The 66,953-nt window shown below is 44.7% G+C and overlaps 3 protein-coding genes and 1 pseudogene across 3 annotated transcripts in view; 1 reads left to right on the plus strand and 3 right to left on the minus strand.

Annotated features, from left to right (window-relative positions):
• Positions 1–2,238, plus strand: part of TAS2R41 (taste 2 receptor member 41) — a 2,852-nt gene extending 614 nt beyond the window's left edge. Inside the window, 3 exon segments of the mRNA XM_042927359.1 lie at positions 541–737; positions 740–868; positions 871–2,238. Coding sequence (XP_042783293.1) covers positions 541–737; positions 740–868; positions 871–1,574 — 1,030 coding nt within the window. The 3' untranslated portion in view covers positions 1,575–2,238.
• Positions 2,239–4,601: 2,363 nt separating this feature from the next.
• On the minus strand, positions 4,602–9,095 carry LOC122213230 (annotated as a pseudogene).
• A 6,609-nt stretch (positions 9,096–15,704) lies between these two features.
• LOC122212938 (olfactory receptor 2F1-like) lies at positions 15,705–16,646 on the minus strand. Its single transcript, XM_042926937.1, has one exon. The coding sequence runs from the start codon at positions 16,644–16,646 to the stop codon at positions 15,705–15,707; it is 942 nt and encodes a 313-aa protein (XP_042782871.1).
• An 8,489-nt stretch (positions 16,647–25,135) lies between these two features.
• LOC122212932 (olfactory receptor 10AC1-like) lies at positions 25,136–41,460 on the minus strand. The gene is made up of 2 exons (XM_042926929.1): positions 40,512–41,460; positions 25,136–25,630 (listed from the first exon to the last, which is right to left on the minus strand). The coding sequence occupies exons 1-2, from the start codon at positions 41,458–41,460 to the stop codon at positions 25,461–25,463; spliced, it is 1,119 nt and encodes a 372-aa protein (XP_042782863.1). The 3' UTR covers positions 25,136–25,460.
• Between the last annotated feature and the right edge of the window lie 25,493 nt (positions 41,461–66,953).

A 66,953-nucleotide genomic window follows, 5' to 3' on the forward strand; every position in this document is an offset into this window, starting at 1 on the left:
CACAACCGCAAGGAAATGAATTCTCTCACTGGAACATAAAACTGGTTTAAACCGTTATCAGTCATTCATATCTCAGGGTCCATGAAGGATTTAAGAAGAGGTTTGGTAAAAAGGTGGACCAAAGATTCTGACCTTGAAGGGGATGACTGCTCATATTTGAGGGTGGATGTGTGACAGGGAAGCTTGGCTGAGACAGACTTCTCTATCATCACTGTTTTGCCCAGGTCTTGGCCATATTAAATGTCTCCTGTACTTGTTGCCTGTACGCTTCATGTGTTAAGAATGATCTGATGGGGAGAGGTGTGTATATTCTCCCAAGGGAGAAATAAGAAGTATAGAATTCAGCTACAGAGACACTGAAAAACTCTCTACATTGATGCTAATGATGGTAGCATGCAGGCAAAACCAGACAAGGCAAATCAGGGGCAGCGGGTAGGCCTCGTGGTAACTGAGCCCACGGGAAATTTGCATCCTCACTGAGCTGAGCTCACCTTTCCCCTGCAGCCCCAGTATCCGCCTTGTGAGCGAACTCTGACTCAGATGCAGAGCCTGGACACTCTTCTCACGTCCCCAGGAAAGGTCTAAAGAGGGACTGTGTGCGGGGGTAGGGAGGAGGCCAGGGACCAAGGCGCAAGGCACAGGGGTGGTGACCCGAGCGGCCGAAACGCGGCCAGGGCTCTCAGCCTTCTTCATGCTGCTCTTCGTCCTGCCGTGCCTTCTGGGAATCCTGGCCAGTGGCTCATTGTGCTGGTGCTGGGCAGGGAAAGGCTGCAGCGGGGGAGGCTGCCTCCCTCTGGCATGATCCTCCTGAGCTTGGGCGCCTCCCGCTTCTGCCTGCAGTGGGTTGGAACGGTGAACAGCTTCTACTGGCCGAGTACAGGAGAGGTCCTGCACGGCAGTTCTTTGGTCTCCATTGGGACTTCCTGAACTCAGCCACCTTCTGGTTCAGCTCCTGGCACAGTGTCCTCTTCTGCATGAAGATCACTAACTTCACCCACCCTACCTTCCTCTGGGTCAAGTGGAGGTTCCCAGGGTCAGTGCCCTGGCTCCTCATGGCTCCTCTCCTGATCTCCTTCATCGTCACTCTGCTCTTCTTTTGGGGAAACCGTGCTGTGTGTGAAGGATTCTTAATTAGAAAGTTTCCTGGGAACATGACCTTCAGACAGTGGAGCAGGACACTGGAAGTTCACTACTTCTTGCCCCTGAAGCTGATCACCTTGTTAGTTCCTTGCTCTGTTTTTCTGGTCTCAGTTGCGCTGTTGATTAATTCTCTGAGGAGGCACACCGGGAGGATGCAGCTCAGCGCCCACAGGCCACAGGACCCCAGTGCCCAGGCTCACACCAGAGCTCTGAAGTCGCTCGTCTCCTTCCTCATTCTTGATGCTCTGTCCCTCGCATCCCTGGTCATCGATGCTGCAGGTTTCTTCTCAGAGAGTGACTGGTACTGGCCGTGGCAGATTTTAATCTACCTGTGCATGTCTGTCCATCCGTTTTTCATCATCTCCAGCAACCTCAGGCTTCGAGGGGTGTGCAGACAGCTGCTGCTGCTGGCCAGGGGCTTCTGGGTGGCCTAGGTGGCACGGTCTCCTTACCCAGACCCCCGGAAGAGACTCAGGGAGGGTGACGGAACCTGTGCCCACTAACACGGAGATAGCTTCCGAGGCAGGTACCTACTGGATTCTACTCTGGGCTTCCTCCTTTGGGAAGGAGAGGGGGGGAGTCAACTCTGGGGATTCTCTGAGCGAGATTCCTTCCTTGGGACACTGTCAAGTGGGGGCCCACAGGTCCCAGAGAGCCAGTATTGTCCAGAAGTTCAGAATATAAAATTTTGTCTGTTCTCTATTTCGTGTCCCCTCTGTTATGTGGCAGCTTCCAGTTAAAGAGTCCTGATTAACAGTACATGTGATCTCAACAGCCTCCCAGGGGATGAAGAGAAAATGTGTCTGTGGCTGAACTGGGATGTGGATGGGGAAGAAGTAGGTCTCTTGAGGATAATGTGTTGGTTACCATGGGAGCCCTGGAGGACAGTAGTTGGGGCCGACAGTGGTCTGGGCTGTGATGTCGCATAGCCCTCCCTTCTGTGCGGATTCTTTTTCTTTCAGCACACTTGGATAATTTGGTTTTAATTTTATGAAGACTGGAAAGTTTCTTCACACAAACCCATCTCTTTTCTTATTATTGTTTCCACTGTTCCGCTTTCAGTTTTCCCCCCTCTAGAGTCTCAGTGGCAGCCAGACTTTTTCCATGTTTATTCTTCTTAAGAATCACACATTGTGATTTTCTCTGTTTTCAAATTGTCTCTGGAACTTTTTTTTCTTCCTTAAGCAAAAGTCACAAAGTCACATGTAAATTTGAATAAACATGTACTTCTAGTTCTGAAAAACAAAGACTCAAGAGTTTCTCTTAGTTTGCATCCCAAAACAATTTAACCTCTTAATTTTTTTTTTTTTTTTTAAAGAGAGAGAGAGCATGTGTGCGCAAGCAGGGGATGGGCAGAGAGAGAGCATGAGAGAGAATCCCAATCTAATCTCCACTGATTTAAAATGTTACCTTTTATCGTGACTAAATTCCTATATATATTGGGGTATTTCCTTTCTGTCCCGTTTTGCTATTTTGCTACTTTGGTATAATCATGTGCCAGTACCACAGCATTTTGACTATTTTAGGTTTATGATATTTGAGTGACTGGGGAACTAGTCTTTCTTCATCAATCTTTTCTAACTTTCTTGGCTATAGTAGTGTCTAGTCCCAAACAATTCCTTTTTAAGAAAATTATGTTGGATACTATTAACTGTATAATTCAACATGAGGAGAAATACATATCCATGATGTCGAGTCTTCTATTCAAGAATATGGTATGCTTTTCCATTTATCCAAGATTATTCAAGATTTATTCGGTCGGTCAAGTGTCTGACTCTTGATCTGACATCAGGTCATGATCTCACAATTGATTGTGAGACGGAGCCCCGTGTTGGGCCCCGAATTGGGCTCTGAGTTTGGTGTGGAGCCTACTTAAGATTCTCTCCCTCCCTCTGTGTCCCTCCCCACACGCTCTTCCCCCCCCACCCAAAACAAAACAACATAAAAAACTATTCAAGATTTCTTTGATTACTTTCCGTAGTGTTTTAATTTTTTAAAATATAGGTCTTACACAACGTGATGTGAATTCTTTTAGGTGTAATTAACCCTTTATGCCTTAGTTTCCTGACATATTCACCGAGGTGATAGCAGCTGTCTCAGAGTAATTGCGAAGACTGATGTAGGCAGTATATGTGCATGACACATTAGTATTGATCGTAACTTGTTAAGAGTAATTCTAGTGTTGCATAGTTAATATTATTTAAAAAATTATACTCTGTATCTGCATCAGCACAAAAAGAGTAGAGAAACCTGAGTATGGCAAGGACATTTCTAGCCACCAGGAAAGACCAGTGTTTCTGTTTCTTTCTTTGACTCCTCTTGTTTTGTTTCTTTCTCATTCTTTCAATTTTTTTTTAACTGCTAAATTAGGCCAACACAGTAAGTGTGAGTGAGCTAAAGAAAAACCGTCTGTGGTGGCTAAGAAATCACTGAGAAGGGCCTCTGATGCTGAAGGAGGCCACCAGAGGCTCACTAGGGGGTGTGACTCTGAGAATAGTTCAGTTAAGTAGCTTTTTTGGTTAAGTTTTTATTTAAATTCCAGCTAGTTAACACACAGTGTAATATTAGCTTCAGGTGTACAATATAGCGTTCTATCTTCCATACATCACCCGGTGATCATCGCAACAAGTGCCCTCCTTAGTCCCCATCACCCACTTCACCTCCCCTACCCCCCACCTCCCCTCTGGTAACCATCAGTTTGTTTTCTGTAATTAAGAGTCTGTTTGTTGGTTTGTTTCTTTCTCTTTTTACTCCTTTGTTCATTTGTTGTTTCTTTTTTTTTTAATTACAAAATTTTACTTTTTTTAGTTGTGCAAACAGGGTACATGTTTAAGAGGGCTGATGGAGGGCGCCTGGGTGGTTCAGGTCATTAAGCATCCGACTCTTATTTTCAGCTCAGGTCATGGTCTCACAGTTTGTGAGTTCGAGCCCTGCCTCGGCTCTGTGTTGGTAGACAGTGTGGAGCCTGCTTGGGATTCCCTCTCCCTCCCTCTCTCCCTCTCCCTCTCCCTCTCCCTCTCCCTCTCCCTCTCCCTCTCCCTCTCCCTCTCCCTCTCCCTCTCCCTCTCCCTCTCCCTCTCCCTCTGTCTCTCCCTCTCCCTCTGTCTCTCTCCCTCTGTCTCTGTCTCTGTCTCTCTCTCTCTCTCTCTCTCTCTCCCCCCCTCCCTCTTCCTCTCCCTCTCTCCCTCTCCCCCTCTCCCTCCCTCCCCTTCTCTCTGCCATCCCCTGCTCATGCATATATGTGCACTTTCTCTCTCTCAAAATAAATAAATAAACTTAAAAAAAAAAAAAAGAGGGCTGATGGTGAGAGAGTGTCATTACCCCATACATTTAAAAGATAAATGAGCAGGACATTATAGACTGTACTTGGTTAGGGGTACCCCCTCCCCCCCAAATCTCCCTGGATTGAAATGAGCTCATCTGCTGATGGGCAGATGGGCTATATTTGCTGACATCCTGGGTTAGCTTTCTGCCACACTGACAGAGACTCTCAGGACACACAAGTTCACGCTCCTGGCTGGGAATCCAACCTGAGGGAGAAGATAAGCAGACACTGACATGGCTGGGCCAGCCTGGCCTTCGTTCTTCTGGCAGTGTCCACACCGAGCATCATAGCATTTGTAGAAGGTGGTCACCAGCTTGTCTGCAGAGTGGGTCTGAAGCTGCACGAAATAGGCACACGGGTGTTCGCAGTTAGGATGTGACTGCAGGAGAGTCAACATTCTCCCAGGCAGCTGCTCCACACGCATATCCTCCGCTGATTTCAGCTTTGGATTCCTCCGATTTTTTACCTTGCCGGTGATGTGCATGTAGGGGCAGGTGTCGCAGGCGAACTGGTAGCGGTGCTGTCCTCCTGCATGATGGGTCCGTTGCCGCGGCTGGGGCAGAAGCAGCCTGGTGGCCGACTGCCGTGCAGGGCATCCACAGCCCGTGCGGCCTCTGGGTACTGACACTGAGCCCGTCTCAAGCCCACTGTTTTGTTTCTTAAATTCCCCATATGAGTATATTCATGTTATTTGTCTCTCTCTGACGGACTTATTTCACTTAGTACTTAAGTAGCTTTTGACATCAGCTAAGGGAGGCAAAAAAAAAAAAAAAAAAAAAAAAAAGAACTATTTTGTTTTTTCTTTGAAGACATAAAGGGGAAAGAAGAAAACCATAAAGGGAATAGTAAGAGTTACTAAATATTAGCTGTTATCTTTAAACTTTATTCTATATTATGTGCTGTCATGTTGCTATATCGAGCTGTTTTATTGAGGAAAGAAACGAAAAGACTAAGAAAATGTACTGGAGACCAGATTGAATCAATGAGAAATCAGATTGATTGCCGGACCTTGGACCATGTGCTAGGCCTTCCACAGCCCTCTTCGGGTAGGTAGTGCTTCCTAAAGGAAAATCCAGTTCTGTGGTATCAGCAAAGCTTAGCTAAAACCCATCTTATTAACCAGTGGCAAATATCACAGCTCACTACTAAAGGTTTTATGAAAGAAATTTTGTAAAATTTAAAAACACAATGCCAAAAAATATATGTCAGGATGTGTTAACCTTTTGGGGGCTGCAGACTGTTTGCGAATGTATTCGATTGGCGGATATTTTTGGAGTGCCTACCTGTAGGCAGCTCTCTGTGCTGAAGATAAAGTAGTGAGCCTTGTAGATGTCATTTCTGTCCCCATGGTGTTTACGATCTTGTGGGGAGTCAAGGGCCAGGTGTCTATTCATATAAACCTCCCTCAGGAGGTGATAACACTGTGGATGAGATGTCATTTGAACACACAGTTCCAGGTGCCTGTAGACCCGGAAACCTGTCCGTGAGTTCCAGGCTAAGGATTCTGCTCTCTTGTGGTATTCCTGGTCATGTGATTGTGTGAAGCAAAGAGTGCTGTACGGAGGGAGGGTTTTTGTTCTAGATGGAAGAGATTAGTTTAGTGCTGTCCTGGCAAAGCAGGGAGGTCTTGCCATAGGGATCCTCTACCATGTAAATTCCCAGGTCTGCTCAGAATGGCCACAGAACAATGTTCCCTCATGCCCATTTACTCCCTCCTTTGACTCTGAGTGACTCTAGAAATACTCTACTAATAGAGTTCCCACCTTGGAACTGGGTTTTGCTCTCTTAGACTTCATGCATTGGTTTGTTCGCCATTAAAAAAGATAAAGTATCAAGGCTTTGCCAGGCTAGTGCCTTTGGTGAGGCTCATACCTGTTTTGTGAGTCAGTGTTAAAAAAGCAAACTCCAGATCCCTCCTTAACCAGGATGGGACCTGTCTAACCAGAGGGTTGCCTCTTGAGACATGGCCTGAAATCAGAAAAGCAGGGTTGTTATCAGAGGTGACGCTTACAGAAACACCAAGTAAGGTCTGTTTATTTTTGCTCAGTCTTCAGAGTGTTACTCAGATGGCATGGTTATCTTTTTATTAAAAAAAAAATAAAAGGGGGTGCCTGGATGGCTCAGTCAGTTGAGCGGCCGACTTTGGCTCAGGTCGTGATCTTGCGGTTCTTGAGTTCGAGCCCCGCGTCGGGCTCTGTACTGACCGCTTGGAGCCTGGAGCCTGCTTCAGATTCTGTGTCTCTCTCTCTCTCTCTGCCCCTCCCCCGCTCATGCTCTGTCTCTCTCTCTCTCTGTCAAAAATAAATAAACATTAAAAAAATATTAAAAAAAAGGAAAGCAGAAGGCACTTTACAGTTATACCCTTCGTTCAAGTCTCAACCTCAAGATGTATTCACTTTTAACATTCCCTTATGCTTTAAAAAACTTCTGGTCTATATTCTTCCCAATTCTTTGGTCTTTGAAACCTGCCTTATCTACCTGGTCTGCGAAGTCTGCCCAAATGAGAGGAAGTTGAATTACAAAAAATTGTTTCACTTACTGCCTCTAGTTAAGCGTGAAATAGAGACTTTGTCAGACAAAAAGAAGACAAAGTTTGTGCTGTTTGTTTTGTCTTAGGACTAACAGTCCTGTGCAGAGGAAGAGGACAGCTTCTAGAATACGTATCACATGTGTCAATGCCCCATATTAGAAACTCTGCTATCTTTTCACGGCCTCTAAAGCACGTTCCTTGGCCTTGTTTTCAAAGCCCTACCAAACCCTCTTTCCAGCCTCACTTCCGCCTCATTACTCCTCAGAATGAAGTCTTTGCTCTAACCAAACTGGTTTGCTCACTCTTTCCCAGACAGACCTCAGTTTTTTCTACCTCTTCACTTGGTTTCTATGGTTCCTCCACTCACCAAAAATGAACCTATCTTTCGACTCCCTCAACTGTCCAAATTCAACCATTTCCTAAAGCCCCATTTAATTTTTTCTTCCCCTTCAATCCCTTTGCAAACTACCCAGATTTTCCCCCCCTTCATGGGGTAATTTTATGAATTCCATGGGTTTTTTGAACCTTCATCTTGTATTTGGTAATTAAGCAAATATCTCCTTAGTTGTGTTTTTTGCATTGTTGGATTACGTTGTGATTTCTTTTTTTCTTTTTTGGCGCGTATCTCTTATCTTTTCAAATAGTCTCCAGGTTGGGAGGAAGGCTCTCCTGTTGACTTCGTGTGTCTCTTGCAGCACCTGGCATGGCCAATGGCACACAAATCTATTCGCCGATTGATATTTCTTTCTGAGACTTGCATCGTGTCCCAGGCCCATCATGCTCTCTGCTCTTGAGAGGAGGAGGCTGGGATGATAAGTGTTGTGAGGAAGGGCTTCAGGCTGGGCACGGAGGAGGTGTTCATTAAAAGTGGTGTTTGGTGGGGTGCCTGGGTGGCTCAGTCAGTTGAGCGTACTACTTCAGCTCAGGTCATGATCTCACAGTTTGAGTTTGAGCCCCGTGTCGGGCTCTGTGCTGACAGCTCAGAGCCTGGAGCCTGCTTCCGATTCTGTGTCTCCCTCTCTCTCTGCCTCTCCCCTGCTCATGTTCTTGTCTCTGTCTCAAAAATAAAGATAAACATAAAAAAAAAAAAAAAAAAAATAAATAAATAAATAAATAAACAAACAAACAAATAAAATAAAAGTGGTGTTTGGTGATTGACTGTGGATGGCAAAGTTGACATTTAGGCCAGTGGTGAAAGTGGCCTTGGGCATTATATGTTCATGTTCACACGGTGGATGTGTAACATTTCTGATGGGTGTAAACTGCTTTTGAATCTTGTTGAGAACAGCCAGAGCTACAAAGATTTCAGAACTTAAGTCACTGCTTATATATGCCTTCAAAAACAAAGAGTACATTTTCCACACACACACACACACACACACCCCCACACACACACCCACACACACACAGTTGCACAAATGCTTTATCCCTTAGTACAAGCTTTGCTGTCCTTAGAAGACAGCCTTCTCTTTCCACTTTGGAGTTCGTCTGTATTTGTCTGTAACACAACTGAGTTCCTACCCAGCATTCAGCTCTGGGCGTCAGCAGCACTACTGTGCTAAAGCCCACCCTTACAGCCTGGTATGTATGATGTCCACGTGGGCCACGTGGTCAGCACATGTACCCACGGGTGGGCAGGTACATCATGACTACTGTCTCCACCACGGAACTCACTAGGCCTGTAAGCCAAGAGACCACTGCTGTGGAGCACAGGGGGGCACAGACAGCCACGTAGTGGCCATAGGCCATAGCAGCCAGCAGCAGGAACTCGGTACCCCCCAGGGCTAGTGAGAAGAAGAGCTGAGTCCCACATCAGGTGAAGGAGATGGTCTTCTTTTCCAGGAGGAAGTGCACCAGCATCTGGGGGACCCCACTAGAGGTGTAGCAGATGTCCACCACTGAGAGGTTGCAGAGGAAGAAGTACATGGGCAGGTGCAGCTGCGCGTCCAGCCCGATCAGGAGGATGACGAGCCCGTTGCCCAGCAGGGTCAGCAGATAGGCGGCCGCAAACAGGACAAAGAGTCCAGCCTGGGTCTGCCTGTCGCTGGAGAGCCCCAGGAGGACAAACTCACTTTCCCAGGTCAGGTTGTCCCTCCTCATGGAGCAGGGGAGCCGGGCTGCTGGGAGAGGAGGTGGCTTAGAGAAGCCAGAATCAATGAGAATTTGCAACAAAGGGCTTTCTGTGGGACTGCAAGAACTTGTACATTTTCCCCAGTAGACTCTGAACTTCTTGACACATCATGGATCTTTTATGATTTTTCTTTTCATGCAAAGATTCCTAAAAAATGTTTCACAGTATGAGTACACAAATAAGAAAAAGTTGAAAGTAGTGGCCTTGAGGATAATTCTCTGATCCTAAGACGTAGGACGTGTGCTCTGGACTTCCTCCTTGTCATTACTCCTCACGCTGGAGCTCGTGGTTCTTCCTGTTTCTCCCATAAGCCAGGCTGGGTCAGTGACAGAGAACATCACTCACTTGGTTCTCAGTGTACTGATTAATCAGGCTTATTCCTAGGTTGATAAGATCAGGACCTCATTGTACAACATTATGCTCACTGTAATTATGTCCCAACTTCTTGAGATGATGCTATTTCCTTGGTGAAATGCTGGCATTTATTTGAATGTTAAAGTAAGTGCTTTATAAAAGATGAATGTATATATCACTCACTTGCAACCAGAGCGTTTGGAACCTGATGGTGCCCACAGATGAAGTCAGTAAGGGAGTGCCTCTGAAACCCTTTGAACTTTGTTATGTGTAAATCCTTCTGTGACAGCAGAGACAGGTGTGCCCTTGGAACACCTCCCTGTTTACTTTGCTGGTCTTTAGCTTCTATCAAAGGGTAAAGATGCTATTTTTTCCCTTAGTACAAATGAAATGTACTAAGCAATTTTATCGTCTTTATTTCTCTGTTTGTTAATAGCAAGTCCCTCTAGCTCCATTGTCATGTCTACATTACGTGTCTGTGCAACATGGCAGGAGGAGATAGTGCTATTAGGTAGTACAGGGGTGAGGAGAGACCACGGGGACATGGAGAAGAGTCCGCTGCTGGAAAAGCCCGTTTGAGTGCCCACTGGGGAAGCTTGAGAAGGAAGGGAAACTCCAGGCTCTAGGGTTTGACTGTGAAAATCCCACAGGACTCACAGTGGCCGCACATTGAGATCACCTGGCACACTCGGAAGACTCCAAAGCAATTAAGTCACAATCTCCAGATATTAGTATGTCCGTACCTTTTCACGTTTCTCAAACAAACAAAATGTGGAGCTAAATTTGAGAACCACTGCTTTAGATGGGACCTTTTAATCTTATTTTGGAAGACTCAGTGCATGTTCTTCTGGGGAGAGGAATATGTTTTGAGGTAAACCTAGAAGAGTTTTTGAGGAGGAAGGAACTTTTGGGCTGAGCTTCTCATTCTTTGAAAAAGTTGAGGCCAAGAGAGTATAAATAATTTGCCTCAAATTCCACTGAATGAGTGAAAACGTGATCCTTGATAGCTTGCCTTTTTGTGTGTTGGGTCTTCCCTTAGTCTTACTTCCTTAGGTCTTGTCCCCAAACGATGTTTCAGAATATTTTAGACCCAGGGAAATAGTAGTAAATATCCAATGAGATATTAGGTAGTACAATGAGATAATGTGTGGGAAAGCCCTCATAAATTTCAGAGCATTACCTAACTGAAAAGGATCTGTATCACAGATATGAAAGATGGGTCATAGAATGCAATGAAATGGAAATGAAAACAATTCAACCCAAGTTTTTCTAACAAGGCTTGAAGATAGAGCTCATGGGTGGATGGGGGTGAAAAGGGCAAAGCAGGTGGACACCACCCTCTGTCTCTCCTACCTGGTTGGAACCTACTCCTTTCGTTCTTTCAGTCCTTCTGTGGCCAGAAGGTGTCACTGTGGAAAATACTAAGAACAGAGACTGGCTTTGGCAGGGCACCCTGCTGGTTTTCTGAGCCCTGCACCTGGGATAGAGCCCCAGTTTTCCACAGAACCTATTTTCTTCGTCAATGCAGTAAGCAGCCAAATGTTACTCCCCCGATGCGGCTCCTGAGTGCCCAGAACAGCAACTAAAACTCTCCCCATGGAAGGGAATAAAATGCAAAACGAGAGAGAACACAGAAATGGCAGAAAAACTGGAAGGAACTTTCAGGATCATCATTTCAACCTTGTCATTTTACAAATGAGGACACTGAGGCTCAGGAACAGAAGGGGTTTGTGTGAGCAAAGCCAGGAGCAGGGCTGGAACTGGATGTGGAATCGGAGGACCACGTTCCCATGTTCTTCCCTCTACATCATATTGTGTTATCATGTGGAGCACACAGTGTATCACAGCAGCTAGTGGGGAGCAGCATCACCGCAAAATGATGTGTGGGACAGGTGAGATTTATGGGGGAGGGCAGTCAGGCAAGGTGTGATGTTTTAGGATGCGGCTCCCTGGGGACTTCAAGCTGCCACGACGTGATGTAACGTAGGGAAACTGGCTGAAGAGCAGTTTGGAGAGGCAGGCGGACTGGTGGCCCAGTTCGTTAGGCCAGCTGGCCTCCTTCCATTTCATCCAAGAGGAAAATCTTCACCCCCTAGTTTAGTCAGAGTATGGAGCCCACACACCAGGACTCTCAACTTTCTCTGCAGCCAGGAGGTAGAATTGGAAGAGCACCTCCACTGTGCCTGAACTTTTTACTTTCCTTTTATGACTTCTAACAAACTAACTGCTTGAAGGGTAGACAGGGTGTTTTCTTGTCATACCCCTTTCTCATTTCCTTTTTTTTTTCAATTTTTTTTAAAAATTGGTTTTGAAGGAGAGAGAGAGAGACAGAGCATGAGCAGGGGAGGAGCATAGAGAGAGGGAGACACAGAATCCGAAGCAGGCTCCCGATGTGGGGCTTGAACTCACGAACTATGAGATCATGACCTGAGCCAAAGTCGGATGCCCAACCGACTGGGCCACCCAGGCGCCTCACCCCTTTCTCATTGAGACTGGCATATAGATAGAGTTGGTCGGCTGGCTGAATGAACATCATAGTGAAGAGTGGTTTTAAAATTCATTCTCTCATCCATGAGCTCAGTATAGAACTTTCCTATTGATGTTTTCAGAGAGTTCACTCTGTAATAGCATCTCAAGAATAGCTCCACTCAGAAGGGTCTCTTGTGGGACCAGTTTTTCCTCCTGATTAGTAAGTGCCCTTCAAATACACTGAGTCTCTCTTGGAAGAGACAAGGGCCAGAGGCACATGGGTGGCTCAGTCGGTTGAGCGTCTGACTTTGGCTCAGGTCATGATCTCTTGGTTTGTGAGTTTGAGCCCCCGTAGGGCTCTCTGTTATCAGCGCAGAGATCTTCCTCCACTTCAGATCTTCTGTTCCCCACCTCTTCCCTGCACCTCCCCCCTCTCTGCACCTTGCCCACTCATGCTCTCTCAAAAATAAACATTAAAAAAAATAAAAAATAATAAAGAGACAAGGGCCACATTTTTGTTTTTTAAATTCTAAAAGTCAAACAATAAGGTAAGTAGGAAAATATTTTGGACCTACTACTTTCTTTTTCTAACTTGTAATTTAGTGAATTGGTGTCTTCTTTGGATAAACTAGATGTTTGCCCTGCCACAAACAATACAAGTATTATTCTGTATACAGAAGGTATGTTTTCATTATTAGGATTAGAGGATGTCTTAATAGATTATTGTCCCTACTATATTGTACTTTAATAAAGGACTCTAGCTCAACCCGTAAAGAAGGGACATCATTGCTTTTGGTTGACCCCTTCCAAATTTTAACTGGTTTTATAAAAAAGAACCTCCATACACAAAGCTTGCTCATTCAATGATCTTGGTGATCATTTTATAGCCTGGCTATATTAGAAAGTGTGCTAGGATATCCTGCTGCTCAGTGGTAGATGTTCCGTAGATACATGATGAAGATAAAGGAAAATATATTAAATTACAAATGCTTGTGATTTATTCTTTCTCACTTAAAAAGAAAGAACTCCTGAGGTTTCTTTGCTGTGCAAAATGTAGGCACTGGGCAAAGGGCAGGCAAACACCTAACCATGGAGGCAGTGGAGAAAGGAAAAGATAATTTGTTTATTTGGGGAGAGAACTTAATAGTTACAGGAGGATCTAAAAGTGAGAGTTAAAACATTTTGACTGGAGATGGGGCTGAGTGCCTTATATCTCACATGGGCATGGGAGCAGGGAAGGAGGAAGGCTGATGAAGGCGGCTGGTCGTGGTAGGGGAGAAGGAGGTGGGCAGGGGCTGAGGGAGGGGAAGGAAGCAGAGAGGGTCTTAAATAAAAAATAAAAAAAAAATTTTTGCTGGACATTTCTCCGAAGAAGATCTACACGTGGCCAACAGGCACATGGAAAGATGCTCAGCATCATTAGTCACTAGGGACATCCAAGTTAAAGCCGGAGTGGGACATCATTTCCTACCCACTGGGACGGCTGTAATCAAAGAAACAAAACTAAGTGTTGGGAGGATGTGGAGAAGTTGGAGCCCCCCTTCACTGTTGGTGGGAACATATGATGGATCAGCTGTGGTGGCCAACACTTCGGCAGTTCCTCAGAAACGTTAATCATACGGGCGCCTGGGTGGCTCGGTCTGTTGCGCTTCCAACTCTTGATTTTGGCTCAGGCCGTGATCTCACGGCTTGTGAGTTCGAGCCCCACTTGGGGCTTGATGCTGACAGCCGGGAGCTACTTGCGATCCTCTCCCTCTGTCTCTACTTCATTCCCTCTCAAAAACAAACAAACAAACAAACTTAAAAAAAAAGTTAAACACAGAATTGCCATATGATCCAGCAGTTCCATTCCAAGGTATATGCTCCAAAGAATCAAAAGCAAAATTCAAACAAAAATGCGCACGTGGACATATAGCAGCACTGTTTTAACTATTAGTTAGAAATAACCCAAACACCCACTACCTGATGAATGGGGAGTCGGGGGGGAGGGGGAAAGAAAATGTGTTTGTTTCCATATGGTGGAATATTATCCAGCCATAAAAAGAAACGAAGCAGCATGTTCTGTGCTACAAAACCATTACGCTAGGTGAAAGAAGGCAGGCACAAAAGGTCACGTATTGTTATGATTCCATTTCTGTTAAGTGTTTAGAGTGGGCAAATCCATAAAGACAGAAAGCAGATCGGGGGTTGCCAGGGCCTGGGTGGAGGGAGGAATGGAGAGGGACTTGTTAAAGGGTCTGAGGTGCCCTTTTGGGGGTGATGAAAATGTTTCGGAACTGGATAGACATAAGGTTGAACAACGTGGTGAATATACTAAATGCCACTGAATTGTACACTTTAAAATGCTACAAATCATGAATCCTGTGTTATGTGAATTTTATGTCAATTAAAAAAAAGTTGTACCAAGAATTTAAAAAGGTACTCCCTTCTCGTCCTCTGCAGCTTTTTGGCATTTTCTCAGCAGATTGATTAGAAGTTTGCATTGTTCTCAGTTTATGGGTTTTTGTTGTTGTTGTTTGTGGGTAAGACCAACCAGATACCTGTAATATTTAGGTAAGAGATGCTTTATTTTAATTTTTTTTTTTTTTAATTTTTTTTTTCAACGTTTTTTATTTATTTTTGGGACAGAGAGAGACAGAGCATGAACGGGGGAGGGGCAGAGAGAGAGGGAGACACAGAATCTGAAACAGGCTCCAGGCTCCGAGCCATCAGCCCAGAGCCTGACGCGGGGCTCGAACTCACAGACCGCGAGATCGTGACCTGGCTGAAGTCGGACGCTTAACCGACTGCGCCACCCAGGCGCCCCTTTATTTTAATTTTTAAGTGTTGTTTTAAATACTTTCCTGGACAAACCTAGCACTGTTTCACTTTCTGGGTTAGGATATTGAGAGCCCAGTCACTGATTGTGTATCACCAGAGTGAGGCAAAACTAGAAACAGATTCTTTCCTTGCTGAGTGGCTCGCTCGGCTCCCCTCTGATGGGGTGTGGCATGATAGTCCAGCGTGAATTCTCAATGCAGCTCTGTTTTCAGAAGAGTATGTCCTTAGACCTGAGTGTATAGAAAGTACATGTTTGAGGTCCCGAATGCTTGACTTGCGAGCCAGCCATTTGCCACCACTGCAAGACCAAGGGTGTGGAGGCATGCCGAGGGGTGTTCACGTGCCGCACGCACCGTCTAGTCCTGCTTTTCAGGGTTTGTGGGGAGAGTTTCTATGACTTTGGCCCCAAGTCCCTTGTGAATTCCCCACCCTACTGAGCTGGGTTGGGCCCAGGCATGTGTGAGTCACAGGGGTGACCTTTGCACCTCTGGCCTAAAGCCCGTTTGATCCTTTGGGCACAGTGAATTTTGTAGATTACAGCTCCCTCCTCCCCTCCCTTTTGCAGAAAAGCTTAGATATGTAGTTGTAGATTTTAGAAGGAAATATCCTTTCTTGGCCTAAGTTTTGTGCAGTGCTGTGACTTCTGATTTCATCTTCCTTTCTAACTCATATATGCTGGTATATCTTTTTAATTTATTTTTTCCATTTAGTTTTCCAGTGGGTGTATTTGTAAATCGTAATTCAGATTTTTAGAAGAAGTCAGGGACCAAAAACAGAGTCCAGGGATACAGTCCATTTCCCAGTTCCTCAAAAGATAGTGGTGCAGATTGGGGTCTCCCTACCTGCTCCCTTACAAACACGCATACGCTATGCCAGAGCGCCCACTCCAAGGTCCACGGGCTTCCGAGTGAGGCCTCTTATGACAAAGCTGCGTGCTAAAGTTTTGATTCAGAACTCCTCATCAGAACTCGACTCAGAGCAGCTTTCATCTCGTTGTTCCGTAGACTGTAGATGAGCGGGTTCAACATAGGTGTCATTACAACATAAAAGAGCATCACCACCTTGTCCTGCTCGGCTGAGGCTGTGGAGTGGGGCTGCATGTAGGTGACCAGGGCCATCCCGTAAGACATGGAGACCACGGTGAGGTGGGAGGCACAGGTCCCAAAGGCCTTGCGGCGTCCCCCAGTGGAGCGGATCCGCAGGATGGCTGCCACGATGTAGGTATAGGACAGTGAGACGAGGCAGCATGGCACCAGCAGCACTACCACGCTGGAGGCCAGTATGACCACCTGGTTGAGGGTGATGTCCACGCAGGCCAGGCGGACGAGTGCCAGCGTCTCACAGGCCACATGGTTCAGCACGTGATGCCCACAGGTAGGCAGACGCATGGTGACCACCGTCTCCACTGTAGAATTCACCAGGCCTACAAGCCAAGAGACAGCTGCCAGGCCTGTGCAGCACCTCGGGCTCATCACTGCCACGTAGCGCAGGGGGTCACAGACAGCCACGTAGCGGTCATAGGCCATAGCAGCCAGCAGCAGGAACTCGGTACCCCCCAGGGCCAGTGAGAAGAAGAGCTGAGTCCCACATCGGGTGAAGGAGATGGTCTTCTTCTCCAGGAGGAAGTGTACCAGCATCTGGGGGACCCCACTAGAGGTGTAGCAGATGTCCACCACTGAGAGGTTGCAGAGGAAGAAGTACATGGGCAGGTGCAGCCGCGTGTCCAGCCCGATCAGGAGGATGACGAGCCCGTTGCCCAGCAGGGTCAGCAGATAGGCGGCCGCAAACAGGACAAAGAGTCCAGCCTGGGTCTGCCTGTCGCTGGAGAGCCCCAGGAGGACAAACTCACTTTCCCAGGTCAGGTTGTCCCTCCTCATGGAGCAGGGGGGCTGGGCTGCTGGGAGAGGAGCAGAGTCAGAGAGGGGCAAGTAAAGGTCAGACTTTAGGAGTCGGGGATTAAGCCATGAGCCAGGACTTGAGCCGCAGTAGGGACACCTACCCTCCTGTTCCCTTAACCTAGGTGCTTAGGGAGAATGCAGTGAAAGAGCCGGAGGAAGGGGCACCTGGGTTCTCAACTAGACTGTGAGGTTCTCAGGGTTAAAGTCCCTATTCTGATCATCCTTTTGTGGCTAGGATCCAGCACAGTTACAGTTACATAGGAAATCATTCACTGTAGAAGGAAAGATAGAGGAAAAAAAGTGGTGGAGAAAGGGTAGAAGGAAAGACAAAAAAGAATGTAAAAGAAAAAGAAAAACTAAGGAAGAAAAGTTTGGAAATCGGAAAAGGAGGAAAGAAAGTGGAAGATAGGGAGGAGAGCAGGATGTGGTTTTAAGCCACAGCCTCTGTGTGTGCCAAGGACCTGTGCTGGACACCAGACACCTGTCTGTGAGCAAGATTGAAGCAGGAATCCTGCTTTCTTGGTTCTTATAACTTAATCAGGGACACCAAGATTAAATTAATAATTACAAAAATTAATTATAATTGTGCTAAGTACTTTGAAGAAGAACAAGGTTACTAGTTGGTAAATTAAATTTGTGGCTGTAATTAAATTACCACTGATTATGTCTTCTCAATAATGTGCAATTTACATAGTAAGTTGCAGACATTTATTTAGATGTTCAAGTAAATGATTAACAAAATAATGTAATGAAGGCCTTTGGAAACCAATGATACATATTACTGCTGATACAGACTGACTGAAATCCACTGAATCTTTCGGGAGGAATGAATTCTCCTTTCTCAGCTAAGATTGTGGTGGATTTTCTCCCTTCCAATGTGCTGACTGGCCCAGTGTAAAAAACAGACTTAAATGTAATCTGAAGGTGTATTTCCTGTTCTTAAAATAGTTAACGAATCAATTAACTCAGTTATTAAAAATACTTATTGAGTATACGGGGTACTATGTTTTCAACCACCTTCCGGCATATAATGCCTTTCAACGTTAGGAATTTGTGTTTAGAAAATCAGCAGTGCAACAGAATCAAATAAGAAACTTTGAAATTGGATCTTGGTAAAATCCGTGACAATCCAACAAGACAATTAAACAGAGGACAAAAGGAATACATCAGTGTTAAAACCAGCTTGGAGCCACAGAATCAAATATAATAGAGCTGAAAGTCATAATCCAGTTGAGATGTCCTCTGGCTGGAAACCGTGGCCCGCGAGAGAGCAGGGAACCAGGGTGGAGCAGGCCTCCCTCGCCTTCCCTTCAGCCCTGGTCCCAGAGTGGTTGGAAGGCATCACTGTCGAAACTAAAAATAGAAACTGACTTTAGATTCTCAGGGTTGGTGACCTGGTTGTAGAGCCAGAGGATGGTGGCTGGGTTCTGAGCACCACCCCAGGGAGCCTGTGGCTGCCCACCAAGCTGGGTCCTTGTATCAGCAGAGGAGGTAACTCTGCTCTGATATATGATCTGTAGGCTGCCAGGCATCCAGAATTCTCCCCTTCAGAGTCACTGCCATGGATCCAGATTCCCTTCGGAAGAACCCTGTTACTATATAAGAAAATGAAGCATGTAAGAAGTGAAGGAACCATAGACATCATGGATTCCATCCATTTCATTTTGTGGACAAGGAAGCCAAGGAACAGGAGTAAGGTGGTCGGTCCAGGTATCAGATTTCCCTGGGAACCACGCTGGAACCACATTTAAGTCTACACTGCATATTCTCAGCTCTCCCTGAGCCAGGGAGTGAGGGGTCGGAAGGAAGTTGTGGAAGGCAATGGACTAGGAAGGGAGGCACCTGAGGAATCTTAGATGGGAGGCCCAGGACAGCTCTCTTGCCATGTAGAGAAATACTGTGTAGTGAGTGTGAAAAGCTTTGAATGAGAAATCAAGGGATCCAAGTTCTAGTTTGCCTCTTCCATTAGCTTGCTGTGTGCCCTGGGCAAGTTACTTGACCTCCCTGAGCCTCAGTTTCTTCATTTGAAATGTGGGACAAATAATAATGCCTATTTCACAGTATCTTGAGTAAGATCAAATGAAGAAATTAACGTGAATGTGCTTTGTAAAGGACTAAATAAACATAACTGGCTGTTGTTATTACACTCAGCAAGTCCGTTTCACCAAAGTAAATTCTGCCCAAGTGATAAGAGGACAAAAAACAATATGAATATGTGCTATAGAGGCCAGAAAGTTAACAGAATATAAATAAACATAAATCCCCATTGTAATAAATCCTAGTGCCTAAATATTACTTAACTTACTGAAGACTCTGCTTCAGTAAGTGAAAAATTAAGGTCAAGGGTTTGTCTATACCTAGTGGGTAGTACTATGCTCTATGTGCCGGATGAGCTCAATACCTTTTTTTCTTCCAATAAAATTTTGATGCTGCTTTTATTTGTTTATTTAAATTAAAAATTTATTTTTGAGGGACAGAGAGAGAGAGGCAGAGACGGAGTGAAGGCGGGGGAGTGGCAGAGAGAGAGGGAGAGACAGAATCCAAATCAGGCTCCAGGCTCTGAGCCATCAGCACAGAGCCTTGACGTGGGGGTCAAACCCATGAGCTGTGAAATCATGACCTGAGCTGAAGTCAGATGCTTAACTGACTGAGCCACCCAGATGCCCCTTTGATTCTATTTTTAGATGGTGATAAACTTTTTTTTTTATTAATAGATGGTCTTGTTCTCAGCTTTTTGGGATTAGAGAATTTCATTCCACTTTGCTTGACTTAGTGAACATTTACTGAGCACTGAGTAGTGCCTGTTCCCGTGACAGGTGCTGGGGTAACAGGATATATAATACAGCCCTGTCCCCCTCTCTAAGAACTCAGCCTGGCAGAAGGATAGAGAGGGTGAATTATCATGACTTTTACTAGAGTTTTCAAAGGAAGCTACCAAGTCAGGTAAGTGGAGACAGAGTCAGACTATGGAAGTAACCAGGCAGATATGTAGAAATACTAAAGTAGAAGCGAAGAAACAACCAGTGCATTTGCTTCTTGAAAAAGTAGATGCAGTTTAAGGTGCACATAGTAAGGAGACTTCTTGGGTGTCAACCTGTATCAATAAACCATCTAAATAACCTTATAAACCACTACCTTTAGAAAAAAAATTTTTTTTAATGCTTATTCATTATGGAGAGACAGAGAAAGACAGAGCTCGAGCATGGGAGGGGCAGAGAGAGGGGGGGACAAAGAATCCAAAGCAGGCTCCAGGCTCTGAGCTGTCACAGAGCCTGACGCAGGCCTCAAACTCACAAACTGCAAGATCATGACCTGAGTCGAAGTCGGACGCTTAACCAACTGAGCCACCCAGGTACCCTGTAAGCCACTACCTTTTTGAGCCATAGTTTCTTCATCCGCAGAATGAGCAAATTAGGTAGACACCAAGATTTCTCCAGCTCTAAAGATCTGCAGTAAGTGAATAAATATAAGCTATAGTTTGAAGCAATATAAGGGGGAAAAAGAAATTCTTCAGTCTTGAAGAAGAAATGCATAGTAGCTTGTGAGACTATGGACACTAAGATATGATCGGTTACTGGGTTTGGGGATCAAAGCATTCGTATTGCACATAACTATTTGGGGAGGTGGCACTAAATGAGATCAGCTTGACTTAAAAACCAGAAATTAAGGAAATAGTGAAGGAGCCACACAGAAATGGGAGAACCACTTGGGTTGTCAGGGCTTCTTTCCACAGTCGGGCCCAGGTAATTCCTAGAGTGGGATGACCCTTAACAAGCCTACCTTAGTTCCCCTAAGGATTATGCTTCTTAATGCTTGAGAATATTCACCTTCCTCTTAAAAAAAAAAAAAAGATAAGGTTATGTGTATGTTTGGTTCTTATAGTAATTGAGCTCTGCCCTTCTGCATTCCTTCGTATGTCCAATATAATGCAAACGTCTTGAGGCCAAGAAAAGAGATTGATCCCTTTTGACCTCTACTCTTCAGTGTTTTCAGTGTGTGTCTATCTACTGAGCACTTCAGTTTATACTGTTGCTTAGGTGACTGACCAAGACTGAGGACTCTATTGAGGGGCTTGAAAGCAATGGTTGCATTATCTAGGTCATGGGAAGAATCCTCCATTGGCTCAATCCTCCATGGAAAGAGCCTCCAACTATAAGAGTGAGAAAAACACAGGGGAGGATGCCAGGGCTGTCCCGGCTGCTCCCAGGAATTTGGGCTCTGTTCTCTCCTTCTCTTACCCTTCCCTGTGGGGGACTCACCGAGGCTGCTGTGTGCTCATCTCCTGCATGGAATTCCTTTTGGGTGACAAAGTCCCACGTTTCTCAGGAAGTCCTTGAAACAGTTGTCCATCCTGTTCTGGGGGGTGGAGGTTTTACTCTGTCAGCCTCAGCTACTAACTTTTCAGAACCTAAGAATCCCCAGAGGGCAATTACTTGCTTTTGGTGTGTTCCTTTATTCATCTCCGTCCCCAGCTACTTCCCTGCAGCCACAGCTCCCCACTCTTCCCAGTTCCCGATGGGATAAGCAATCTGAAAACATTTTATCTCCACTTTTAATTGTCCTTGTAGTTCCCACACTGATGAGCCCTTCTCGAATTTTCGGGTCTTTCACTGCCCTTCAAGTATATGGCATTGTTGGGGACTTTTGGCTGGAGTCAAGAGATAGGAATATTCACTTTGAGTTGTTGGAAAGGGATTGTGATTAATTGGGAAAGAGAAGAGGAACTGTAGTTTCAGAGTCTGAGCTCCTTTCTAAGTGAAGGAGACAGGTGCACCTTCTCTCCTCTTCCCACACAGCTGGTTTTAGTGACCAGGGAGTGGTAAGATACAGAGTAAAGCCATCCTGTCTGTGGCCTGGAAGCAACTGAGAAATCTCAAGTTCACAGTCATGAAAACATTTCTGTAGACTCCTTAGTGATCTCCAGTATCACATTTCTGTTGAGTTGGGTTTCCTTTGCATATTCTCATACCAGAAATTTTTCTGGCTTTCACTAAGCTTGATCTCCTGGTTCTGGATAGTCTTCCACAAAGTTTTAATGTCCCTACTGGACTTCCTTAGAAGGAGCAGAGAAAATAATGGGTCAGGATGGGGTTTTATTCCCAGTACATAACTGTTTCTATAGTAATAGAACATAGGTCTTTGGTAAGATGGGAAGAAAAAACAGAGATGTTATTAGCAAGTAAGTCATTAGAATTTGTCTATAATAGTTGATAATATCAACAAGAAAAAGGTTTAAGTAGCTTGAAGAGTTTGTCACTCTAATGACAATGGGCCAATGGGGGACAGTAGTTTTACTTCGTGTTCTTCCCTTAGTTCATCCCTGCTCCTTCCATGGCACAGCACAGCTCAAGACACAGAGGACCTGTGGCTGTCCTAACCTCAAGGTCCATTGAAAGCAAAACCTGATCCGACCCTCTGGGTGAGAGTTGTGGCCTCAAGTTGAGGAGGATGGTAGGGGTAGAAAGATGTCCGAAGGCACCCTGATGGAGAAGAGAAAGAGTGACACCTGACTGGTAGGCTTTGGGATGCATATCAAAGGTAGACTTAGTGCGGTCTGACGTAGGTGACCCAACTATAAAGGAAAAGAACTTAGGGGTGCCACCTTCGAGACAACATAGTATGTGATCATCTAATGAAAATATCTGTTTTCTGGTGAAAAAGAAATGCATCTTTCCTGTTTTTCTGAACCCAGATGATATGTAACTGGATGAAAAAATTAGATTGGAAAGTTGTAGGTTTGGTATGATTCTACATTGCATAAAATAACATGCATACAGTTGGATGTATATAAATATAGAAACATAGAAAACTGGATGGGGGGGTGCCTGGGTGGCTCAGTTGATTGAGCGTCCGACTCTTGATTTTGGCTCAGGTCATGATCTCATGATTTGTGAGACTGAGCCCTGTGTCAGGCTCTGTGCTGAGTGTGAAGCCTGCTTGGGATTCTCTCTCTCCCTCTCTGTCTCCTTCCCCTACTTGTTCTCCACCCCCCCCAACCTCTTTTTCTCTCTCAAAATAAATAAACATTAAAAAAAGAACTGGAAGGATGTTAAAAAATATCAATAGGTTATTCTGGTAATAGGTTTATAGGTATTTTTATTTTTGTTCATCTGTATTTTGAAAAATGTCTAAAATAAACATATTTTTCTAATAAGAATCTCAGTGACATTTGGAAATTATTATTAGACATAGCCTATTGAGATAGGAATGCTGGGAAATCAACTCACTGGCTCAGGTCTAGCACTACTGAATGGCCTTTGAGTAACAGGGGTAGATGTTAGGGTAGAAGGAAGATACTACTGTAATTCTGTGTCAGGAAAGTAGATATAATGACAGGTTTTATGTCATTGAGACCATGAAGGATAGATCTGTAAATATCCTATGGTGGTAGCCACTCTGGACTAGGGACAGGACAGTTGTTTTTTTGCTCCAGCTTTAGTATAAATGGCTCTGTGACTTTGGACATGTCATTTGTTTTTTATTTTTTTATGTTTATTTTATTTAAAATTTTTTTTTAATATTTACTTTTGAGGGACAGAGACAGAGTATGAGCAGTGGAGGGGCAGAGAGAGAGGGAGACACAGAATCTGAAGCAGGCTCCGGGCTCTGAGCTGTTAGCACGGAGCCCGATGCGGGACTCGAGCTCACAAACCGTGAGACCATGACCTGAGCTGAAGTCAGATGCTTAACCCACTGAGCCACCCAGGTGCTCTTATTTATTTTTTATTTTTATTTTTAGTAGGCTTCGTACCCAATGTGGAGCCCGATGCAGGACTTGAACTCATGACCCTGAGATCAAGACCTGAACTGAAATCAAGAGTCAGACGCTCAACTGACGGTGCCACCCAGGCACCTCTGGACATGTCATTTAAATTCCCTGGATTTCAGTTTTGTGATTTGTGAAAAGAGATTGGGTTAGACCTCCAAGGATCCTGCAGTTCTGGAAGTCTCTTTACTAGTGTGGACATTACAGTATTCAGCTTGCATCCTAGATACGGAGGTCTGAGACTGGAGTCACAGGATTATGGGTTCCAGACTGTGGTCTTTGAGGAGCTAGGAGTAGTTCTCTCCTTTGAGCCTGATCCACACCAGGAATTTCATTGACCAAATCAATATTTTATGCACTGTTTAGATCCCTAGCCCTTGGAGATGATTCACTTCCTGCATTGTCTGTCCAGCCCCAGACCTGCTACTTGTCAGATCTTTCTCTTCACTCTTTTGGAATCGTACCACCCCCACCCGCCCCCCTACCCTCTGCTTCTCTACCCTCATATCTCCTTGCCATAAGACTTTCCTGTTGCTATGAATAGTTTCTTCACCTCTGAACTACTATATCTGGTTCTCAGTTATACACACTTCCCATTCAATTCCTTCCACTCAGAGGGGTTTGTTTTGTTTTATTTTGTTTTGTGTGTTTGTTTTTACCAGAATTAGCTTTTCCCCACCTTTCCCCAGTGAAATGTCAAGAGGCACTTTGACAGGAAGCAGGTTACTCAGGCTGATGACTACTATACTTGACCACAGGTTCGGTAGCCTTGGACACAGCTTATCACTAATTAGTTCTGCCATGACAGGTTCTGAATACTGCTCTGCTTCCTACCTCTACACACTAGGAAACATTTTTAAGTGGTATTTCGGTGCTTTGGTCTTCTTCCTGTGCCTAATCAAGTATGTGACTCGGGGGAAACCAATTAGGTGGCGGTAGTGAGGATGAGAAAGAAAGGTTTGGCAACTAATGTTTAATGAGTACTAAACACTTTATAAGAAGCTATCTCCTTGAAAATTTGTGTAATTTCCTTATTATGTGTTGATATTGGACAGGTACAGTACAGCCTTTTTTTTAGAAAAGAAGTCTTCTCCTAATAGATTGCTGGCACACACATGGAGTCCAGAACAATCTTTACTTCAAGATCAACTTGCCTGTCTGATAGAGTAACAAATTTAAACACATTGTTCATGGGTGTGTTCGTTCAGTGAGAATGTAGCTTCCTTGTTTTCAGTAATGATCTTCCTAAGTCTGTATCCTGGTGGGTAGTATGGAAGGTGGGGGGAAAGCAAACAATATAACATGCCAATTAAAAATATCTTATTTTCCGGGGCATCTGGGTGGCTCAGGTGGTTGAGCATCTGACTTTGGCTCAGGTCATGATCTCGTGGTTCATGAGTTTGAGCCCCACGTTGGGCTCTGTGCTGACAGCTCGGAGCCTGGAGCCTGCTTCAGATTCTGTGTCTCCCTTTCTCTCAAAAATACGTAAACATTAAAGTAACCTTTAAAAAAATATTAGTTTCCTACAGCGTAAACAGTCTCTTTTGACTTAAAATAATCTTTCCAAGTAAATACTTAATTAGTTCAGAATTCTCCCTTTGATCAGAATGGTTTATTTCTTTCTCTCCTTTTCTGGAGGTGACCTCTGTGTATAAGAGGAAACCTGGTACCAGGGGAGACACGGCGGGGCTTGGGGTGGAGGCTGTAGACTCACTCCTGTCTCATGCTGGTTCTGGTGCTGGTCTCTGCGGTCGGGTAGCTACTCTCATCTGCGCATATGTACATGGCCTTTCTTTGAGAGTCTAGACCTTGCCCGCGGCATCCGCTGTTGAAGTCTGTGGCTGAGGGACTCATGGACTGCTTGTTGCCTTGGCATTGTCAGGACTCAGTGGCAGTCCTTTTGTTGAAATGCTCCTGCTTCGGGGTTTTCTGATGTGATCACCCCAAACACACACATACACACACGCACACACACACCCCATCTCCAAGAACTGACTGGTTCCTTTTGGGGTCCTGACTTAGGAAGTTTACTTTGTGGTCCCTTTTCTCCAAAAAGCTGATCCTCCCTTGGCAGGTAGTCTGGTTCTGCACCAGGCACGCAGAAAGGTGGGGCGTACATGCTGCATCGTAGGGGCTCTTCCACTGCTGCTCTGCGGTCCCTTGACCTTCTTGGAGTTTCTGGGCCACCTTGAACAATCTGTCATTTGGAATTAATAAAGATAACACTATATTAGTCTAATCCTCCCGAAGTATTCTCTTATGCTATTTTTCACATAGTGCCCATCTTTCATAGGGAGTCAGGTATCTCTTCCTTTCTCTGTTCAGCTGATCACACCTGCCCCCAGTGGACCAGTTAGACCTTTATTTTCAACTCCATGACTTTCCATTGAGGAAATTCTCCCAGCTTCTCTCACCGTGGGCTCTTTTAGTCACTGTGCTCTATATGCATCCCAGCCCTGATCTAGCATTCAGTTTCTTCTTCTTGGCCTTTGGCCTGGGTTGCCAGTCAGTCTGTTGCATTCTGCTCCTCCAAGGATACAACTGAGTAGGGCTATGGACCGTATGGGTCCAGGGGGTGGAGGAATTAGCCACGACAGGTCTGACTGCAGGACTAAGCAGCAGTGTGACAATCAGATTGTGGGCACTAAACCTAAGGTATGTGAAATATTTTGCTAAAGGAGCCTGTTTGATTTTTCTGGAGCGGTCCTTCTCAGTTCCCCTAGCCTGGTGTGCGGTTGGCCCTAAGTGGGCCTGGGTATTGCCATGTCCTAGGGAATGAGGGAGGGAAACATTAATATGTCACATTCAGGTAGGCACAGATTTGGCCAGAGCTGGACAGTTGGTAAAAAATCAGTGGAGATGAAAATCAATACATGCCTGATGTCAAATCTTAGGCTCTTTTCACTAGACCATGCCTCCTCCACCATTCCTCCCTTTCTGAAATGACATGGTTGCAGATGAAAGAATGTGGAGGTTTCCTGATGCTCTGACATTCTGGAATTCTCTACAGAGAGATTAGCAGAAGGGGAAGCAGTATCTTTCTGCTTCAGGGTCTTTCCCATTTCCCAATTAAGCAGAAACAATGTCTATTAATATCAACAAGAACAGAGAAAAGGGTTCTGACTGCGTGTTTCCTGCTACTCTTAGATATAGTTGCTTCCTGGCCTTTGTACAAGGAAGCTGACTTGCTTTTTGTTTCCCTCTGGAGTCTTCTGGCTCACTTCCATGCCTAAACATTTGCCTCAGTTTTGCCCTAACTAATTTTGGATCCTGTGGCAAGCTAAATAATGGCCCCCACTTATATCCACATCCTAATCCCTGGAGAATATGAATTTTACCTTCTATGGTAGAAGGGACTTTGTGGATATGATTAAGTTAAGAATTGGGAGATGGAGAGATTATCTTGGATGGTCCCAGGTGTGCCCAACGTTGACACTAGCATGGGGGGAGGCAGGAAGATCTTTCCGAAGCAGAAAAGGATGTGTTGATAGAAGCAAGAATTTGCGGTGATGTGAGGAAAGTCACAAGACAAGGAATGCAGGTAGCCACTAAAAGCTAAAAAAGGCAAGAAGAAGGGTTCCCTTCTGAAGCCTCTAGAAGGAATAAGCCCTCCCAACACCTCGACCTGAGCCCAGTAAAATTGATTTTGGACTTCTGACATCCAGAATTGTGAGAATCAATTTGCGTTGCTGTAAACCAGCAAATTTGTGGTAATTTATTACAGCAGCAATGGGAAACTTAGGCAGATTCTAATCTCTTCCCTCCCTCTCCATCCCCAGGTTCCCCTGGCATTCATTCACAATTAATAATGTTTCTGCCTTGTTCTCCATACCTTGCCTTGCCTTCTTGCCTCTAAACTTCTTCCTCTCCATTCCTATCTCTCAGACTGTGGACTCTTGTTTTTAGAATATTCTGATCATCCACTCTCCCAATAGATAGTACAAATGAGAAACTCAGCTTTCCTCAGAATAGGTGATTCTGATGGCAGCTTTGAGTTCCATGACGAGGGATGCCTCTCGCCTGCTCGGTTTAGAGGGGCCTCCCATGTGGTGAGGGTGGCGTGTGGGCCTGTCTGTGCTGAGCTTCTTGCTTCCCTTGGCCCTGAGCTGGGTTGGTTCTGGACACAAGACACAACACCCAAGGGCTTACTGATGGTCCAGGTCCCGGGGCCATTTTACACCATGATAGCTACTTTTGAAGACCAGGGGATCTTCATCCCTAATCATCCCTGCCTGTTTCTCCAAAGGCTCTGCAGCTTGGATAAAATGCCAGTAAAATGGACTCCATCTCAGTTTTGTCTTTGTGTGAGAACAATCAGATCAGTGCTTCACGTCCATACCTTCCAAGGTGAAGGGCTTGCTTACTTTGCAGAGTTTTCAAAGAGAGTTTCTAAAATCAATTGGTGGTTCTTGTCCCACCCCCCAGCCCAGTATGAAGGGGTTGAAATTGAAGAGGAGGGAGAAGAGATCGGAGAAAAGAATTTTTTTGGAGAGAGCTGGTAATGAGTGTTTGTCGTCCCTCACCTCCATGTGTAAGGGATGGCGGGGGGGGGGGGTTCCCTCCACCTGAAGCCATTCATCGTCTTTGACCAGTCAGTTTGTACCCTTTGAGTTTGGGAAGCTACAGACTGGCAAGAGGAAAGGCGGCTAGAGAAGCTGGAGAAGGCAGAGGAGAGAGGGAAGAGGGCTACGGGGCAGTAAGTGGAATTTCTTCTGAAGGTACAGCAGAGACGCTCAAGTGTTTCTTGTTGACCAGAGGTGAGCTCCATGGAAGCGAGCTGGCCAGTGTCAGTTTGACTCTTTCCCAAGAGAGTACTTGGAGGGGAAATGTGACCCTAACAGAGGGGTAGACCCTCAAGATACCCAGAGGTTGAGGGACCTCAACGGCGGATACCCAGAGGTTGAGGAAACTGTATGCAGTTGGTCGGTGGAGGGGTGGGGGAGGGGGAGGGGGTTGGTTGCCGGGAGGAGCAGAAGCTTTGTCTACATCAAGGGAGCTGCAGTGAGCCCGGCTGGAGAATCTCCAAGGAAACTGTGAAGTGCTTCTCAGTTGCAGCCAGCTTTGGGAATCTGCTCTCAAACGGCACCGTTGCTGGTCAGCAAAGACATTTCTGCCCCCTACCTGTGTCATCCCCTGCTCCGACCCAGGAAAAGTCAGGAGTGGTCTAGTGGAGGTTAGGCCGGGGACAGAGGTGAGGAAGAAGCCCAGAGAAGAGTGAAGAAGCCCACCTTCCTAACATAGACTTCTGAGTTAAGGGGAAAAGTGTTGACTTGGAATGAGGTTCGCAGTTTTATTTTACATTGGACTGGCTACTTAAAAAAATACTTTTATTTTTATTAAAAATTTTTTTAATGTTTATTTTTATTTTTGAGAGAGAGAGAGAGAGAGACAGAGCGTGAGCAGGGGAGGGGCAGAGAGAGAGGGAGGCACAGAATCGAAGAAGGTTCCGGCTCTGAGCTGTCAGCACAGCTGACACGGGGCTGGAACTCACGAACCATGAGATCATGACTTGAGCCGAAGTCGGACGCTCAACCGACTGAGCCATCCAGGCGCCCCTATTTTTATTTTTATTTTTATTTGTTAGAGAGAGCACACTCAAGCACAGGGGAGGGGTAGAAGGAGAGGGAAAGAGAGATGGGGGAGGGGAGAGAATGTGCTGTGAGCACAGAGCCTGACATAGAACTCAATCCCAAACCCCAAGATCATGACCTGAGCTGAAATAGAGAGTCGGACTCTCAACCAACTGAGCCACCCAGGAGCCCCTGGACTGGTTACTTTTAATACTGAAATGATAATGTTTTGGGGACTGGAAGTGACTGGAAACCTTTGTATTTTCCAGGAGGAACCAGGGCATTTATGCTCCATGTTATAGATTTAGTCCAGGGGTGGGGGAATCTCCACAGTGCAGGTTTGAGAGTATGGGGGTCAGAAGGAATAAAGTTTGTTTCAGCTAATATCTTGAGAATTCAGGATGTTCAATGAGCCAGTTCTTCTTAATTTCCAGAACATGATAGACTTGAGATCTGGTGATCTGAAGCCTGGAATCTCGTCTTGGCCATGACCTTTTCCCAGGATTTTCAAACCTGTTTCAGTCCAGATGGACTCTGTAGCCAGAGGTGTTTTATCTACTTAGCAGACCATGGCCCAGCTGAGGCGCCAGCGCCTGGTGGCTAAGAGTGCACGTTCAGAACTCTGAATGCCTGTGTCTGAATCTTGGCTCCCCTCCTGTGCATTTATGACATTGGGCGAGTTAAAGTCTGTTGCCTCAGTTTCTTCATATGTCAAATGGGGAGAATGATAAAATGAAAGCCTATGTTCTTTCCACTCCAGCAGGTGATTAAACATGATTTGAGTTGGTTTTCACATTTTTCAGTGTTGGCTGGGACCTGGCAGATGTCACATGATTGTTAGGCTCTCAGGATTAAATGAGATGGTCCATGTACAGCACTGAGCACAGCGCCTAGTCTATGGTGAACCCACAGACAAAAACAAACAAACAAACAAACAAAACCAAAGTTTTTTTGTGTTTGAATACTGCCAACACCTTTAGAAGAAAGGTGCTAGTCAAACCAGTGCTACAAATAGCAACTAAATTTTTCCCCTCACACATTGACTTTCATCCTGTTGAGCCTTGTAAACTCAATTTTTTCTCATTTTCCCTTTTGCAAAATACAAGCTGTTCCAACAGTTCTGCATCACAACCAAAGTGTTTTATGCCGCCCTTGGGATTTTGTGAGAGATGTTTCGAAAGTAACTTTTTAGAAGCTTCCGTGGTTGGAGTTGCTCCCCCAGCTCTGCGTTAAGTGCAGAAAGCTTCAGAGCTCCTGGCCCATGGAGCTGTGGACGGCAGCTGGGGCTGACCCAGAGGCTAGATGCCAGCTCGAGAAGGCTTCTTCCAGCTGGTGAGGTGGGCATGGGGACGCTGAGGCCAGCAGGGAGGTCAGGAAGGACAGTGAGTATAGGGGCTGGGAATGAGCAAATACAGGTCCAGAAGCTGTCCACAGAGACAACAAGAACCCCTTGTCATCTTGCCTCTGCTCCTGTGAACAGTGAACCTACTGCCGGTGTCCTAAAGAAGAGGTGCAGCTGCAAGGGTGCTTTCCTGGAAGCTGCCTTGGGGACTTCTTCCCTCTCTCCATCTGTCTCCAAGTCCAGTGGGGGAAAAAATCCAAAGAAATCGCTCAGCTGCCGTAAGAAAGTCCTGTGACTTTCCTGCTCTGATGTTGCCAGATGGGGCTTCCACTTTTTCTTATGCTAAAAAAGGAAAAACCTTACATTTGTGTTTTTAATTACTTTCCAGGAATTTCACGAGCACTATCTCATTTGAGGAAGGAGAAAGCTGAAGCTGAGTTGGGCTAGATAAGTTTTGCTAATGTCAAGTATTTCTTGGTCTGACTCCAAGGGGTCTGACTCCAGTTTATATTAGATTGGCTCTTTGTTTGTTTGCTTCAAAACATTTATTAGTGGCTAAATCCAACCACCTAGGCAAAGTCAATTTTTTTCTTTTTATTTAGTTATTTATATATTTTTAAAGTTTATTTGTTTATTTTGAGAGCGAGGGGCAGAGAGAATCCCAAGCAGTCTGTGCACCACCAGCGCAGAGCCCAACTTGGGGCTCAGACCCATGAATCGCAAGATCTTGACCCGAGCCAAACCAAGAGTTGGGCGCTTAACCAACTGAGCCACCCAGACACCCCTATTCTTTTCTTTTTAAACTGAAGTTTGGTTGACACAGAGTGTTACATAGTTTCAGGTGGACAATGTGTGATTCCACAACTCTGTATATTATGTTGTGCTCGTGACAAGTGTAGCCACCATCGGTCACCATACAGTGCCACTGACTACATTCCCCGTGTTGTACTTTTCAGCCCCATGACTTCCTCATTCCATAACTGGAAGGCTGTCTCTCCCACTCCCCTTCATCCATTTTTGCCCACTCACCCACCTCTGCCCCTCTGGCAATCATCAGTTTATTCTCTATATTTATGGGTCTGTTTCTGCTTTTTTGTTTGTTCTTTTTGTTGTTGTTGTTAGATTCCACTTATAAGTGAAATCACATGGCATTTGTCTTTCTCTGACTTATTTCACTTAGCATAATAATTCTAGGTTCACCCATGTTGTCTCAAATGGCAAGATCGCCTTTTTTTCCCCATTCTTTTTTTATGGTTGAGTAACGTTCCATTAAATCTATATATCTATATCTATCCCATCTTTTTTATCCATCCATCTATGGATGGATATAGGTTGGCTCTTTTAAAGAATCTAGTGGGAGCACTGCTATAATCATTATTTACACCACCACCATGAAACACATTTAAAATCCTACACTACCAATTTGAGGTAGCAGTAGGATCAGTGGAATTATTTTGAAGGCTTCTGCTTATGAAAGAGATACTCATTTAGAGAAAAAGCAGATATCTATTTGAAGCACCCTTGAAAAGCAATTTTAAGATAACTAGATTGTCTAAGTATTGACTCTAAAGTTCTACGAAAAAATAACAAAATGCTTATTAAAGCTATCATACTATTTTTAAAAATCAAGGATATCATACAAGGTTATGCTTTTGTCTTTTTTTTTTTTTTATTTCTATATGTACCTTTTATGGTTGGGAGCCTTGCATTCAGAATAGGGACTGTTTGGGATGCCTGAGTGGCTCAGTCAGTTGAGTGTCCTACTCCTGATTTCAACTCAGGTTATGATCCATCCCAGGATCCCGCATCAGGCTTCAGGTTCTGAGCTGAGCGTGGATCCTGCTTGAGATTTTCTCTCTCTCTCCCTCTGCCTCTTTGCCCCGTTCATGCATGCTCTCTCTCTCTCTCTCTCTCTCTCTCTCTCAAAATTAAAAAATAAGGGGCAGCTGGGTGGCTCAGTCAGTTGAGCATCTGACTTCAGCTCAGGTCATGACCTCACACTTCGTGAGCTTGAGCCTGGCGTCAGGCTTGGAGCCTGGAACCTGCTTCGGATTCTGTGTCTCCCTCTCTCTCTGCCCCTCCCCCAATCATGCTCTGTCTCTGTCTCTCTCTCTCAAACTAAACAAACATTAAAAAAAATTTTAAAAACCCAAAAAACTTTAAAAAAATAAAAATTAAAAATAAAAAAATAGGGACCATTTTTCCCCATTTTATAAGACCTTAAGTATTTATTTCACCACTTTATTTAAAAAGTTTATAGTACTTTTAATTTATGGTTCATTTCTGGCCATGTAGAGGGTTGATATAGTGACAATTTTTGGTTAGAGAAGTATCTGCTTGTAATGCTTATAATGTTCTTTTAGGAAAATACAAGTTCCAGCATATACCTCCTGAAAATATAAATTTCCAGGAATATTATAATCAAGTAGTTTTTAAAAAACTTAAGAGTAAATTTCTTCTGCTGAAGCTTTTATCATGTAGGAAAACATTTTATCAATGATGAATGATTTTCAGGTTGAGTGACATCAGACAAAGCTGAAATAAGCCCATATTTTGCAAACATAACCACATTGTAGCTGAACCTCCTTAGACTTCCTTCTCTAAGGATTGCATCCTCCACATGAACCATAAATCCCAGTGCCCTGACGGGTGATTGATTTCACTGTGGAGTGTAATAGATTGAGGGAGGGAGGGCTACCTCACATGTCAGAGAGCAAACCTTCCTAAAAATCACACTAAATGCCTTAATTTTCCCTTGAAATCCTTAACGATGCTTTAATGCCAGACACTGTTGTAGCACATTTACTCTATTAGCTTTAATTATTACATCAGATAATGAGAGACAGGTACTAATATCAACTCCAGATTATCCAGTGAAGACTCACAGGTCCAGGTCTGGAGAGTAACTTATCCAAGGTCACAGTTAGGAATTCAAGGGGCCAGGATTCAGACCTAGGTAGCCTGGCTCAATACCCCAGTAATGATCACAGCATTGCCACTTTTCTCCCAGAAGGCCCACCTTGGTTCTATAGCTGCCATGCTCCAGGACCATTCAGTTGAAGGACTTTACTTCTCTCTTTGTGGATGTGTGTTTTAATTATAATGGCAGAATGGATTAAATTCACTCTGTTGTTTCCCACAAGGGCAGTGACTCCTTTAGGGAACAACTGAAGTTTGGAGACAACGTGGACCTTTGTGGTACGGCCTTAAGACCAACACACCAGGTGCAGCCAGAGGAGGAAGCAGACCCTGCAGGGGATGTGGACACCAGATGGATTAAGGAGGATTGTATGGTTAGGAGTCCTTTTCCTCTCGTTATAATGTGAAGAAGGTACATTTGCCCATTGTCAGGAGGATCATAGACATCTTAGCTCTCTAGCATGTAAGACTGGAACGTCAGAAGCTCTACGTAAAGATTTAAGTCATTAATAGGAAGGCTGAACTGTTACCTACATCTCAAATTTCTTGAAGACTTGTACTCCCCAAAGAGCTCCACAAATATTACTTCTGTAAGTGGGACTTAGATTGATTGGGTGTGGGAACTGGTCTCCTGGACAGAGGAATTTCATCAAAGATAAATAAGCATCTTCCATGTTTAGTTGACGTTTATCCGGCCTTGATGACCATGTTCTGGTTCCCTCCCCTCTGCCCTTGTAACGTGCTTGTCCCATATCTACCTAGCTTGGGGAATTATCACTGACTGGGAACTGTGATCCTCAGTAATCTAGCCACCTCCTCCCCACTTGAAACTTGCCTCTTCAAGGAAAAGACCATGTGCTATCAGAGAAATGGGAACTTGCCTATCTTAAAGATGTTTGTATGCTCGAGTTCAAGCCATGGCAGAGAGTAGCAGGAAAAAACGTGTGAGCTATCTGAGGAGTGGGTGAAATGGACCTGGAACTCAATCAGGATTACATTTAAGTGGGACGAGGGCAACATCTGATGCTGAGGGCGGAGGTTCTCAACCTTTGTTGCACCTCAGAATTACCTAAGGGATGGCTTTTAAAAATTCCAGTTCTCCACCTTCACCAAGACCAGTTCAGTCAGAATCTCTAGAATTTTGGTCCAGACATCGGTATTTTTAAAGGTCTTCAAGCGATTCCATTTTTCAGCCGAGTGAGGGACCCACTGAAATGGAGGTATTGTGGACAGAGGATAATTTCTGGCCGAGTCTGGCTCTGATGAGGAAGTCGCAGTGGCCCGAATGTGAAGAGCTGTGGGGTCGCCGTCAGCACTTGCAAGTGCTCACAGGTCTGTATTTGAGAAGTGACACACGCTGTCCTGGGAATCATCTTTAGAGCCCGTGTTTGTATCTAGCTCTTTAAGGTGTAAGGTTAGGTTGTGTATCTGAGACCGTTCCTCCTCCTTTAGGAAGGCCTGGATTGCTGCTTCCCTCTTATGACCGCCTTTGCTGCATCCCAGAGGTTTTGGACTGTCGTGTTATCATTTTCATTGGCTTCGTGGACTTTTTAATTTCCCCTTTAATTTCTTGGTTAACCCATTCACTCTTTAGTAGGATGTTCTTTAGTCTCCAAGTATTTGTTGTCTTTCCAAATTTTTTCTTGTGGTTGATTTGGAGTTTCATAGCATTGTGGTCTGAAAATATGCACGTTATGGTCTCAGTCTTTTTGTATTTGTTGAAGGTAGAGTCCGTGCTTGTATCAGTCATGTTTATTATTTTCTGTACTTTATGATGTTTTGATGTCTTGGGGCCTTGCTGGCTGAGGATAGGCTGCTCTTCCCAGAGATAGCTAATTCCTAGAGATAGCAAACCGGCTTCCTTGTGAGTGTGCCTTTCCTGTGCAAATGGACCAGCCCAAAGCCCATATCCCCAACCACCTCCTTCATCTAACTCTTCATGTGTCAAACCACCAGGCTACCCACCCTGTCACCCCAGGGCCAAGTCAGCTAACTCAGACAGCTAGAGATAGTCTGTGATAGTCCAGAACCCCCTAAAATCAGTCAAACGATCCAATCCTAAACGAACTCAAGCTTTCCTACTTTGCCTCGCCCATTCCTTCCCACAGAAATCACAATAAAGGCTCAGGGCCAGGCTTTCTCCTCTCTCTCTCTGTCTCGCAACTGCCCCAGTAACTAAGAAGCTCTTTTGTCAAGGGCAGTTGTCTCTGTGTCTGTTACCTTACCATATGGGATTAAAACAAATCCAGGGTACAGATCTTGAAAGTGTTAAGGATTTCAGCATTTACAATGAAATCCAGGGGCACCTGGGTGGCTCAGTTGGTTAAATGTCTGACTTTAGCTCAGGTCATGATCTCATGGTTGGTGAGATCAAGCCTTGCATTGGGGTTCTGGGCTGACAGCACAAAGCCTGGAGGCTGCTTTGGATTATGTGTCTCTGTCTCTGTCTGTCTGTCTGTCTCTCTCTCTCTCTCTCTGCCTCTCCCCTGCTTGTGCTCTGTCTCTCTCATTCTCTCAGAAAATAAATAAATTATTTAATTAATTTATTTATAATACATTTAATTATCATTAATAAGTATTAATAAATTTAATAAATTTAATTATTACTAAATATTTTTATTTAAAAATAAAAAATAAAATAAAATGAAATCCAGGGGCACCTGGGTGGCTCAGTTGGTTAAGCGTCTGACTTCAGCTCAGGTCATGATCTCGCCGTTTGTGAATTTGAGCCCCGTGTCAGGCTCTGGGCTGACAGAGTCTGGAGCCTGCTTTGGATTCTCTGTCTGCCCCTCCCCCACTTATTCCCTCCCTCTCCCTCTCTCTGTCCCTCTCTCTCAAAAATACATAAACATTACAAAAATTTAAAAAAAGAAATGAAATCCAAGGTTACTTCCTGCTCTACCAAGTGATTGTGCATGATTTGAGTTGGTTCTCTATAGTTTTTCAGTGTTGGCTGGGGCCTGGCAGCCATTGCATGATCTCTGGGCACATGGCATTTGTAGTTGTGGGCTTTGCTGTTTGTCTGCCAAGACTTTGCACATGCTGAGGCTTTTGCTGAGGTTTGTACAGGTGAATTTTGTGCTCTTTGGGCTGGATTAGACATCCCTAAAATTATCTCTGGCTCCAATACCATGTTATTTCTAGAAACAGTAGTATCACCTGGCACTGCTAACTACTCCATCCTTGAAATTCTCTTTCCTTGGCTTCCGTGGCGCCCTGCTATATTGGATTTTCTTCTACTTTTCTGATTGCTCTTTTTAAAAAAAAAATTCTCTCTGCATTCCTCCTCCGATGCCTAGCCTTTATTTTTAGTTTGAAAGCATTTACTGAATAAGTAACACATGTATGTATGCAAGGAGGGTATTCAGTGAAAAGTAAAGATCTGTTCCACCCTGTGCTCCAGTTCCTCAGACTTTTAATTTGGTTACAGATGTGTGTTGGTGTGTGTGTGTGTGTGTGTGTGTGTAAAATGTATAGGACATATACAGGCACATAATACATACATACACACATTCCATGTGTTTTAATATATAAATGCTGACAGACCATAATATTGACTTATTCACTCTTCCATTTAGCAATTTACTGAGCACCTACTCATGCCACACACTGTTTAGGAACAGGGTAAACACTGTGGTGAGCAGATAATTTTCATAGAGTTTATATTCTGTTCGGAGGGGCAGGTAAATAAAACATTAAAAAAGATAATTTCAAATAATAAGAGATGATTAGAAACTAAAGCATGATCATGTAATGGCAGGCAGCATGGCAATATTACATAGGGTGGTCAGTGAAGGCCTCTGCAAGGAGTGAATGTATGAGTCCGGACAGCATCTGAGTGATGAGGAGCCAGCCTGTGAGGATTCATGGGGAGAGCACGGGAGTGGAAACCACAAGTAAAAAGGCCAGAGTCACGGATGGCTGTACTGTATACTGCCCTGCACCTTGCTGTTTCACTCACCAACATGTATGAGATGGTTCCATATGTGTCAGATAAAACCGCTGCTTCTTTCTTTTTTTTAATTTATTTTGAAAGGGAGAGAGAGCGCACATGGCAGGGGCAGAGAGAGAGAAGGAGAGGGGGAGGAGAGAGTGTGCACACACATACTAGCAGAGGCAGAGAGAGGGTGAAAGAGAATCCCAAGCAAGCTCTGTACTGTCAGCACAGAGCCCGACACGGGCCTTGATCTCGTGAACTGTGAGATCGTGATCTGAGCCGAAATCATTATGTATTAATGAGATGGGCCCCTTCCATACGTTAGATATGGAAGTTTGTCTTTTTTCACTTTGCTTAAGCTAGTGTCCACAAGTAAAGCTGCTTTACATCTAATTAACAAATTGTGTGCTTTATGTCATGCTTAGACAGTTGATCCTTCAGTGTTGGTGTTCCTCATGATCTTGTTTTGGAGCTGCTCTGTTCCTCCTCTGTCTCTTACTCTGAGCTTCGCAGCCATGTCAGTTGCCACTGATGAACTGGTGATTTCTAAACATGTTTCTTGAGCCCAGATTCTCCTGACTTATACCCAACTGCCCACTATACAGATCCATACCTCATATCAACTTTCTCCGTACTGAACTCACCACCTCCACCTTGTCCTGCCCTCAGACTGGTTACTCTTCCTGTGCCCTCCATCTCAGGGAGCCCGGACCGTCATCTTTTCTAGATAGCCCATGTCTATCTGATACCTCTTTCTCTTTTATCCCTGTTCAGTCTGCACTAAGTTCTATTATCTCTGCCTTCTAAATAGTTCTCCAGCCTGTCCACTTCTCTCCATTTCCATTACCACTTGCCTAAATGGGCCAACATTATCTCCAGCCTATATTTCTACATGAGCTTCCTTGTAAAGGTCCTTTTTGTCATGTCCTTCTCTAGTTCCTTCTTCACGTCATAGTCAGTGTTTATATTGGATCCTATCACTCCTCTGCCTGAACATCTTCAGTGGCTTTTCCTTCTTTTCCTTCTCCTTGTCCCCACCCTTCTTTTGTCTCCTCTTTCTTCTTTAGGGTCAAGTCCAAACTCTTTAATGTTGCTTGTACCACTTCTGTGCTCTGGTCCCTATTTGTTTGTACCTGTAGCATAATCTCTTAATACTGGAAGTATGCACCCCTCAGCCACACCAATTAGATCTAGTCCCATCAACAAGTTCCTGGAGTGTTCTTTGGACTTGGGGTGTTTGCACATGCTGTTCCCTCTGCCTGGATGCTCCTTTCCCAACTGTCTTTATCTGGCTCTGCTATTCCTGCTTGCACTGAGGTCCTACACATCACTTCTTCATAAGCTTTTACTAATGCTCCTACCATCCCAAGTCTAGGCTAATTGTTAGCACAGTGTCCTGTATTTTCCCCATCATAGTACCTGTCACATGATAATGCAATGCCTATTTATTTTCCCGAGTGCCCTGGTAGATTTCAAATTGCACATGGGCTTTGTCTTCATTCCTTCAATAATTTGGATTGAGGTGCTAGAAATACTGTGCCATTTTGATTACAGTTGAATCCTGTCTAGCTGTTGGCATGGAACCATCACTCAATAAACAGCTGTTTATTGCACATACAGATGAACGAATAACTTCTGGGATTTTCTTAGTGTAGCCTGGCATCTGTACTTAAGGTTTTGTGCCAGTTTGTCCCTTTAACACACCAGGATATACTAATGTAACATTGTTGAGAAAGTCACATCCAGGGATTTTATGTTCTCTGTCAGTTTTACATGACATTGTGGATTAGTAATTCTTCCTTTCAATGTCTCCTTGCTGTGTCTTTGACAGCAATATTCCCTCCAAGTTTCTGGTGGACTAAAGTTCCTTGGTGCATTCCTACCCTCGTACCACACAGGTATATGCTGGATCGGCCCCCACAGAGCTCACTCTAGTTCCTCTTCATTCCTGGGCTGTTGGTGAGGAGACAGTGTTTAGGCAAGTGGGCTCAGGCTTTCATCTCAGGGATGGGGGGTAACAAGTCTTTATGACTCACTGAGCAGGCCCCCAAAGTGTTCTTAAGTAATGCTTGTTTCTGTATAAAAGTAACATCCATTGAGAATGATTAGGAGAAATTTGGAAGGTACACCATTAGGAAATAAAAATCACCCTTAATCTCATCACATGGGGAGCAATTGTTAGCTTTTTGTTAATGAGGGGTAGCACCCACCCCATGGTCTCGGTGGCCATCTATAAATCCAGAGCTCCCCTCCTCTTGGCTCTGCACTCTGGACAACCATATTTGCCTCAGTCAGCATCTGCACTGGTTGGTCCAGGGCAGCATTTCAGCTACACAGATTCAGCACCAGCACAGATTCAACACCCATCACCACCCTCCCAGCTTGCTCCTGTTTTCTCGTTTCCAGCAAATGGAGCCACCGTCCACCCAATGACCCAGATTAGAGATGCTCCTTAACTCCCCTTTTTCTCACGCCTCCATATCCAGTCAAGGTTCTATAGTTTCCACCTCCTGCCTGTCTCTTGACTCCATGCCCCTAATACCCTGTGTCAGTCCTCTGGTCCAAACCCCTTCACCTTTCTCCTGGAATAGGGCAACAGCTCCCCAGACAGACCTCCATGTCCCTAGATCCTTCTCTACACTATGGCCACAGTGACCACACAGGAACAGTAGGTCATCATGTCACCCCATGAGTTCAAATCCTTCTGCTCTTTACAAGGTCCTTCCCCAAATACCCAGCCCCTGTTGAATCATTGCTGCTGGACCTTCTTCACCCTCCTCTTCTCCTGATTGACCTCTAGTCAACCTATAGTTCTCCATTTAGCCATCTTTGTCTTCCAGGAAGTTTCCCCTGACTCTCCTCTCCTCTCAAAAAGTCTAGCACAGAAACTCCTTCTCAGGAGCCACCTTATCCATCGCCCCTTCACCGCTCACATTTTCCTCCCACTCCATCTGTGAGCCCCTGCGGCCATGAGTTGTGCCTTCTTCGTCATGTGAGCCCATCACCTTGCACAGGCCCCAGTGCACGGGGGGAACTAGCAAGGACTGATGGGGCCACTATCTGCAGGCCTGGGGATCTCTACCATGCTGTCTTTGGCCACTGCTCAACGGAGGGGTGGAGAATGGGGCACCTGCCCCACAAGGAGATCCTTCTTGTGTGGACGCTTTTCCAGGTTCCCTTTCCTGAATCCAGTCCTCGAGGCCCCCCTCGTGGTGTTGCTGACACAGACACCTCCTGACAGAGTTAGCTTTAGGGAACGGAGCTGCCCTCTCTGGCCTGGTCCCTGCCTGCTTTCAGGGCTCGCACAGACCTTGTCCCTGCCGCCCCTGTCCCAGCACCCGGCGGATGGCGGTGGTGATCTCACGGTTGCGCAGGCTGTAGATGAGCGGGTACAGCAGCGGCGTGATGTTGGTGTAGATGAGTGCCAGCGTGCGGTCCCGCCGTGGGGAGTAGCTGGCCTTGGGCCGCACATACATGAAGGTGGCACAGCCATAGTGCAGGAAAGTGACGGCCAGGTGCGAGGCGCAGGTGGAGGCAGCCTTGTACCGGCCCCTGGGGGAGTGCAGGCGATGCAGGGTGGCGGCGATGGCTCCGTAGGAGGACAGGATGAGCAGCGAGGGCAGCAGCAGCAGCACGAGGCAGGTGCCCAGCAGGGGAAGCTCGTCGGCGTAGCTCCGTGTGCAAGCCAGGTCCAGCAGTGCCGTGATGTCGCAGAAGAAATGCACCAGTAGGCGGGAGCCGCAGAAAGGCAGGTGAAAGATTGCCACTGTGAGCCCCACGGACACTGCCAGTCCCCCGAGACAGCAGGCCAGGGCCAGCCTTGCGCACAGCCCTGGGGTCACCACTGTGGTGTAGCGCAGCGGGTGGCAGATGGCCACGTAACGGTCATAGGCCATGGTGGCCAGCAGGAAGCACTCGGCCCCACCCAGCGCCACGAACATCTGCATCTGAACTGCACAGCCCAGGAAGGAGATGGGGCTGCCCCCGCCAAGGCCTGGCGTGGCCAGGTCAGCCAGGGAGCGGGGCACCACCACCAGAGTGTAACAGAGCTCGATGGCTGACAGCTGGCACAGGAAGAGCAGCATGGGTGGTGGGCTGGGCACTGAGGCCACGGCCACCAGGATGAGCAGGTTCCCGCCCAGGGTGGCCAGGTGCACGGCTAGCAGCAACAAGAAGAGCACCGGCCTTAGGTGCGGGAACTCAGAGAAGCCCTGAAGGAGAAAGCCACAGGGCATGGTGGCATTGCTGGGGCTGTCCATGCACTGGCTTGCCCAGAGGCACCTGTAGGAAAGAAATGGGGAAAGGGGGAGCTTGCGAGTATAGTCCCTCCACCCTGCCGCTTGAGGAAGGGCTGGATGGAATTTAGAGGTGGGAGGGGGTAGGGGCTGCAGAGAGGGGGTAGAGTGTCTGGATGCATTTCCAGCCCCACCTCCCCGTGATGGACGTTTTATTAACTTGTGTAGTTTTGTCTCCTGGACTAGAATTCCCAAGGCTGCTTTCTCAACATGCTTTTTCCAAAGAAGCCTTAATTTTAGGCCCTTTGCTTGCAACCTATCACCCCTGACCTCCACCTGCAAATGATTCCCTGCCTTCAGACCCTAGGCATTGTTTGGTGGGTCCTGTCTGTAGGCAGGAGTGTTATGCTGTCCTCTGCCTTAGCTCCTCAAGGCAAGAATTGTGTCTTTATGCCCTGCTTCCGTTTCCTCCTCCCTGCCCTGCACTATCGCTTTGAATTGCTTTCTGTGATGTGTCACAGAATCACAAAAACAAAATGCAGATGAAGACCTTAGTGATCATCTCCTACAACCTCATAATTTTAAAAAGGAAAATAAAGCTGGCTGGGTGTGTGTGTGGGGGAGGCTTAACTACTCACAGAAAGCTAGGAAGAGAATCTGCATTCCTGAGGCTGAATCCAGAACTTCCCATGACCCCATACGGGTCACTGGGATCAGTTGGCCAGTTCATATTGATTTAGCCTTAAACAGAGACCCAGGTCTGTGCCAGGTGCTGAGGCAGATGTTTAGGCAGCAGGGGTGGTTGGTTAGAAGGCCTCTCTGGGTGCATCAGGAACAAAACGTCCCTAACATTTTTATTAATACTCTGTCAACATGAGAAAAAGTGATGTGTATCTGTTCTAACTCGCCTTTCAGAGTTAGCAGTACATTCCAAATTTGCCGACTGAACACAATTTCTTTCCCAGAGTCACCCATGACTCATTTGCAGGCAACATTTGGAAAACATTGATAGCCTGTAGGTTGGCTGCAATTGCTGCAGACCTCTGCAGTGGGGAACATAAGGTGATAGGGACTTGGAGGCAAACTGGAGGAGGGTGTTTGATTTTCCAGTAGTTATTAATGACATCTCTTTTTATTTCCTTATCTCTTTTTTATTAACTCTAATTGTAAGCTCAACAATTATTTCCTCTTAGTGCCTCTGAGTCACCGTTAATAACCAATGTTGGAAGTGGAATTTGTGCTGTTATACCATAGAATGCAGTAGCAATAAAGCCCGGTCAAGGGCAGGAGGTAAATCATCGGAAGAGCTGGAAGGAGTGGGAAGAGCTTGATTTCTGTTACCTAATGCTCTTTTTAGAAAGGAGAATTCTGAGGGTTTATATTTATCACTCTGTGCTATTTCCTATCATCTGAGTGGAGCACCTTCAAACCGCAATTGGGGTCTTACGGAGGAGGATCCTATGGTGTGGGGGTGGGGGGTTGGAGAGAGGGGGGGTCACTTCCCATCTCTTTTAGAGCCCTCACATTTGTTTTTTGTGTTTGTTTGTTTGTTTGTTTTGGCCAGTATTCGTTCTGTTCAGCCAGTTTAACAAACCTGTGAGGAGTGCCTCTCCCTTGCCCGGTGTTGGAGCCGTAAGTGGGCACGGGAGGGAGGAGCTTGGCTGTCCTGGAGGCTCAGGCAGCGTGAAACTGTGGAAATACCCACGACGGCCGTCTTCACTCTGCCTCGGCTTGCCCTTTCTCTACTTCTGTCTTTTCATCTTCTTAGAGAAGCACGGGGTGGGGGGCAGAGAGACAGCAACAATCCGGTGCTCTTTCCTTCATGTCCACACTGCATAGAAATGACAAGGTAGTTGGTCGGGGGGCACCAGTAACCACAAGCTCAAGGTACATTATGTTTTACACACAAAGCTGTGGAAAGCAAGCCAGGTAGGTCGATTCAATCAAACGTAGACTGAGGAATATTCTACTTTGCTTAGCGTATTCAGGACGACTTGTCATAAACTCTAGGAATGTGTATTCGAAATGTCTTCTGTCTGGGAGGGGGAGGGGAGGACACACTTTCAAAACTTCAGCGGTTTGATTCAAAATCCAGCTGCACCCTCGTTGGCAAGGCCTGCCTGAGCCACCTTTCTCCCCAGGGGCAGAAGGGCGGATAGTCTCCCTTCCAGGTGGTTCATAACATCAACAAGAATGAATGCAGTTAAGGGACTGGTAGGCCAGTGCTCAGAAGGACTTGACACATTTAATTCACTTAATCCTAGTGACTCTTAGTATACCCGTAACGAGGTAGGTGGACACTTAGTGTACCCATCTGACAAATGAGGAAACTGAGAGATACCTAAAGGAACTAAATGTCACGTAGCTGGTTAGAGCTTAAAGGCAGGTGTTATACTGAGGCAGCCTGATCTCTGGTAGTTCATGGTCTTATCCAGTACACACTCTTCCTTATTTATACCTCTCCTAGAAAATCCTCTCATAAGACACACCCTACCCCTTTCCCCACATCTCCCACCTTTCCCTTGCTCAGAAATTACCTACACTCTCTTAGGCAATTTCTCCTGACATTTCTCTTGAGGACATGTAGATGTGAGCAGGAATACAGATAACCTAAGATCGCAAATCTAAACATAATTTCTCCTTAGCTTTGACATTCATCGCTGCTATTGTTATTCTTCTGGCAGATCTGCTTTCCTAATTGTGTGAGGCTCCATGGAGCACCCACAGAGTAATGGCTGGCTGGTGGCCCAGGACATCTGGATGTGGCTGGAAGCCTCTCTGGGCTGGGGCTGCAGATCTCAGATTTGATATTTGCTATGCAGGACAGTTAAAATTATCTGTAATAATGATGTTTTTAAAAGCCATTTTAGGAGTGCCTGGGTGGCTCAGGCAGTTGGGCGTCCCACTCTTGATTTTGGCTCAAGTCATGATCTCACGGTTCGTGGGTCGGAGCCCCACGTTGGGCTCTGTGCTGGCAGTGTGGAGTCTGCTTGGGATTCTCTCTCTCTCTCCTCTCTTTTTCTGCCCCTTTCGAACTTGCACTCTCTCTTTCTCAAAATAAATAAACTTACCAAAAAAAGGTCATGTTAGTAGGTAGTTAAAGCACTTTTTTAAAAAGTCTATTTATTTATTTTAAGAGAGAGTGTACAAGTGGGGTGGGGACAGAGAGAGAGAGAGAGAGAGAGAGAGAGAGAGAGAGAATCCCAAGCAGGCTCCACACTATCAGTGCAGAGCCTGATGCAGGGCTCAAACTCATGAACCCTGAGATCATGACCTGTGCCGAAGTCAGGCACTTAACTGGCTGAGCCACCCAGGCGCCCCCAGTTAAAGCACTTTTAAAGAGAGGCTGTACAGTGAGAGATTTGAGAGGCAGACCAGTCAGGCCCCTCGGGGTTGTGAGGATTCCATAGCATCTTGAACTGGAATGGAGCTCAGGGGTCAAGGTCCAGATCCTCACGTTGTAGCAGGTGAGGCCCAGAGAGGCCACATGACGAGCGAGGGGCTTTATTGCCATCCGTTGGCAGCAGAGCTGGGTCAGAGTCCAGGTCTCACAACTCCTGCTTGATGGCTCTATTTCTGCCAGAATTGTTTTCCAGAGTAGCCCCGAGCGTGCTGATTTAGTATGATTGTTTACAAAAGCACCACATGAGAAGTCACAGAAAAATCAGATCATTGTCAGGGGCACCTGGGGGGCTCAGTTGGTTAAGCCTCCCAGTCTTGGTTTTGGCTCAGGTCATAATCTCACGGTTTGTGGGACTGAGCCCGTGTTGGGCTCTGCACTCACAGCGTGGAGCCTGCTTGGGATTCTCTTTCTCCCTCTCTCTGCCTCTCTCCTGTTTGTGCTCTCTCTCGCTCTCTCTCGCGCTCTCTCTCTCTCTCTCTCTCAAAATTAACATTTAAAAGAAAAGAAAAATCAGATCATCGTCTCCCAGGGAATTAAATTTAGAAGATTATAAATATGCCTGAGTTTCCCTAACTTGATTTAATAATCTGTCATGAGCCTCTGGTCTAGGAGTTTATACAAATTGTTCTGGAATCTCTTTTCTTCCAGTGCTTCCCTTTTAGGAAAAATAAATACTATACATTCAAAAAATTAAAAAAAAAAAAAGGATTTTTTTTTCCTTTTTAAAATCCTCTGTGAAGTAGAAAGAGTCTCCTCAGTGTAAATTTTTGCTTTGGTATTTGCTGAGTTTGATTTGGGGTGGGGACAAGTTACTTAACACTTCCAAAGCCTTGCCTCCGCACTGCCAGATAGGGATAACAAAGGAGGGGCTTGGTGAAGCTTCCCTGAGATACCAGCACAGAACCAGGGGCACAAAAAGATTGTAAAGCATTCTCATCTTTCTGCTTTTCTTCACGATTGAGGAGCTTAGCGCGTCTTTCCTCCCGAAACTCGTCTTTCCACCAGGCACCCTCCTCCCTTCTTGATTGTGTCCTTTCGGGTGCTTTCTAACTTCTTGCCTTTTCCGTCTTTCTGGGGTCCAAGAAGCAGGGCGTACATAGTATTCTGGATTTAGGAAACTCATGGGGAGATAAGTAGACATCGATGTAGATAAGTCTGTCTACCTACATATCAATCTATCATCATCATCATCTTTACCCTCCATCTTTCTACTTTTTTTTCCTGTTAGGTTTCCAGTTGTTTTTGTAAAACTGTACGGGCTGTGGAAAAACACATCTGTAGATTTAAAATCTGCTGCAACCACTCACCAGCCACATTGCGTCAGTCTCCCTGATCCTCAGTCTTTTTACATCTCAATGGAGGTAAGGGTTCTAACTCATAGGGTTTGGTGAGAAATGCATACACTGCCAAAGAAGCTCACAACACAGTGCCAGGCACAGAGTGGACAGCCAGAGGTAGTTATTAATTGTGTCACACTGCAAACTAACTTCTACAGTATGTCAGCCTTTGGGCTCTGTCTGCGCACAGCTGACAGCTATAATTATTGTAACGAGTCCTTTTCCTATGGCATCAGCCTTTTCCTTGGTTTGTGAGAGCTGACTTGGAACTCATGCATTTACATGTACTTCCACTGTTATGTATTTTAAGTTTAGATTTGTTTTCTGGAATAAAATCCCTTGAATTAAAGTGCATTTACCATCTTCTTGTTCTGTCACACAAACTTACATCTTTCAGTGTTATTGTCCTCATTGGTTTGGTAATTTCATTTCTCAGAGGAGCTAAATATCATCTCCGGATGTAGAGATTTCACTGTGTGCTTCCTTTTGCAACCGTTTGTAATCTCAGCCTCGACCCCTGGGGTACGAGCCTCTCTCTCACAGCAGTACCTGTGTCTTGTGACCAGTTCCTTATCCATGGCAGAACATCTGCTGTGTCCTTGATGACTAAATTTGGTAAGATATCTTGTCAGAGGCTTTTGAAAGTCTAAATAAAAGAAATCCTCTGTTGGTTTCTTGTCGGCATCTTTATCCCCTAAAAGCATTTAAGTAGATTTACTAGGGCATATTTTCCCTGTACAAACATTCTTGCCTTTCTCCGCTTATGTGATTAGTTATTCTACATGTTATAAAAATGAGATGCCTTTGCTATTTTCTGCGTCTGCTCTGGAGCTCTTCTCAAAATGATGGCTCCATGGACAGTCTTTCACTTTTCTAGCTCCGACTCAAGTGTTACCTCGGGTTTTGCATTTTGGCCAACATTTTCTCCTCAAAGTTGCCTGAGGATTCAGTCACGACGACGTGTGCATCTGTGTTTAGAGTTCCCTGAATAGTTGCCACTGTTGGTTCTTTTTTCCCCCTCCAAGTCAATTGTGGGATTAGGGCTTTGAGCAAAATATCATTTCAGCTTCCTGCCTTCTTTCATTTTCATCTGGAGAGGAGCTCTGAACCATACAAATATAGGAGTCCCACTGGTTTTCGAGCCAGCTCTCTGCCTTTGATGCTTTGAAAGAGACTCGCTTGAACGAAGCACCCATTTAAAGTCAATCTCTGACCCAGGCTTCTGCCAGAGGAAGAAGGCTGAGCTTCAGAAACGAGCACTTTCATGTTCAACATTAAAATTGCCTGGTGAGGAGACTGTCCCAGCTTTGGCACTGTGAAGGTCAACGTTACCACACGTAAATGCACCGTCATTGTACCGTTACCATTTGAAAAGTCTTCTAGGCCTGAGGACCAGTCACCTAATCTTTTGGGAAAAAAATATTGCAGCTGTGCTCTAGAGGGAAACTAGTTTGTTTTCAAAATTTGTTATTTTTTAAATTAACTACCACTTTCCATGAATTCAGTTTTGATAGGTTTAAAAATAACTTCTAATTTCTAAACTGCATCTTTTGCTACAAAGTAGCAAGAGGACTCCCTCAAAAACCCAGAAAACCCTCCCTGTGAAATGTGCCATTGGTTCTTGTTGGTCATGGCTGGAGAGCTAGAACTTAGTGACAGGGCAAGACAGCTGTTTGGATGAGGAGGTCAAGGCAACCTCAGTTTTGCCAGGACGGTTTCATGATTCATTAAAAAAGTGAAGAAAAGAAAAGAAGAACCCCCAAAATAAGAAAACATAAAGTGGTGAGAGGAAAAAATGTTGATCTCCTGGGCCAGCCGCATTCTGGGAGAGAACCCTGTTAATATTTTCAGAACACTGCTTCAGAAAGCCGTAGGCCCCTCAGAAAACCCTTCACCTCTGAGAGTTGTCCGCATAATTTTGGCTTCAGGAGCTCTTTCCAGTGGGACATTCTCCTCACTACCCTACTGCTTGCCTCCCAGTTTCCAGAATAGTCTCCAGTGGTTGCCGAGAATAGCAACAAAGATTAGATGAAGTGGGATGGAAGGCACAGGATTTGGCCAGGCCAGGGGTGGGCTCTTCAAGGAGGGGTCCCTGTGGTTGGTGTGGTCCAACGCCTGGGGATTTAGTGCTCTGGCCAGGAAGTGGGAAATAAATAGAGCCGCTGACAATTCCATGACAGGGAGTTTCTGTGTGTCCTGTGGAGCCAAATCATGATTAGCAGATACTCTCTTCTTCAATGCTCTCTATTCTGCCTCTAAGAAAGTAAATTATCTTCCTCGATTTTATTCTTTCCTGTTACTCTATGGAAACAACATACTGTTGGATGCCTCTTGCCCCGAGAACCTCTGTTCGCTTGAGGAGACAAGACTCTCCCGTTTTTAGATGGGATAGCTGAGGCAAAGGAAATGCATTTGGGTAACATCATATGATAAAAGTGGAAGCAGAATGTAAAAGTCCTGGCATCTGTAGCTGCCTGATGTTCCTCACACCTGACCCCACTTGAGTGCACCCAAGATTGAAGGGATCCGCAGTTAGAGTGGTTGGAACATCCTGTGCCCCATGATTGACTGATGTGGGCACTGGAGCTGACTAAGGAGGGTGGTGGTATGGGAAGAGGTGCTTCTCTCACATGTGGTCTCTCGTTTGGGCAAACTTAGCTGGGAAGTGTTCTGATTTCTTTATGTCCATGCTCTACTCTTTTTTTTTTTTTTTTTTTTTTTTTTAAGATTTTATCTTTACATGATCTCTATACCCAACATGGGGCTGGAACTTACAACCCTGAGATCAAGAGTCACATGCTCCAGCAACTGAGCCAGCCAAGCACCCCTCCACGCTCTACTCTTGGTGTTTCCTTCTCTTCTTCTGCCCACCTACCTTGTAGATGCCGGCCTTCTCCTCACCTGGGCTCAGGAGACTTGGAGACGGAGGGGAGAGGAGACAGCACGTGGGGACTGGAGGTTAAAGAGATCACGGGTACCGTGAAAAGCAGGAGGCTCTGGAGCTGCAGGGCGCAGTTGTGGAAGCCAGGAGGAGGACTTGGAAGGAGGAGAAGAGGTGGAGAGGCTGGAAGAGGAGCCCAGAAAGGTTTCCACAGGAGTTTCTGATTAGCTGTGACTGGTCGGTGCTGGAACCTGGGCTTGGCTTTATATCCCTGGAGACGTGGGGGCGACGGAAGAGAGGAGCATACTAGTCCCTCCCACAGGGAGTGCAAGAACAAGAGCGTCCCGGAATCTGTTAACCCACTCACTACAAATCCCTCCTCCAGGCTGGGACACCTAGCGGGGGCTTGGCACACATAAAGTGACTCCGGCTGTCCAAGGGAAACCCCTCTTCCCGTCTCACGTGGCCTACGTGCCCAGAGTACTGTCTGTCCCGTCGGTACCCAGAGCTTTCCCGGGAGCGTGCCTCGCTCCCCTCTCGTCATGGCAATTCCCATCTCTGCGTGGTAGACCAGGTGGCAGCCCCAGATCATGCAGTGAAGTGGCAGGTGCCTGGCAGGTCTCAGAGGTCTTAATTTGTCCAATGGCTAGGGCAAGGCAGCTGGCTGTTGAGATGCGTGAATGAATCTCCTTTCTTAACTCTCACATGTGCAAGGACCCAGGAAACTGCACGAGGAAGCTTCCGCCAAGGGGACCCCTGCCCCTGGAGGATGAACTAGGCAGCTCTGACAGGTCCCTCTGTGTTTGGAAGCTGAAGAATTGCTCTTGGTTTTTAGCTTATCCACACGCCTATGTGCATATAACCTACGTGCACATATATAGCCTATGTGCACGCCTGTGTGCATCCTGGCATCACAGGACTCTAGAGGTCATCTTTTCTCGTTCATTGACTCATTAATTTATTCATTAATTCAGCAGTTCAGCACATGTTTATTGGGTACCTACTGTGTGCCAGGCTTTGGTTCGGGTACCTGGGGTATCCATCAGGGAGGAAAAAAGGGACAAAAATTCCTGTCCTCTTGGAGCTATGTTCCGGGGAGGAGTTAGACAGTAACCAAATTAAGTAAATGATATAACAAATTCACAGGTGATGAGTCTAATGGAGAAAAATAAAGGAAGATAGGGAATGTGAGGGAAGACATGAATTTTAAATAGGATGTTTGAGGAAGGCTCTAGTGAGCAGGTGACCTTTGATGCAAAACCTGAGGGAGGTGAAGAAGTGAATCCCGTGGATATCTGGCAGAAGAATGTTCCAAGCGGAAGAATTAGCCAGTCGGAGGTCCTGAGTGGGGTGCAGGTGTGGTGTGTTTGAAGCACAGTGAGGAGGCCAGCGTAGCTGGGGTGGAGTCAGTGAGGACAGAGGAGTCGGCAGATGAGGTCAGAAAATTAGTGGGTGGTCAGGAGGTGGTGCCTTATGGGCGATGACGGGAATTTGGCTTTTGTTCTGTGAGAGGTGGAGAGCCGCTGGAAGGCCTCGAGGACTGGAATGCTACAAAAGGATCCCTCTGGCTGCTTTGTTGAGAATAGACCGTGGGGGACCAGGGTGGAAGCAGGGTCATCAGCATTACAGTGATCCAGGTGAGGGAAAATATGACTTAGATCAGATGAGCGTGGTGAGATATGGTTGGATTCTGAATATATTTTAAATGTGGAGCCAGCAGAATTTCCTGATGGATTGGATATGGGGTGTGAGAGAGAGGGGTCAGAATGGCTTTATTTTTCTGCCTGAGCGACAGGAAGGATCAAGGTGTCATTACCTGAGATGAGGAAGGTCTTAGGTGGAGCGAGTTTGGGGAGGAAGGTGTGATAAGTAGTTCAGTGGCGGCGTATGTTAAGTTTGAGATACCCACTAGATGTCCACGTGGATTTGTGAAGTTCATGGGAGTTCATGGGAGAGGTCCCACTTAGATGGATAAATTTGAAGTCATTAACTACAGGTGGTATTTGAAATCATGAAACTGGGTGAAATTAGTATGGGAATGAGTATAGTTAGAGAAAAGAAAGGGTTCCCCAAATTGAGCTCTGGGCTACTCCAGTGTTAGGAGTTTAGGAAAATGAGAAGCCAGAAGGGAGTCTGCAGAGAGGTGGGGTCCGATGGCCTCCATTTTTCAGCTGGGGAAATGATATACTTGTGTTCTACGTACCTCCCAGTGTGCACGTCTCCATCATATAGAAGATTTACGTGGAAAATGATTCCATGATCGAATAGAATGATTTCCCCCATGGGTAATAAACAGTTACCTTAATCCCCATACACTTGTTATGTTAAAGGTGCTGTGGAAGGTTTCATGATAGTTGAATGGGAAGCATTCTTCATGAAGTGGGTGGAAGGAGCTGTATCACAGGCTGGAAGTGAGGGTGGAATTCAAACCATGGAAGAAAGAATTGGAAACAAAATTCTGGGTTCTAAAATTCCAGGTTCTTATCCCAAATTTACCTTAAAAATTTTTTTAAGTTTATTTTGAGAGAGGGAGAGAGTGCAGGGGAAGGGCATAGAGAGAAGGGAGAGAGAACCCCAAGCAGGCTCTACACTGCCAGTGTGGAGCCTGATGTGGGGCTCGAACCCACAGACTGTGAGATCATGATTTGAGCCAAAATCAAGAATTGGATGCCCAACCGAATGAACCACCCAGGCACCCCCCAAGTTTACCTTTTTTTGTTTGTTTGCTTGCATGTATACTTTAGGAAGTAATTTACTTTGTCCAAGCCTTAGTTCGCATGACTGATACATAAAAATAATACCACAGTTTGTGTCTAATTAGTAGGTTGTTTTAAGATTTTATCTTTAACAGCTTTACTGAAGTATAATGGAATACAAAGAACTTCCCACATTTTAAGTATACAAATTTGGTGAGCTTGGTCATATGCCAACACCCATGATACATCACCATAGTGAAGGGAACAGACCTATCCAACACTTCCCAGAGTTTCCTGTTTCCCTTTGTTTTTTGTGGTAAGAACACTTAACATGAGATCCACCCTCTTAACAACATTTGAAATGCACTGTACTGTATTGTAATCTGTGGGCACGATGTTGTACAGTAGATATTTAGAACTTACTCATCTTGCGTAACTGAAACCTAGTGCCCTTTGAATGACAATTCCCCAATCCCCCCGCCCTTCAGCCCTGGCAACCACTATTGATTTCTCTTCTATGCCTTTGACTTTTTTCAGATTCCTCCTGTAAGTAGATTTAAATAAACTGGTATTTCTCCTATCTTAGAGGAAATCTCTCTTGATCTCATTTTTTTTCATCTAAGTCCCATTTTTATGCAGTGAGAAAAATTCTTCAAGAGTTGTCTGTACTTGCTTCCCCCCCCCCCCCCCCGCCCCGCCTTCTCTCTCTGTCTCTATTTATTTATTGGGAGAGTGAGCACACACAAGTGAGCACGAATGGGGGTGGGGGGGACAGAGGGAGAGAGAGAGAGAGAGAGAGAGAGAGAGAGAGAGAGAGAGAGAGAGAGAGAGACTCTCAAGCAGGCTTTAAGCCTAGCACGGAACCCAACACGGAGCTCAATCTCACCACCATGAGATCATGACCTGAGCCCAAATCAAGAGTTAGACGCTCAACCAGCTGAGCCACCCAGGCACCTCTTATTCTCTCTTTTTAAATTTTTTTTTTAATGTTTATTTATTTTTGAGACAGAGAGAGACAGAGCATGAACGGGGGAGGGCAAGAGAGAGAGGGAGACACAGAATCTGAAGCAGGCTCCAGGCTCTGAGCTGTCAGCACAGAGCCTGACGTGGGACTTGAACTCACAGACCATGAGATCATGACCTGAGCTGAAGTCGGTCGCTTAATCGACTGAGCCACCCAGGTGCCCCATCTCTCTTTTTAAAAACTGCTTTATGCTGAGGTATGGCTGACATGGGAAAAGCTGTTTTAAGATTTTAAATGAGATCTTACTTATGAAAACATTTTGTAAATTCTAAAGTGTACCATAAATGTCACTTGACAATGATTATTATATTGAAGAGCTGTGATCAACATATTTTCCAGCATAGAATTCTATCCCGCCTTCCGTGGCACTGAGCTTTCAGAATGTAGAGTGCCTTCCCATTTCCTGTTCTTCCTGTGCACATAGTTTCCCAGTAAGGTGAGAGGCAGTTGGGAAGAGACTCCGTCTGAACAGGCCTCCTTGGTGATCAGGACTCGCAGATGTGATGATGTCATTCACAAACAGCAGTGTGGTCATGGTTCAGAATTTTGGAAATGTTGCCAAGAAGAACTTGGACGTGATTTTCAGGATGTGTAAACTCTGCACTGTAGCAAAGGTTACCAATGACAAAGGGGTTTGGGGTTTTATCCACAGTGTTTTCTTTGGCCGGAGTTTGGCTTGATTTGAAGAGTTGTGTCAACACAGGGAATTCTCTCTTTGGGCCTAGGGATGGATTCCTCAGGGTGGTGGTGCCTCTGTCTCTTCTCAGAGGGCTGCTGGGACTTTTCTCAGACTTGGAACCATGTGGGAACTGTGTTTGAACTGAGACCGGAAATGCTGACATCACCTCCGCATTCCTCAACCATTTGTCATCCGATTGCGGATCAACTGGTGAGAGGCCTGCCTCTAGTCTCCACTGTCACTTTGGTGAAGAGGTTAGTGAAATTATTGACTTTGATGAATATCTGTGACCCTGAGGAAGAGAAGTTAATTTCTCATGGGGCTTTGCGTTTTTTGGGTTTTTTTTTTTTTTGGTAAATTTATAGAAATGTTGATAGAAAAAGAGCAATAGAGTAAACCTAAAGTGTACAAAATAAATTATAAAGATACATATGGAAATCAAAGGCCTAGAAAAGAAACAACATAGAGTGTAACCCAAACCTTCAATACATACACTAAAAATTCTAAGAAGATGGATACATTTCTGGAATTCTCACCAATGAAAAATGAGAGAAGATACAAATGAATTAAAAAAAATAAAAACATAGAAATTAAAATAGATAAGGTAGAGATTAAAGATAATAAGAGAAGTATTTATGGATACAGTGGACACATGTATGCAAATAAAAGCCCAATCAACTTAAGAAGAAAGAAAACTTGGCTAGACTTATAATCACTGACATTGAATTACTATTAAAGACATAATGATTTTCAGGGCCCCTGGGTGGCTCAGTTGGTTAAGCATCTGACTTCGGCTCAGGTCATGATTTCACGGCTCATGGGTTCGAGCCCCGCATCGGGCTCTGTGCTGACAGTTCAGAGCCTGGAGCCTGCTTTGGATTCTGTGTCTCCCTCTCTCTCTTTCTCAAAAATAAACAAGTATTTAAAAAAAAAGATAATAAATTTTTAAAGATGGATATTACTATACTTTCAAGGGTCATATGATCCCATATATTAATGTTTTTCCAGAAAATGAAACGAAAAAAACCTTGCCCAACTCATTTTATGAGGTTTGCATAACCTAGACTAGAATAATTCTCATTTATAAGAAAAGTATACCCTAGTTTTTTAGATGAAAACATCTTTTAATGTTATCTAAGGATACTGAAAATTTTTTAAAAAGCATTTTTACCAAGTGGCAGTTTCCTCAGGAATACTGAGATGATTCAGCTTCAGAAAATTTATGATTCACTGTCATAATGGTTGACCAAAGGAAAAGAGAGTCATCTTAGTACACATGAAAAAAAAAATGGTGAAAATTCTTAGAAGTTAGAAGTAGGAGCTTTATGATCTAATAAAACCCAGCCAATATACAAAAAGTTTACAGCAGATGTCGTATTTAATGGGTAAACCTGAGGTGCTTCTTCTAAAGTTGGGAACAAGATATGTGCTTTGTGTAAGTTGTGCTTACCAGAATAGTAGTGGTGATTCTGGCCAATAGAAAAGAAAAGAAAATAGCAACTGATCTAAAAGAGGGTATATTGTAATTATTTGCTGATGATAATTTACATTTAAAATCCAAGAGAATTAATGGGCAAATTAGTCACACCAATAAGAAAGTTCAGCAAGATTTCCCAATATAAGATCAATATATAAAAGTAAATAAGGCTCCTTTACCCATAATCAATTTAAAATATAATTTAAGAAAATAAGATACCATTCTCGTAGCAACACAGGCTATCAAATAAATAGGAATTAATGTAAGAAAATCAACAGTGTTATGAAGACAAGTATAAAACTCTAATAAAGGACAAGAAAGAGAATCCAAATAAATATAGAAGTATACAGTATTCATGAGTAGGAAGACTTGCTAAAAATGCCAGTTTTTCCAACTTTGGAATATGTTAAATGTATTTGAATAACAATTACAACAGAACTCATGAGGCAAAGTGACATATTCATTTTAAAATATATATAAGAAATAAAGTCCCCAAAATAGCTAATAAAAATTTGAAATTTCGAACCAAGGTGGAGAGGAGAGAAGATGAGTAGCCCTCCTAGATATTAAAATATACTGCAAAGCAATAATTAGCAAAATGCATTGATATTTGTATAAAAATAAATGGACCGACGGCACATGATTGACAGTCCAAATGCAGGTGCCTATTTTCATGTGAAGTTGGTGAATGGTGGTAATGCATCATCAATCAGTGGAAAATGCTTTAATTAAAAATTTTTTTCATTTACTTATTTTTGAGAGACAGAGAGAGCACATGTGGGGAGGGGCAGAGAGAGAAGGAGACAGAATCCAAAGCAGGATCCAGGCTCTGAGCTGTCAGCACAGAGCCTAACTCGGGGCTCAAACTCACAAACTGTGAGATGATGACCTGAGCCGAAGTCGGACTTATAACCGACTGAGCCACCAAGTCGCCCCATAAAATGTTTTAATTTTAAAATAAATGTTTCAGAGATGTGGGTTTGTGATATGAAGAAAAATCAACTAGATATACCAAAAAGGTGTAAAATACACAATCCTTGGGGAGAAAAATTGACAGATTAGACTACATTAAAAGTAAATATTTTGGTTAACAAAGGACAGCATGGTCCAGGAAGTGATACCTGCATCAGTAATATCAAAAAGTTACAGCTCTGTAAGGAAATACCATGAGTTTTAAAAACCAAGGAAAATAAACAAAGACGTGGTTGAGCTGTTTATAAAAAGAGTAATTTGAATGGATAATAAGTCACTGAAGAGATTGTCAGCATCATTTTTGTCAGAGATAATAATGTGTAGATGACCACGCAGTTTCTCTTTTTTCTTTCTCCATTGTCACCGGTATGATGTGGATCCTTGGCTTTCTTTTTAGCCTTGTGTTCACACTAGCCTTTCAAGATCAAGCTATCTTTTGCCACGAAATGAAAGCAAAACTGTCCTGTTTCTCAAGGGATTTAAATGAAAGTCGTTAACCGGATTAGGTGTGACTCCCAAGAAAAGCCATTGGGAAGTAACAAAGCTGGGCTCATGCGGGGACAGCACGTGTTGGCTCACATTTATCTTGCATTGATTCTGTGTTCTTATCATGCTGCTTAGAGACAAATGCTTTTCATAGTAGCTAGTTGTAATTTGTTGGAAGGCATAATTCATTCAACTTTCCCCCCCTTGTTTTCTGAAGTTCAATAATAAATACACTTGACCCCTTTGGAAGTATCGTTATACCTTAGTTCGTGAAGAAACATCTATATCACATGTGACTTTGAAGCTATACCCGCCAACCTCAGCCAGTTGGAGTAAAATACTGAGCATCACACCTCACACTAGACGCTAAGCAAACTATTTAATGGGGGGGGGGGGAAGGCAAGAATAAATGAGAAGCTCATTGCTAGCCATCAGTTTGGCAAAAGTTAAGTGCCAGATAATCATAAAGGACTGGCGAAGTTGTGGAGAAGGGGGAGCCCTTGGGGACTGTGACTGGTGAGATAAATGAGCATGCTCACTGCAGTAGAACTTGATAGCATGGGTGGCACTGCACCGATGTTCATATTCTACGTCTTCGCATAGAAGCATATGCCCTGCAGACCCTCTTCTAGAGATGCAGAAACATAAGCTCTCAGGAGTTCACTGCAGCATAGTGTGAACTGGCAGCGTTAGAAATCCCTTGCATGTCCAGTAGTAAAGAAAAGGGTAGAAAATGTGCTATCTGAAAAAAAATGAAATACTGCACAGGGGATTAGAAGTAAGAGCTAGAACTAAGTATTTTTTCATGAACAAATCTCAAGATACAATGGTGAATAGAAAAAATAAATGTAGCCTGATACCTGGTATGTTAATTAAGCACCCAAAAGTGAGTACTTGAGTATAACATTAATACTGTTATTAAACGTGAGAATATGAGAAGCAGAACCATGCATGGCTGACAAATGCTGTTCTGCCACAAAGTGATTATAGCCAGGTTTGTTTTTTGCCTCACTCCCTGAGACTTAAAGTTTTCATTCTTCCTTTCCTGAAATCAGTGGGAGTGGAAGAGTACAGTTGGCTATAGCTAACTAGCTGAAATAATGGTCGCGGCTTCCCTTAGTATCCAGTCTTCTCATGTAAGGTCTGCAGTATCACCAGTTCACATCAGAAATGCTTGTCACTGTTGTTACATTTCTGATATTGCTTTTACCGTCTTTGTTGATTTCTCACAGTAAAGACTGAACAATGCAGGGAGGAGGGCTGTACTCCAACTTCCTTGCAGTCATCTAGTGTTTCCTTACATGAAGCGATTCTGCAGAGCCTGTTGTGGATTTCCCTGTCCATACTAATACACTAACCATACTTCTCCTCCTTGACGTTTCCACCCCTTTGCTTAACTAGCAGCAAGGAGATGCTTTAAGTTTCACCAGCCCTCCTGTAAGATATCATCCACTAAACCTTTGTTTGTGTAGCATGACTGCCTACTTATTCCAGTTGCATCCATTCCCCTAGCTTCCTTTCTGCCCAGACACCTCCCAACCCTTCCCAGTACCAGTGCCTGGCTGAGCTTGAAGTGAGTTCCTACAGATGCTTGATAATAACTTGCTCATTTCATGACAAAATCTCCATAGCATCTCTGCCAACCAACCTTCTGTTTTTCTCAAGCTTCTCGTTTTCTTTTCTTTTTTTTTTTTTTTTGGTTTTAAAGTTTATTTATACTTTTATTAACTTTTTTTAACATTTATTATTGAGAGACAGAGCAAGACAGAGCATGAGCGGGGGAGGGGCAGAGAGAGGAAGAGACACAGAATCCGAAGTAGGCTCCAGGCTCTGAACTGTCAGTGGGGCTCTAGAACCCACCTAACTGCGAGATCATGACCTGAGCTGAAGTCGGACGCCCAACCGACTGAGCCACCCAGGCGCCCCTTCACACCCTAGATTCTTCATCCTTTCTCTTTCCAGTGGCTACTTTCTCCTTCAGACATGCCCATGTCTGCCTAAGTTGTCTGGAAAACCCCCAAGTTTGGACTTTTTTCTGTATAAGATTCTATATATTTTTCTCCTTCTCATCCTTGTATATATTCTTAGGTAAGTTTTCAGTCTATTCCATGCCTCCTTCCTGCCTGAATTCTATGCTCCTGGAACTCACTTCTATCATTTCTGAACTTGTCACAGTTGGTAATGATTCCCTAGTTACCAAAACCCTCTTCTAACTACTTATCCTCCATAGATTTTTCTAGCATTTTGCCCCTTTGAGCACCGTATCCTTGAAATTCTTTCTTCTTTCGTGTTTATGATAAGACACATTCTCAATTTTGTCACACCTTTCTGTGCACATTCGCCTGCCTCTCCCTGCCTCTTTAATGCCAGATGGTGAGCATCATGTGAGGGCACCACCTGAGCAGGTTCTGGAATCAGAGCATGCACAGGAGAAGGTCAGGGCTGGGTCAGCAGGAAGGTCAGCATTCACACTGTCAGAAAGAAATCAAGAGGGCATACAAAGGCAGAGAGAGACAGAAGGTTCATATTCCTGGTATCGGTCGATAGTGGAGATATCTGCGGTTTTAGGCGGGATGTTATGAGGGCTTACAAGCCTGATGGAGGAAGGACGGGCAGGATGTGTGCAGGTAGCAGTTGGGTGGGATGACAGGGAAGTAGGCAGGCTGGGAGGCGGAAGAACAGATGAACAGCAGGAAAAAAAGGACAGAGAAGGAGACTGGGCTCCATTTACGTGCCTCCTCCTGATGGAAGTTAATCCTGGGTTGGCCTTTTCAGAAGGGGTGATGGTAGCACGAAGCCACAGGCTGGGTGATTGTGATACCCGGGTCGGTCTGGTTACTGACAGTGGAAGGAGAGAAGCTGACAGAAGTGCAGACCTGATAAACAAGGCACTTGCACCATCATCATCCTTCCTCTTTACTCAACACCAGTCGTCCACACATTTGATGTTTCTTGGTTATAGAAACTTTCCCGTGCGTGTAACATCACAGAGAATGTTGTAACAAGCCTTCACGATCAGTTATCCAGCTCACCAGTTACCAACATTTTGCCAATCTTGTTTCATCTGTCTTTGCCTCATGTTCTTTGGACGTTTGTTTTTGTTGCAGTGTTTTAAAGCAAATCCAGAATAGTATATTACTTCACCCACAAATAATTTCGTGCACTTGTTTTATATCGAAGCACCTGCATACACTGGTGCATTTCTGCTTTTGTACCATTATTTATGTACTTCTCTAGTTTTGATATTTGAGTACCAGGTGAGTCTTCAAAAGGAGCAGTGGGTTCTGCAAATGGATATAATAACGACTCTGGTCCTGGTGCCTCTTGTTTCCTTTAATCTTTGTGGCTTTAAGATGCCCCACTAAGGACTAGGCCTTATTTCTTAAATTAAAGCAGAGTATTCCTTTCTTAGGCAGTCTTGGTCTTACAGGTGAAATGTGTATTTTGGGTAATAAGAACTTTGCCATTTGAAAGTCTCTGGGCGAGTCTTAGAGCAACCTCAGAATCATCATAATCTGGACATACCTGGCTGGCTCAGTTGGTAGAGCATGTGACTCTTGATCTTGGGGTTGTGAGTTTGAGCTCCATGTTGGGTGTAGAGATTAGTTAAAAATAAAAATATTTTAAAAAAGGAATCATCGTAATCTACCTAAGTTATTGAGCATAAAACTCTGGATGATAAATAAATACTGGAGGTAAATGGACCAACCTGGTAGGAGAGATCTGAAGGGGTATAAAACATAACTAACCCTACAGAACCGCAGACAGTGAATTCAGTAGACAGTGCAAAAAATAGGTGTGCTCAACAATTATAGCAAACCAACTGTATAAATCAGAAATCAGGATGGGTGATTTAATAAAGGATTTTTTCTGGTGTGTAAATTTATTTACAGTAAGAATCCCTTAAAATCAAATTTCTTTTCATGCTATACTTGAATCATCTTTATTAAGAAGGGTAAATCTCATAAAACGAGAACCATGTCAAAAATCTGGAATATGTGGTTCCCAATGCAGTGAGCAGAGTTGAGAACGCTCACCAGGCTTCTCCGGTGGTCAGAGAAGAATAGCGTTGAACTCAAAGGTGGAACTTGGTCTGACTTGGTCAGGAGCCAGTTTCAAGGCAAAAAGGATTTGTACATGGTAGTGGTGGAAGGTAAGTCCAGAAAGGGATGTGGAGGTGAGGTGGTGAATGTCTTAAACTGTGTTTTGTGGAACATTAGTGTCCATCAGATGTTCATAAGTTTTCATTGGAAAAAGTGTTCAGTGGTCAAGTACATCTTGAAAGTGTTAGTTGTTTTGTTTTGTTTGTTTTTAAGATTTTACTTTTAAGTAATGTCTACACCCAACATGGGACTTGAACTTACATCCCCGATCAAGAGTCCCATGCACCACTGATTGAGCCAACCAGGCATCCCAAAGATGTTGGTTTTAAGCAAAAAGTTTCAGGTCTCTTGGTCACATATTTGGGCTCTTAGCTAAAGTGCATGTAAGTGGAGAAGAGATGATAATACATAGCAGCCGTTTCTTTTTTTTTTTCTTCTAATGAAGGACCTATTCGTGTCCACAGAACACTGGTGTTTCCCAGCACACAGTTTAAGACGCACAGGTGAAGGAACTGATCTTCTTTTAAAGGATATGAAGAGCCACACAAAGGTTTTCTGCAAGAGAAAATGTGGCACATGTTACTGAGATTCATATTGTAGGTTTAAGATGGAATGAGAAAGGAGACAGTGTAAAGAAGGAGAAGACTAGTAGTTGAAGGGGGCAGGGGTGGGTAGGGGTGGGGGTAGTAGTTATGAGAGCCTGGATCCGAGCAGTAGGTGTAAGAGAGGAAGGGAAAATTGACATGCGGGGAGTGACCACAGAGACAGTGTTTGGTTTCAGTAGGTAACTGAATGGGCAGGTATGGGTGCGGGCGGGGGCCAAGTGGGATTCTGAGGTTTTGCGTATAGAGAATACTTGAGAGCTTTTACAGAAATGGAGCCAAGTGCATGGAGAGAGCTAGTGATTCGGAAGGTGTGCTGAGGTCAGAGCTGAGCATACTGAGCTGCACGTGTCCAGTTATGCCTGACAGCTGCTGATGCAAGAGTAACACTTCAGGCGCCAGAGGGCAGGGCCAGCCTGGAGGCTTGGGATTTCATTTCATCTCATTTCATTTCATCTCATTTCATTTCATCTCATCTCATGTCTTATTCTTAATGTTTATTTTTAGAGAGAGAGACAGAGCACAAGTTGGGGAGGGACAGAGAGAGAGAGGGAGACACAGAATCTGAAGCAGGCTCCAGGCTCTGAGCAATTATGACAGCATAGAACCCCATGTGGGGCTCGAACTTATGGACTGAGAGATCATTACCTGAGCCGAAGTCGGTTGCTTAACTGACTGAGCCACCCGGGCGCCGCTTATTTCATTATTCTAATCTATTCTCTTTTATCTTATTTTATTTTATATTCTGGAGCTTGATTTTACAGTTGATCGACATTGTCATTAACTTTTTTATTTTTTTGAGAGAGGGAGAGTGAGTTGGGGAGAGGGGCCGAGAGAGAGAGAGAGAGAGAGAGAGAGAGAGAGAGAGAGATTCCCAAGTCCATTGTGGGGCTTGATGCAGGACTCCATCCCACAACCCTGGGATCATGACCTGAGCCAAAATCAAGAGTTGAACGCTCTACTGACTGAGGCACCCAGGCCCTCCTACATTGTCATTAACTTCTAAATTCATTAAGCTGGTTGCTGTGATTTTGATATATAATTCCAAGCCTTTTAATAAGACTTGGAAATTAAAAAAATTTTTTTGTAATGTTTATTCATTTTTTGAGAAAGAGACAAGAGCACGAGTTGGGGAGGGGCAGAGAGAGAGGGAGACACAGAACCCAAAGCAGGCTCCAGGCTCTGAGCTTTCAGCACAGAGCCTGACACGGGGCTTGAACCCACGAACCGTGAGATCATGACCTGAGCCGAAGTCAGATGCTTAACTGCCTGAAGCCACCCAGGTGCCCTGAGGCTTGGAAATTTTTATAAGTGGGGTTTGAGTCTTTGTAGGCTTTATGGGCAGTGTGGTATGCTAGAAAGAATACAGCGTCTAGAGTCAGAAAATCTAGTTTCTAGTTCTGTCTGTGCCACTAATTCTTTACAACTTTGGACAGATTATCTATCTTGCCTGAGTATATATACATATGGAACAACAATGCCTATCTCAAAGGATTATTGTTTGTGGAGTTGAATCAGAATATTTGTTCGGTATAAACTGTGAAGTGTCTTACCAATTTTAGTCGCTACTATGAGTGATAGGTCTATGGAGAGAGGAACCTGAAATAGAAACCTCAGACCCAGAGATCAATCCCAGAGTAAGTGGGTAGTAAGTAAAGACTAAGTTCATGTCTACACAGAGGCCCAGATGTGTGGGAATGAGCTAGCGTGGAGGAAGTCAGGTAGCATCAAAGTGGGCGTTTTGCAGCAAGGGGTTCCCATAGCAATTAGTAGAGATTGACTCACTGGGAATCTGGGCCTGCGGGCCACACCACAGGGTACTCTGTATGAGGTAAGAAATCCGAGTCAGCAGCCCAGGGGGTGGAGGATGAGGATACCAACTCCTGAAGCCTGGAATGCCAAGAGCAGAGCAGAAACCAACGCAAGCCTGGCAATGCCAGCCAACCAACAGCAAGGGTTAGCCTCAGAGTCGCGAGCAGGGCATACGGAAGGACCTCCTGGAGTGAAAGGACTGCAACAGTACTTACCACTTGAACACTTACTGCTGGTGTTGGTGAAAGGAGAGGGGCAGGCAAAGGGTAGGCCGCCCGTTCCACTAGAGGGCGGGTGTCCTGTTCCACACAGGCTCCCAGGGGCTGAGGATTTTACTGCTGACCTCCCATACTACATACTGTACGCCCCATACCCCGTATACCGTCGGTCAGTGTGTTCACCATCACCGTGAGTGTGAACCTGAGGACAGAGTGGCTTGCTTTCCTTATTCTGTTGGATTCTCTATTATGGAGGCAGCTCTCGTTATGCTATTAATGTAGCAATGCCTGGTGGGCTCTGGGCTCAGGGAAGGCTGGATTCGAGCGCTGGCTCCGCTCCTTGGTGACTGTGCACCCTTGGCTTGTTTCTTGGATCCTCTGAGCCCCAGTTTGTGTTCTGTTGCTCTAGGCCAGCATTGCTGTGGACTATCGTCACACACCATCCCACGTACAGTCTTGGGAATCCACAGCCTTAGAATCCTGGCTTAGCTGCATGCCATTGGGGAAGTGATGAACGTTTTCGTTTCTCAGTCTCCCCGTCTGGAAAGTAGGCAAAATAACACGTCCACCTCGACCAGAGAGCTGTTATGAGGACTGAATGGAATTTAATGTGATACCCGAGATGTGGCGAGGGCCCAACCAATGTTCTCTCTGTGCCAGTGTAGAGCGCTGTAGCGAGGGCACAAAGGGATGGTTCTGTACAACGGTGAGCACGGCACAAGGCACAGATAAATCCTCGCTAAATGCCGTGTTTCATTATTTTCTGACTCATCCTAATGCATTGACCACAGAACAATAGCAGTGCCCGGTCCACATTCTTTCCCTGCAGGATCGACCCCCTGTGCTTACTCAGGGGCCTATCTCCTAAGTTTAGAAGGCCTTTAGGTAGGTTCGAATCTGAAATTCAGTCTCGTTACTGACTCCCAGATGCCGAGAGGGATTTTTGTCTTAGAGCTACTGGCTGCAGGACAGTATCTTCCCACTTTTGACTCCAGTCTCATCTGGAGGGTTCTCCTACCCTGTGCAGCTCTGTGAAGCCTTCTCAGAAGGCAGCAAAATTCCCCAGGAAAAGCTGGATGGGGCATGGCTCTGGTGGCTTCGCCATGCATGGCAAGCCAGACACTTCCCCCAGCTGTTGGCAGTATGAGTCCCTGTAAGTCTGTGCCATGAATCTTACCACATACCCTGCTTCATCCTTAAGCTCCTGGCAGGAAAATATTCTTCCTTTATAGTTGAAGTTTTATTTTGATCAGTTAAAAATAACTGTGTAAGAGGGGTACCTTGGTGGCTCGGTCCGTTGAGCATCTGACTGGCTCAGGTCATGATCTCTTGGTTCGTGGGTTTGAGCCCTGTGTCAGGCTCTCTGCTGACAGCTCAGAGCCTGGGGCCTGCGTCCGATTCTGTGTCTCTGTCTCTTCTGCCCCTCCCCTGCTCATTCTCTCTCTCCCTCTCTTTCTCTCTCTCAAAAATAAACATTAAAAAAATAAAAAAAAATTAAGACTGAAAAAAGTACCAATCCCCTGCCTCCCTCTCACTTTTCCTCAATGTCAACTTTTTAAATTATTTCTTCTGGCAATGTACTTTAAAAAAATCTTAATCTATTGTTGGTTGATTTTTTTTTTCTTTCAGTTTCACATACTGTTTCTCAACTTTCCACTGTGGAAGATGGGAATTTGGCTTTTTTATACTCCTCCCCAATACAAACATAGAGACAAACACAAGTACTTCCCTTCCCTATATAATAGGTTACATCATAATTTTGGCATAGAATGATATTCGCTGTGTACATTATTGTAATTATGTTAATATTATTCATGGATGAGCCATAGATTATACAGTTATCACCAATTATTACATTTCCTTTCTTGTAAAACTTTTGTTTCCCCTAGAGTCAATAACTACCTCATCTTTTTGTTGACTTAGCTTTCTACGTAGCTATCACTACTTCACCCTGGAACGTCAGGCTGAGAGTATGAATCTCAGAGTGCATTTGGACATACCAGCTCTGTGTCACTTTGCCGCAGTCATGGAGACATCTCTCCTGGATCCCAGCACTGCTCCAACGTGGACTGGTTCATCTTTGCTCTTGCGCACCTGTCTTCTTGGCATCTTTCTTTAGCACCATCCTGAACTTTCCCTTCATTTTCTGTTGGATCCCTGTTGCCTGGATGCTGGATCTTTCTCTCTCTCTCTCTCTCTCTCTCTCCCCTTTATTCTCCTACTGGTTGGCAAATACTCCCCTGGAAACTTAACTTGAAATAGGGAATGTGGGAAAATAAAGTTGCTGAAGGCTTAAATGCCTGTTAATGTCTTTATCTGTCCGAACAATGGATTACTACTGTGGGTGGATATAAAATTTTCTGCCGAAAAACCTTATTCCTTAGACTTGGGAAGGATCATTCCATTGTTACTGGCTGCCAGTGTTGCTTTGGAGAAATATGGTCTCATTTTGATTTTCAGTCCTTTTCACCTAACCTGTCTTTCTTTTTCTTTCTGAAAGTGTTTAGTGTCTTTTCTTTGTCCAGAGTAACCTGAAATATCATGACACGGTGCCATGGTGTTGGGCATTTTTAAAATGAATCATGAGTGCTTTGGTGGGTCCATTCAATCTCGAAGCCCATGGTCTTCATTCTGGGAAATATTTATTCATTATGTTTTGGATAATGTTCCATTTCCTTTGTTCTTTCTTTTTGGAACCCCTATTCAAGTATTGAATTCAGGTACCTTCTAGACTGCTCTTGTGTTCTCTCTTTTTTAAACTACATACATATTTTCTCTAGTTTTCTCACCCTGTCTTTTTGCTTTAGTTATGGGAGATTTTCTTGACTGTTTTCCAGTTCTTTCATTGAATTTTTCATTTCTGCTGTCAAAGTTATGATTTTAAAGAACAGTTTTATTCTCTGGTGTTCCTTTTTTTGTGTGTGTGATGTAATATTCTATTTGTTTTTATTTGGTAGATGCAATCTTTTCTCATTTCTCTGAGGAAATATATATTTTGTAATACCTCTTATGTATATTTTGTAATATCTTTTTTGGGGGGGGTAACATCTTTTTTTTCCCCTGAGATTTCTTTTTGTATGTATGTTTTTTCTAATAGTGGAGGCTTTTAAAATGACGGGTGCTTCCTAACTTTTTGTTCGTATTTATGATACCAGTAAAAACTGTCTAGAATCACAATATGTACGGACAAAGCTTGTTGACTGATGGGAGTCAGTAAGTGACTGAGGCCTCGGTTGCTTCAGTGGGGGACCTCTAATGTCAGGATCTGTAAGCGTGTTCTGCGGGCTTGTCAGTGTCAGGAAGGAGTTCGCTACTCTCTAGCCTATAGGGGATAAGCCTGGCCGCCAGCATTCTGGGAATCCGATAGGGAAAGTGATCTGAGGGTGAGAGGGCAAAGAAGCGTCACTCAGTGCCCCTGTTTGCAGATCACCACCCCTGTTCTGGGACACGTATGGTGTCCTTGAGTCCAGAGTGATGCCGGTTCAACCTCTGCTATCTCCTTCTACCCCTTGGGGAGAGTTGGGCAGCTCACTGACTGTAGGGATCTCACTGCTTCTGCGCAGACGTTTAAGTGAACCCTCAAACCCCAGCTCTTCCTAATTCTAGAGACTTCCTAGTAGTCTGCAGTATAAACCTGGGCTTCAGGGTACTGTATTTCTGGCTTAGGTTTCTGTTTCCTTGCTCTGTGAAGTTGGTTACCCATCCATGCAAAGTCTAAAATTTCCTTACTCTTATTTTCTTGATCCATGATGATGTATATACCTTTTAAATCCCTTCCTTGTCATTTTAGTGAGGTTTGAGAGGAAGCAGAAGTGAACTCATGTGGT

This window comes from Panthera leo, chromosome A2 (genome assembly GCF_018350215.1).
Source record: "Panthera leo isolate Ple1 chromosome A2, P.leo_Ple1_pat1.1, whole genome shotgun sequence".
Taxonomy (NCBI): Eukaryota; Metazoa; Chordata; class Mammalia; order Carnivora; family Felidae; genus Panthera; species Panthera leo.

Bases quoted from the DNA above. Each gene is read 5' to 3' on its own strand.
- LOC122212938 (XM_042926937.1), bottom strand. From the start codon at position 16,646: ATGAGGAGGGACAACCTGACCTGGGAAAGTGAGTTTGTCCTCCTGGGG.
- LOC122212932 (XM_042926929.1), bottom strand. From the start codon at position 41,460: ATGGACAGCCCCAGCAATGCCACCATGCCCTGTGGCTTTCTCCTTCAG. The intron at 25,631-40,511 runs GTCTGTGCGAGC...TCCAAATGACAG, and splicing joins ACAGGGGCGGCAGGGACAAG to ATTGTTCAAGGTGGCCCAGA.